This window comes from Eucalyptus grandis, chromosome 10 (genome assembly GCF_016545825.1).
Source record: "Eucalyptus grandis isolate ANBG69807.140 chromosome 10, ASM1654582v1, whole genome shotgun sequence".
Lineage (NCBI taxonomy): Eukaryota > Viridiplantae > Streptophyta > Magnoliopsida > Myrtales > Myrtaceae > Eucalyptus > Eucalyptus grandis.
Window position 1 is genome coordinate 8351794 of NC_052621.1, and position 71379 is coordinate 8423172.

The window sequence follows — 71379 nt, forward strand, 5'->3', positions numbered from 1 at the left end:
CCAAGAACACAAGATTCTCGATTAACTTTTTCACATCCATTGGGCTCGGTGGCATCACTGAGAACTTGCGCGAATATTTGAAGAACATGCCACGCCTCATTATGCAGCAGCAGCAGCAGCAAGCTTCATCAGAAACAGATGAAGACTCGGGAAGTTTGAGCTCATCAGAGTCGGATGAATCCGATTCTGAATCTTCTTCTGAATCAGACTCCGGTTCATCTGACCGGGACAGGGATAGAAGACGCAGTAAGAAGAGGAGGAGAAATTAGGAAATACGTCCATTTTGCTTGGGTCTTTCAACCGACTGTCGCGTTTACATTTCTTTTCTGTTATTGTTATGGAAGGAATTTGTATTTAAGTTGGAAGAACATCTTTTCCTTTGCCCCATCTTTTCTTTTGGTGGGGTTGGCTCAAGACGGACTGTAATCGTGTACAGCGGGAGGAATTGCATTGGTAGAGGATCCACGATCCATGTGATTTTGTGCTACGCATTGCTTGAGTTCCGGTCATGGTGCTGATGCAGTCGATTCCACCAGGTACAAACCGTCTCTTTCGCTTTGAGAAGAACCATTTTTCCCATTCCGTGTGATGTCTCAACTCGATGTCCGTTGCTCGAGATCGAGCGTCGTTATGTTCAATCCGCCGTTTCTGATTACAATGATTGGAGCATGCTTGGTCGGACACATATAGGCATATTGCATTTGCATAATCTGGAGCGCTGGTCGTCTTCCGAGCACGTCCATGGCAATAGACTCGTAGGAGATGGAATCTTATTTAATCGCCCGTGTCTCCTCCGCATTCCTTTCATAGCAAACATGGGGCCACTTCCTATTCCCCAACTAATGGCTTTCACGTGTAATTCGTCCTGAACTTAAATTCGTCCGGCCTTTAACTCTTGTAGGGCCGGTTCGCTTGCAGTGAATTGAATTGGATCCTTAACTGCAATTCGCTCGGCCACCCCCCAAAATTACTCGGATTAACTGCAGCCGCTCGCCAATGAGTGATTTCTCGATTCCTCACCCCGTGATCCTCATGAATCGCCAAACACGAAGTTCACCCACCTTGAGATCCTAAATCATGCGTGACGAGTCTCTATCGACTTCATGGTACGTGCTTGGGCCTCATCGGGCTTCTCAAGATCTTACCATACGGATGAGCCGTCGAACAATTGTGACTTCTCGGAGAAGAAACTGGGAAATTTCCCTTGTTATTTGTACTCTTGTCGACATGCGTAACTTATTGAGAAAATTATTAGAATAATCTCAAATTCATCATACGTCAACTAATTTAGTTATAAATTTTTTAATTTTATCAATTTAATCATAAATTTATTTTTTGTCGAAAATCATTAATGTAGATATAAACTATCCTACATAATACCATCGCCATGTTAGCGATTTTTTTATCAAAATTAATCAGAACAGTTATTGTGACTTTTTGGACGATTATGCCCGACTTGTCCGTGTCCTGGCAATTTCCCTCGTTTCACCTCAAGAAAAGGGGTGGCCTTTCCCCGTCGGTGATCATTGTACAGTCTTCTGGCGATGCACGGCTAAGAAAACTGCACAATCACTTCGTTTTTTGGTCCCATCGATACGGACGAACGTCATCTGCAAAGTCCACATGGCTTGTCATCCAAATTATTAGCTCCCTCATTACTAGTTTCAGCCTTTTTCTTGGCGTGCGAACCCCCACTCCGTTCCATGCAAAAGATTTCACGACTGATCCATCAAGATCACATCCCGCGCCGTAACATTATCATTTCAACGTAAATCTAACACAACATATTACCTAGATAAACCATAGCACAATTCATCCGCTATCACGAGCAAGTGCGTACATACATACTTCGGGTCAAGCATAGATCCGGAACTCCGGGACCTCGGCCCGGTTTAACATGCTCGGAGGGGCTTCCCGCAGAGGCAGTCGTTGTACGCGAAGGACGACGCCTCGAGGTGGTCGAACGGTGCACCCCCCGGGATCCGCCCGCAGAGGTGGTTGTGGCTAAGGTCCATGTGCCCGATGAAGGACGCGGACGATATGGACCTCGGGATCGGGCCGCGGAGGCCGTTGTACGAGAGGTCGAGCGCGGTGAAGTAGGACCTCGGCCCGAAGACGTCCGGGATCGTGCCTTGGAGAGCGTTCCTGCTGAGGTTCAAGGTGCTCACCGCGGAGTTGATCAGAGTTCGGGGGATGGGGCCGGAGATCTTGTTCGAGTCGAGGTTCAGCGTGGCGAGGACCGCCATCTTGCCGAGAGAAAGCGGGATCGGACCTGATAGCTGGTTGAAAGAAAGGTCGAAGTCCGCCAATCGGTATATGTCCGAAACCGAGTCGGGTATGGTCCCCGTGATCCGGTTCCCGCTTAGCAGAGCCCGGCTCAACATCCTCAGCTTCCCGAAATCTCGGGGCAGTGGACCCGAGATCCGGTTGTTCCTCATGTCCAAGTGCATCAAGCTCGAGAGATTGGTCAATGACCGGGGGATCTCGCCGGTGATCATGTTGTCCGCAACATTGAGCACCGTTAGGCGGTGGAGCTTCCCAATGTTCGCGGGGATCTCGCCGGAGAGGCGGTTCCCTATCAGGTCAAAGACCCGGAGGAACGGGATCGTGGTGATGCAGCTCGGGATCTCGCCGGTGATGCCCTTCCAGTCGGCAAGCGTCAGACTGGCGAGGCCCTTGAGCCTGCATATAGCCGGGGAGATGGTGCCCGTCATGTAACCGGTCCGCTTCGCCCGCTCGAAGATCGGGTCCTCTGACTCGCCGCGGAGGTTGATGTCGGCAACGCGGCGGGTCTCGGCATCGCAGCTGACGCCGTACCAGTTCCAGCAGCAGTCGGTGCCGGTCCAGGAGTTGAAGATGCCTAGGTAGGGCTCGTGGAGGCTGGCTCTAAAGGCCAGGAGGGCCGCCCGGTCGGACGGAGGGCAGCAGTCGACGGCGGATGCGGCGGCGAGAAGTAGCAGGGCGACGCAGAACAAGGGAGAGTCCATCGTTTTCCGCTGCAAGCGTGCGCGTTGCTTGGATTCTTTCTTCTAGGGTTATCGACAGAAGTCTGTTCTTGTGCACAGAGAGAGAGAGAGAGAGAGAGAGAGAGAGAGAGAGAGAGAGAGAGAGAGAGTTACAGAGAGAACATGCATGCATGAAAATGAAATGCAGTGGGGGTGAGGCTTTTATAGATGGAGATGGGAGTCCAAATCATTTCCCTGATACTATTCAACCGATCGTCGCATATGAACATGTCGCGTAGGTTGACGTCAATTCATCGCTCTTTCTCTCTCTCTCTCTCTCCCTCTCTCTCTCTCACACATCTGCATCCATTTGACTGTCCAGAAGGAAGTGATGAAGGAGCACAGAGACAGGGACACGTAGGGGATAGCTCCACATGCATGGTATCGAAAAGGAAGGGATTGAAGAGGACAAGGCTGGTGCGTTTTAAATATTTCGGACGTCACATGACATGTTACGAGAATTCATTGAATAGTTTGGCATATAGTTAATTCTGTACGAGATGGGTTTGATATAATCGGTTTGCTTCTTTAACTGCTGACCAAAATTCTGTGATATCAAAATAACCAAAAAAAAAAAGAAAAAAAGAAAAAAAAAAAGAAACAAAGAAATGAAATGAAAGAAAAACCTAGTTGCAAAATACAGTCGATCCATAGCCTGCATATTTGTGGAAGCCGATCTCTAAAAGCTCGTATCTATCATTCGGCAACTGAACAGGAAGTGGCTTAAGAAAGGATTTTCGCATCAGATGCGCTTGGCTGGCGAGAAAGGCCCCGACCCTACCGACCGACTATTGACAAGAAATAATAGAATGGAAGGAGAAGAGAACTTCGTATTTTGGGAGCTATCTAGGAGTCATGTTCACCACCGGGGTTTTCGGCTCCCAATAGAGATAGGGTCCCGATCGAGCAACTAGTAGTCCTCGCTATCTGCCTCTCTGGACACAGTATCTTGAGTACCAATAATGGTGACCACCCCGTCTATTTGCATGTGATGTTTGGACATGTAGTAGTCGAGTCCTTGTGAATGGGCAAAGCCAGGTACCCTTATTTTACGACGGTAGGGACGATTGCTTTCATTACTGACCGGAAAACACCAAATTCTCCTTTAGGTGCTTCGACTGCAGTATATAAGTGGAAGGAGCTGGTACAGGAAAACCTTTCGTATAAAGTTTGAAATTGTCAACTGAGGTAAAGTGGACCGATGATCCAATGACCACGCCACTCACTATTGCCTCCGCTGGCTACTGCACCGGCGTCGGCATGGCACTCCTCTTCGTCTCACCGATCACCACAACGCTTTTGTACATCCGACGAACTTCGTTGCAGCAGATCCACCGATGGTTGAGATTAGTGAATTTCAGCTCCTTCTTTGCTTATAAATGAAGGTTATAATGATCGGACCACGTAATTTTTTCTTATGATTTTTCTTGTTCGAAGCCTTAACTGAGTTGAATGGACAAGACGAATCGTGCTGCAGGACTAACGAAATCTATATGGGACATGCAATGTGGTCCCTCGAAAGGCGCTCTATCTACAACTGCGCGGATGCCTTATGTCCACTATATTTTTTTAGGTTTTTCATATTTTCCATTATGGTGTGTATGTTCATTCAAGACATAAAATTTATTGAGTTAAAATGTTCTAGTTATATAAAACGTATTCTCAACGTATTTAAGATAATCCACTTTCATAGGAGACCTAGGAATAATACATATGAACCGGTGAGGTTTACTATTCCAACAATACATACATATGTCCCTCCAGATTCTCCTTAAAAAGATTAAAAAATTGATCTTAAAAGGAAAATTCGTTCAATCAGATACCTAACTTTTTCAGGTGTATAATGATATAAGTGAACTAGATGTGTTCTAGTTGTGACGTCCTAAAAATTCGACTCTATCTCGATTAAATGAAATGAGTTTTTCATTGACGTGCCTATGGTAATTTTTCTCTGAGTTGATCACTCACGAAATAACTAATCTATCAGGTGAAGCCGTTAATGGATATAACGCGACAAACTTGAGAATTCGATCATAAATCGACTGCTCGACCGTGCTAATCAGCAAGGGTTAATACGGCACCGTTATAATCGATTAGAGACCGAAGATAAATCGATTCGATAGAAGCACGTAATAAAATTATGGGTAATTCCACCTAATTGCAAAATTCGTGTTGAACAGTACTAAATCGATTTTTCTGTCGATTCTGTACCCGGTGTCCGTAATTGAGACATTGAGATTTTTACGATAACCGAGAGTCGCCGATGAGTCGAAGATACACAAACTTGGATCGAGAATTATTAACCACAGGTCAAATGCGATAAAATTCATAAAAGCTACCCAGTAGGATATGTCACGCTAAAATCGCGTTCGATCGAAATTAACCACGAAATTGAACTCGGTTTCGAGAATCGAAAGTTATAGCGTGTCATTATTTATTTTTGGGTTGTTGACTCATCCTTTAAAGAATTTTTGGCGAGCTTAGATTTTTGGCGGAAAATCAAAATTTGGCAAATTAAAATCGAGAAATTTGGAGGGGCATTTTCAAGTGAAATTTTGGCCTTTAAAAGGGATTGTTTGGTGAAGTAAATTATGGAAATTCGTATGGGCACCTTAGTTGGTATTTTTGGAGGCCAATTTGGCTTGATTTGGTGAGAAATTAAATGAAGACCAAGGCAAATTTGTAGGGGCAACTGCTGAGGTGATTTTAGACACCAAAATGAAGTCATGTGGTGAAAATTTGTGAAGAAATGACTTGTGGGAGAAGCTTGGACAGTAGGGGGCAAAGACTTTGGTGCCAAGAACACTCAAGTGAATGATATTTTCACCTTAGACCTCATTGGACAGCAGCAAGACTTTTTGGCCTCTTGTCCCTCCTTGGTTCCCCCTCTCTCCCTCCCTTCTCCTTGGTTGACCACCACACCAAGCAGACTAGCTTCTGCTTCTGTTTCAGCTTCTTCTTCTTCCTCAAAGCTCCCTTTCCCTCCATTATTGAAGCTGCAAACACCTGAGACCAAGCCAGCAACCCTACAAGCCACCGTCAGTCCGCCTGAGCTGCCTGCACGCCCGCCAGTCCAACCGCAACGCCAGCTCCTTCGTGAGCCCATCCCCGAGCTCGCCACCAGCTCGCATGGCCAGCTCATCATTGCCAATCCCCGCAGTCGCCGTGTCCAGCTCCAATCGCCCACCTCATCGCTTCCAGCCTTCACATTGTAGCTTCGCCTCAACCAGCCAAGCCAGCTCGATCTAAGACCAAGTAGAAGCCAGTTGGGCCGTGAACCTAGCCAGGCCTTTTTTGGCCCCTTCCGAGCCTCCCTTGGTGTCGCCGTAGGCTCGGGTTTCGGTTGCCGTCACGCCACTGTCACTGTGAACCGGTTTTCGAGCTAAACTGGTGAGTTAACACCCTAAACTCTAATTATGGGGTTAATTGCGCTTAAGGGTGGATTAGTGGGCTAACTAGGGATTAGGGGTTAGTTAGGTTAATTAGAGATTAGTAGTAATTAGTTTATATGACTAAGTTAATTAGGATCGGTTAATTAGGCCAATTAGTTGTTAGGTGGTTAGTTAGGTGGCTTAGTTAGATTAATTAGCTAATGTTCCTAGTTTAGTCAATTAGTTTAATTAATCTAAGTAGCTTAGCTAGATTAGCTTATGTTAATTAAATTAAGTGTTTTAATTTAATTATTTTGTAATTTATTTAATTAAATGCGATTTATTTAATTATTTATTAATTAGCGTAAATTATCTTTGGGATAGCCAGTTGTCAGAATTTCGTGCCAATCGTCGTGGAAGTGTTGGTTTGTGCAATTGAATGCTAATTTGTGCAATTGAATGCTTGGTGATGATTTTTGAATTATTATTTCAAAAATATGGAATTTTGGTATTTAATTAAAACAATACTGACTGTCAGTTTTTGATGCCAAAAATATTTTAAGTACTATATCAAATTGTAGAGTTTTTAAATGGGAGAGTATCACACTTTGTGGATCGATTTGACTATGTGACAACGCATAATTATTTTACTGGGTGTTTTTAATATGAAGAAAATAGGCTAAGCACATTATTTGAAATTGAGGCATTTGAGTGCAAAACACGATGTTCTTGGCCAAGATTGGATGTGCGTGTGATTGCTATTGGAATCCATCACGTTGCGTTTACGCCGAATGATGTTCCTTCGGGAATGCCTCATGTCAATGAATGCCGGTCACAGTGGGAGCTGGGCTGATGCTCCTTTGGGAATGCTGTCTAGATGTAGACGTTGCCATGCTTGATGAAACGGGACAACGTCCGGTTATGCCAGATGACCGCCGACTGTTTAGTTGGCCGTGGCCATTGGGTCGTAATTAATTAGAACGCTTGAATGAGTGAGATAACCACGTCTGATTATGAGACAAAATTGTGTGACACGAAATGTGACGTGTTATAATGATTTGGCCTTATAATCGGACTCCTGTGCTTGATTGGTATATGTTATGAGGTGTTCCAGTTAATGATGTATGCTTGCTGCGTTTATATATGATATATGAGATGTGCTAATGTGCAGGGAGGTGCTGAGGTGAGGTAAGTCCTCTATGTTGCATGTTAGGCTGTCTCTAGGTGAATTTCATCCTAATCAGGGTTTAGGGTGTAGACTCGCTGAGAGATCATCTCACCTGTCGTGGTTTAAAATTTTACAGGTCTTTAGATGGCGGTGCGTCATGTCCGTTTTGGGTGGCCACGGGAGGTGGAGACCTAGCGTACCATACTCCCTATCCACGGGAACCCCAACTGGATCAGTGAACTCATCGTGACTATTATTTGGGTCGATGAGGGCCTACCTCAGTTGGTACCTCACCTATTCAAAGTGTGGTTTCGTCACGGGCCCAACGGTGTTCGGGAGGGCCCTTGGATGGCTTTGACGGACCTACCATCGATGATGAGTATGTGAAGGTACTTGACCCTGTCGTGGACGCCGATATTATAGTTGATATCAAGGCAAACCAGGGACCCGAGGTTGAGGAGCTCACAACAGAGATAGCTGACCCATTAGACATCGACATCCTTAATGGTGTCGTGGTAGACCTGGATCCCAAGTAGATATGGTACGGGGCAAGGTTAGCATAGTAGCTTTTTTTGGGTCTAGACCTTTTTGTATATAACTCTATAGGGCTGACTTGGTTATTTATAAAATATGTTTGGTATTAATTGGTTGTCCTGATTTTTTATCCCATGTTTGTTTGTTGTTTGGAGATTGTTATTTCGCTTCTGCATGTGCATAAATCGTTTGGGTCAGCGACGTGCCATGGGAACGTCACAATTGAGTTGACTGCCAAGGGATGTGTGCGTGTCTGGGGTTCAGGGCGTGACACTTGTAATCTGAATAATTTCATTTTCATTTACTTTATTTTGCCTTTTTATATTGTATAGAGTGGCATAATATCAAATAAAATAGCAAATATCGACTCTAACAAGTAAAAAGGTGCGCTGTTTAATTCTTTTATCTTTTGTGAATTCTAAGTGCATTTTAGACATGTTACATTACATTTATCTTCATTTATTGTCTCACAACTCTAATTTTCTGTAAAATAGGAATTTGAGCATGATCTATGTACTTAGGAAGACTATACTATAGAGATGGAAAATTGGAGATCAATTTTGTTTATCAAATTTTGCTATGATAATTTGTCAGAGATCCTTTTATATATATATTGAAAATACTAGAAAAAATAACATGGTAACTTGACACCAAGTGCGCATGCCCGCACCACATTAACGCACTTTTCTCTATTAGTTCTCAATGGAATCCTTTCTTATAGAAACGAGATTATAAATCAAGCTAGAAAAATTATCCTAACCAGTTCTAAATTTACGCCAAATCAATTTTGAACTTTTTAATTTTGTCAATATAGTTCTAAATCTTAATGAAATACCCCCATAGTCACTCTGGACAATTTTTTGTTGAGAAATTTCAGTTATCGCATGTCATTCTACGCGGCACCCACTGGATCATATCTTATTAAAGTTGAATTAGTTCTTTCAATAACGAAATAAGAGCTCCAAAAAATGCCAAAGTGATTGGATTGTCCCCACCACCACTGACCCGAACCCCTTGTCTCCCATGTCGAGAGCCACAAATTTCTGCAAATCCGGTAAGCAGTGCTATCATCCTGCAATCAATGCGATTGGATTCAGCATGGTCCATTTGCTAGATCTCCTGCCCTTTTCGTGTCCCACTCCATTGATTTCGGACAACGATTGACCTTATCTCGAAGATTGGATTGCTTACCTTCGGAGAGAAGTGAAGATTCAGGGATCGAGAACTGAGCCTATCTATGTCCTTTTGCAATATGCATGAAAGAAACTGCACATGATTGATATGGGAGTGTTCGATATCGAATCTCGTAATTAAGCCCTAAAATATCTAAAATGTCGTATATCAAATGTCTCAATTAGACCCCATTCATTTTGGGTGACGACAAAAGTTCATTTGTCTTTTTTTTTAAAATTATTTTTCTTTCTCTCACGAGGATTTTGAGGCACTGGCTTTTGCTTCGAAATCCGTTGATTCCCGAGTTCATAAGGGCGGCGGTTTTTGATAATTCGAAACATCCTATCTTTAACCTATATATCTTTATAGTCCTTGGTTGTTTATGGCCTAAGGTTGATACCTGCTCTAATTCAATATGCATGTGATCACTACACGTTAGATATATCGAATAGGATTAATCATTATGCATAGGAGCAATCAAATTCAGTCATAGCACTCATGACCAAAAAATGAAACTTCCATAAATTAATCCTCCAGATTAAGAAAGAGAAATGAGTCAAAAAGCACAAAGCTAGCTTGATTGATTGAAACCTAACAGCAGAAAGTCAAGCATAAAAACCACAACCACAACCCCACCCACAACCACAACCACACAGCTGCTCTTGTTTCTTTGCTTATAAAGGAAATCTTGAATTTGGCATGCCCTGTCTTTTCCCCATAGTTAGGCTAAAGGCTAAAAATTTGGGAAAAAAGAAGAAGAAGCAATAAAGTGGTAATTTATGTTGCTTCATACATATGATTAGCTCTGAAATGTTGGCATTTTAGGCAGTGATGTTGCTGAGGATTTACTATAAGGAATTTTGTAGTAAAGACATTATACAAATTACAAACTAGCAAAGTTGTGTGTATTGAAAATTTGCAAATGTTTTTAATGGAAGAAAAAACAGTGGTAATTTAGGTTATTTGGGAAATCAATTTCGATTATTCCTTGATGAGATTAGTCACTTGAAATTAGATTATAGTCCTGATAAAAGAAAATGGAAAAAGACACCAAAAACCCTAAATTTTACTTGATATGACAAATTTACTCCAAATTTTTTTTTGATTTTTTTTTGTCATACAAATAACCCAAAAATTTACCAATTGTGACACATGCATCCCAATTCGGTGGTTGAATGGCATTTAATTTCTTTTTCTTTTTCTTTCTTTTTTTCTTCTTCTCTCTTCCTTCCGCCACCCTCACCTGAGTGCGAATTCCCTTCGCCATGGCTGGCAGAGGGAAGAGAGGAGAAGGAAAAAAAAAAAAAAAACAAAGCATAAGAAAATTTTAAGATGAAAATGCCCTATAATTTGAGGTCAATATGTCACGTGAGTATAAGTTTAAGGTTTTTTGTGTTACGAAATTTTTTTAAAGATAAATGTGAACTTCATGGTAAATTGGTGACATTGGGTAAAGTTTAAAGTTTTTGGTGGCATTTTCTCCAAAAGAAAATAAAATCTTGGTTTAAGCTATTTAGTGGTTAATGCGATGACTTTGTCCAAATTTGTCCATTATTTAGTAATACACGATTGTTATTTATTTTTACAAGTAATCATGGGTATTTTTTTTTTGGTAAGGAGTAAGCATGGGTATTTTGTGGAATTTTTAGGCAAAAGTTTCAATTCTGTCATATGTAATATGTGCATGCCGGATTCGTCGATAATTTTTCTAAGAAAAAAATGGATATGAACAATTATAATGGGTAAGATATGCGCTCATGAAAACATGAAATGTATTTGGTGTTTTGATAATATAAAAAGATGATATATATATGTTGCGGATATAAAGACAGTGAAAAGTAGACGTTGCAATAAACTAACTAAACATCCATTCGTCAAGCAGACAGACCGATTTTTTTTCATGTGCAAGAGGTAGAAAACTAAATTAAATCTCCGATAATTTAGGAGGTTAATTAATTGATCAATTTGGGTATCACATGGGGGAGCTAATGCTCGTGGCACGTGACCCTAACACCAAAGGCTCAATTCGAGGCATGTTCCTTTCATGTGATCATGCTAATTAGTAGGTCACATAACAAATTAAATTATCCAAAAGACAAACTTTTTGCTACTTATGTATTTGAAACGTGCTTAAGATGTAATTATGCATGTGATTATTAGGTCTGTTTTGCTTCGTAATTGCCTTTAGTATAAAAGGCAAATTCAAAGGAATTTAATAAAAGGAAACATTGATAATAATTCCGAAATTTTCAAACGTTTTTCTTCTCGATATCTTGAAAAGGTGACATATCGATATTTAGTAGTCTATTGTATTAACATAGTGATTTATGTGATTTTATAGATAGGCTCGGGATTTGTGGATTAGGTGCTTGATATATAAGTTCGATTCGCACATCAACGGGTGCAAGCAAATTCTTGTTTGGGTCAGCCGCTCTGGTTCTAATTGCATCTTACCCAATATATGTGATTCTAAGGTATTTCATGGGCCCTGCATTCCCTAATCAAGGCGGGTTTTCTTTTTGTAGAAGAAAATAATAAGAGCTAGTAGTGTCTAATACGATTTGTTTGAGTGACATAAGTCTAAATATGAATTATAGAGAGGAAGCATTAATATGACATGACACGATACTACACGTTCTACTTTATATATTAACACAAATCGATTCCAATTAATATGTGCTCATCGCAGATCAATCAATTGTCATGTAGAATAAGAAATTAAGACGTTTTAAGCCGACACCAATCGACACGAATCACAGACACGGTTACGACACCCGATCCGAAGTACTGGCCCTAGGAAATTGCACGAAATCAACAGTATTTACTTTTAGGCATAAGTCTGCAACTGCAACTTCGATCAAAAAAGGTGGGCCCAAGCCCATGAAAATGGCAGTGGCCTGATCCATTTCGTTGCGAACATTTTCTATTCCGTCTTTTAGTTATTGCTTCTGGACCATATTCTATCTTTGTAGGCCCATGAAAAATCGGATTTATTTTATTGACTTAATTTCATATCAATTTTGCAATTATTGGTGAATAAATGAGTCAGGAAAAATGATCAAGAAACTAATGATTTCGACATGAGCATTTAATTCTGGTCAATTCTCAAATCAAATTGGAACAAATAATACGTTCTTGCTAATTCAACTTGCATGCTGACATACATCTATCTCCAATTTCATTTTCAGATCTTATGTCGCACATACAGCTAAATTTTATAATAAGAAGATGATTATTGAAACTTGACTTTATAATGAGTTGAGACAACAGGGCCTTTACACTAGGGTAATTTGTGCGTCATCTAACAGCCCGTCAATCAAAATTACCAAAGAGATACATTTAAAGGGAAAAATCGCTAACATGACTACTGAGTCATCGTTGATGTCAACTATTCAAGAGATAAATTGGCCGAAAAGACTACATCAAAATTTCATGCATGCAAATGTTTAAGACTAAATTAGAAAAAATTAAAAAAAAGGATTAAATTGGCATTTATATGAATAAATTTTGGATAGTGCGAAGGAAAATTGACAAATTCACATGATAATGATATGTTATCTCAATCTTAGAAAATAATATATCTTCCGTTCCGTGTGGTTGTTAATGTGGCACGTCACGTAATGACATTAGAATCCTAAATTAAAACATCTGATGATCATCAACACCGACGCAGTTAATCATTTCGACTAAGAATTACGCTATCTTAGCGCCGTACGCAACAATTCAGCAGGGCTTATAAAATACTTAGTCACCTCTCGACGTGGTTTCAATTTTGTCGTTTAGGTCAATTGATTAACGAAGTCAAAGATGTCGATCTCCAAATTAATCAAACCAAGGCATGAATTGGAGTATCAGCAATGCATTTGATCATTATAATTATTATTTTTTTCTCCTAAGATTTTGATTATCATTGTCAATTTTAGTAGGAGTGCCAGTACTGAATCAAAAACAAAACCGAACTGAATTTTCTTGTGTTGGAGGTTCATTTCAGGTTTTTAGTTTGGGAAATGAAAAAATAACTGTTTTCATTTCAGTTTGATTCGGTTAACCAAACCAAACCGAAAATACACAATGTATCTCATTTGTCACCGGTCCTCTTTTTTATATTACAAAAAAGAAAACCGAACAAATAGTCACGATTCGTTTCAAAGCTAATGTCCATCCAATCGATTCAATCAAACCCGAACCAAAATGAACCGTTGAAAACCCTAAAGGGAGCACCATGATATAGTTTAATCTTTGGAAAGTTTATTAACTTTTTTTTTTTGCAATATAATTGCTAGTAGAAATATAAATTTACATTTATTCTTAGTCGTGTCTACCTACAACAAAAGAGATGCGACCTTCTAGAAATAAAATAAAATTGTGCGACCACAGCTGAGAAGAGTACTTTATCTATATAAACTTTAATTGCATTTTCTTAACCCACTAAATCTTGGATTGTTGAATGACAGACACAAATTTCCGTTACGAACATTGATGGTAGAAAATGAAAATCTTCACAGATTGGTTTCGATTCGTTAGGGACATATGTCCCGTCTTATTTGAGTCAAGATCAAGAGAGATCTTGATGTCCCTTGACGGCATTGAATCCGTCATCTAGTTTTGTCGAACCAATTGAGATACTTCTTACGATACGGAAGGAACGGAAGGAGAGAAAGAGAGAGAATTTTGTTTCGAGGATGATATTCTACTCTTTATGTAAAATAATTATTAAAAATGTCGATTCTTTTAAGTTGATTGATTTTGAAGAATTGACAAAAATTTAAATACCGGAGTTGAGAATATAGTGAGGCATATGTTCGACCCCACGAGAAATTAAGATGTAAAATCATTTTTGGAAGTAGATATGTGAAGAATAACAAGTATTTCATGTCCTTCAAATTTTTTGGTGAAATTGAGTGCATGCTCAACCCTTACTTGGATCATATGATCAAGCGAGATTCATTTTGCGATTGACAGTTTAAACTTGTAAAAGGAAATTATGTTCTAAGTAGAGTTTAACTTACCTAGAAATGAATTAGTCGTGTTAGCGAATGCCCCTGAAGCTAATTTTTAAGATGATGATCACATGCATTCCTAGAAAAGTCAAAAGATTTTTTGCAATTCCTTCATGCGATTGGTCGAAATTAATAAAAATCATATATTAATCACCGTGGACAAAGGAAAGGACAAAAAATTGGACTCGAGAGTTTACTTAAAGGAAAGACATTTTCCAAATTTCCTTAAAATGAGACAGGGACGCTCTCTCGCGCACAAATCAGCGCACATGGTGTCACTGTACGGGACAGAAAAAAATAAAGACGGGCAAAGATTCGTATCTCCTCAAATCTAGGAAGATCCTCTTTTTCATCTTTTTATAATGAAGAAAGAAGAGAGAGGGAAGGGGGAAAACGCACATGTAATGCCACGCTTTCATGTAGTTTTTAAGCTACATTTCGCTTATGGTGTCCTTTGTTGGCAATTTTTTTTTTTTTTTTTTTTTTTTGCAGGACCTTTTAAACTAGACCCAAAAAGATGGTCTATCCCAATTAGTAAGTTACTCATACTTTTATGTTTTTTGTGCATAGCCTGCTTGTTAGAAAGAGATAATTTTGGTAGATCAATAAAATAAGCAAGCTTAGGCTTGAGTGGGATTTGACGTCATGAATTTCACTTACTTGAGATATTATTCGCTTTGACATGTCTCATACTAAGCCTTATAATTTTGTCATACGGATAACTACTTTCTCAAGAGATCACCTATTTTAATAGTGCCTTAATTTGAGCATGCTTAAATTTAGAGTTCCTAAACAAAGTTTGTCATTATGTTAAAATGTGTTTTTGTAAGTTAATTTCAATTTTCACACACGTGTATCTCAAGCACTCTTTTGCCTTATTTGATATGTAATTTGGTTCATTCCTATTCCTTCACAATCCTAAAAGCCTGCTAGTGGCCACTCTTAATTCGAATCCTCTAGCTCTGATGACGATTGTTGGCTCTCATCGGACTAAGTCGTTATATGGAGAAGTGGTTCCACTTTGCTGGTGAGCTTAATGATTATTTCAATCATGAGCTAACTCGAGGGAAGTTTTTGAGGTTGCAATCAAACCCATCCGATCCGGCCCCTTAGTTAGGTCTAATTAGGAGGAGGAGTTGGGAAGGGGGGGGTTTCATGTGAATTTATAATTTATTGAATAGGACTTGCACGCCCTACTTTAAAATGAAGAAATCCCCGACATTGAGGAATATTTTACATAATTAGCCAACCCCACCCCAAAAAAAAAAAAAAAAAAAAAAAAAAAGAGGAATGTTTATTCCAATTATGTTCGTTTCAGCTTTCATAAAAAAAGTCAGAGATCAAATCATGCAGCCACTCAATCGACAATAATTACGTGGAGACATCACCGCTCTTGTCAATAAGATCGCGTTCCCATGCTTGTCAGACCACAACACCAAATGCTACTCATCATAGTCAACTCCCTTAATCTTTTGCAATAATTCATAATCGGCCTTCATATTCTCGAAAGGACATGCGGAAAAGTATATTTAATCCGCAATTATCAATACAATATTATCACGGGTCTTCATTAACAGCTATTTCCACGGCATTCTCTAAGTATATTTAATGAGAAATTTGTGGACTTTCACGGTCTTGATCTTACGTAATACAATGAAATCAGCGTGTCGAGAGTCATAAGCTTTCTTTACATTTACTTGCTTAACGAATTTGTTGAGAACACTAATTAATATATTAATCATAATGGGTGTGAGTTAACCACTTGGTGTGCATCAACATGTATGAGTGACCTTTACAATTTTGTCAAGGATAAGTGCAAATGAAAGTCTTAAATTTTCTAAGAAAGGTAGTCAAATCCTAAAATTTTTAATTTGTGCAATTGAATCATAAAATTCGTTCAAAAAGTTCTATTGAATACTTCTGTTAGCTCTATTGAGTGAATTCAAATGATAATGTGGCTTTTCAAGTGATTTTTCGAGGTCATACGGTGCTAATTTGGCATCGGGTAAGCAAACTATCCCCAAAAAAGTAAAAGATAAAAAATAAAAGCATAGGGGAATAGTGAACCTGGTCGATGTCGCTTAATTGGGCGGAAACCTTCTTTGGCGAACGTCACGCGGCACCCTGATTGCAATGCTTTTCCTTTTCTTTCCTTTTCTTTTCTTTTTTCAATTTCTTTCTCTCTTTTTTTTCTCGGCACCACATGACCATGAAAAGTATTTTCAAAAATTACCTTCGTATATTTTGTCATTCAATTTGAATTGAAATTATTATTTGCGTGCATTTTTTGCTATATTTTAAGACTTGATTACATAACTCAAAAGTCATAAACAATTTATCGTAATTTTGTTGGATGTTGTAGGATTTTAGAAGAACCTATTCCTTTCGCTTATAACCTCCTGACAATAGAGGGCATTTAATTCACGTCAACAAGTATAAAGTGGAAATATCTTTTATTCCAAACTCGTAATTCTATGTCATATCGAACTCAACAAAGAGGGTTTTGTGTGCAATTAAGCTGTAAAGCCAGCTCCGATGAGAATGTGCAGTGATCATCAGAGCAGGAGAGCTCGAGCCATGTATAGTTCTTGCTAGGTTTTTAGGTTGGCAAAGAAAGGCAATAGCGCGGTCGGACAATTGAGGTGAAAGTAGACCAACCCCCGAAAGTATGCATTTTGATATAACGGATTGGATCAGCATTGAAACTATGTGATGTATTTACAATATTAAGCATTTGCCAAGTAGGATATGTGATTCTTTTAGGAAACCTAGGGTCATGCTAACAACGATAGGCAAAAAACGTGAAGCTTCATATGGAATATGTGAAAGATTAACGATATCTCTTATAGGTTAGACCGTGTCGTCAAAAGAAAAAAAATGAGGTGCGAGGAAAAATCATGCATAAATTGATAGGGATAATGACACAAATGATCTATAACCCTAAGCTTTTAATTTGTATAATATGTCCCTTAAACTTGATCCTAATGTGCAATGTAGTTCCTAAACTTCTAATTTGTTCAATATGGTCCATAGAATTTTTGTACATATTCAATTTAGTCCTTAAATTATATAAAAAGCTCAATTTTGTCCTTTTATTTATTGAAGCTTTAGGATAATGATGAACATATTCATATAATTTAGGGATTAAGTTAAATATATACAAAAGTCTAGGGATTGCATTGAACAAATTAGAAGTTTATGAACTATATTACATATTAAGCTACAATTTAGGGAACATATTGAACAAATTAACAGTTTAAGGATTATATTGCACATTTGATCAAAATTTAAGACCATTTGTGTCATTTTCTATAAATGGATAGGACTGTAATTGATTGTTGTGCTCCTACTAGTTTTCAGGACGACAAAACTAGATAGGAATTGACAGAATCACGTGGCATTATCAAGTCAACGAGACATAAAGAAAGGTGTCCTTTTTTTTTTTTTTTTTTTTACATGGTAACTTGGATTAACATTGAATCTCCTATTTTAAGCGTAATAAGATGAAAAACACTAAAAAGAACGATTGACCTCTTACAAAAGTATCAACTTAGGTTGCACTAGTATCGACGGATAAAATGGCGAGTCTTCCATAGTATGAAGACAATACCGCTTACATGTTAGGCTCTAGTCATCATCTTGACTCTTCTATATTAATTTTTATATTTTCTTAGACATGACTTCTTAATATACTTGAAATTTTTAGCTTTCGAAATTATTTTGTGGTCTTTACACTCTAAAAATAATAAAATACACATGAACAGATGTTTTACAAAAATCAAAAGTTAAAAAACAAAAGACCTATACACTCTAAAAATAATAAAATACACGTGAACTCGTGTAGAACATAAAGTGATCAATTAACTTGCCAAATCAAAGATCAAAAGTTAGAAAAGCAAAAGAGCCTGTAACCCCTGCATTACCCTTGATGAGGGCTCTCAAATCTAATCAAACCAGTGTTGAAGATGGTCATGCGGGTTACTATCATTATCCGTAATGCTGTATAATAAACTATAAAATTTACCACATGTTACAACCATCGAGGTCTCACTTTTTCGCGCATAACGTCATCGACACATAGCCGGTCATCCATTATCGATAATCCTATAGCGTGCCATGGTATGCTACACTCGGCTAACACCTTCTCACTGAGTGGCAGAAATAACCGAGCATCAGAAAATGTCCAAACCGAAAATTTTTGCTCTCGGGTTCGGGGTCCAGGGAATCGAGTCTTAACGTAACCGTTGGTTCTCCGGATGGAGACAATGCCCGTGGTGGGTTCGATCCTTCAGACCCGGATCAACCAATTTCCCATATAAAAGGGGTACGGGATCGGTCATTGATGGCTGTCAGCAAATAATTCACCCCTCGCTAGTCGTCAGAGCTTTCACTCCCGGTGCGCCAAGCTCCACCGTGAAAACTGGGGCACTTGCCACTTGGTGCAATAAGGAGCAAGTGCTTGGGTCACTGTGAGCAAACGTGATGTGATGCACTTTTTGGTGGTGTGAGAGAATGAGAGACTAGCAATAGCATCCCTCTGGCTCCTAGTGTTCCTTTGTCTGTGCTGAAAAATGCACATAAAAAGAAAAGGTCCCTTCTTTTTTATTTAAAAAAGAAGAGAAAAGGACCGTCATTTGGAGTTTCTAGTCTCATCCTCTCTCTCTCTCTCTCTCTCTCTCTCTCTCTCTTAACCCTTGGCATCAACCACACACCACCCCACTCCCAGCATCAAACTTTGTCCGGAGGGAGAGAGAGAGAGAGATTAGTCAGAGATTGACTGGTTTCTGCTTTTCCGTTTCTTGATTGCTGTTGTCCCCAGATTAGAACGCCATTTCGGTTGCAACTGCCCTGCCGTCTTCCAATCATGGTGGTCTGGAGTTCAGGTTTGGGACCGAGAATGGTAAGGAAAAACCTGGGTTGCAGTCAGATTTGGCTGATCTGTCTCTCCCTCTGTTCACACGAAGAAGTAGAGCACGATTGAATCTCCGGTTTCTCTCTTTAGCCATCGTTTACATCGGTTCCTAATCTACTTGAGCAGCCTCCTTTTTGGGTGCTTCGAGTCTGAGCAAGCAGATATCCTTTTCTGGCTCTGACTTTTGGTAACTTGTCCTCTCAGGAAGCTCCTCTTGTCAAGGCTTTCTGACATTTTTATCAACTACTACTTGGAAGGTCGAAACTCCGAGCTCATTTTCCAAGAAAACCCGCCATGGAATCAGATCTGCAGCAGCAGCGCGACGGTCGCTCCTCCAATTACCAACCCCAGCAACAACCGAACAACAACAACTCGGGCTTGTCCCGATTCCGATCCGCCCCGAGTTCATACTTCAAGAACTTACTGGACAGCTGCGAGGAGTTCCTCAACCGGCCTTCGAGCCCCGAGTCGGAGCGAATTTTCGCGCGCCTCATGTCCTCCTCCCCCGCCTCTGGCGGCGGCGGCGGAGGAGGGGGAGGAAACGTTTTCGGGCCACCGATGAAGACCGAGGCAGAGGTCCTTCAGCCAGAGCGGAGCAGCTTCTCCTCTGCTGCTTCCTCGCAAAACTTCTATCAGGGCTCGTCTCAGCTGCAAAACCAGAGCATGGACTACAAGGTAGTGGGCTCGATGGGCATGGATCGATCGGCGTCCCTGAAAACGGGGAACAGCAACTCCTCGAATCTCATCAGGCAAAGCAGTTCGCCCGCCGGATTGTTCTCCAACACAAACATCGATGGTACACAAAATCTCTCTCTGTCTCCATGAATTATTTTCTTTCAGTTGCGTCGTTTTATCTGTTGGGTTCCTTTATACAAGATGTAGAGAAGCGAGGAAGTTCCAATTTTCTTGGGAAAGGATTTTGCATTGCAAGTTGACATTTATTATTCGGATTTTTACTTTTTTTTGGCTCCTTCCTCGTACTTTAATTTTTCTAGTGCTCTTCCAGTCCAGAGCCCTGTTTAAGTACATCAATCAAATTCGAAAGAGAACAACAACTTGGAACTCGAAAAAGTCCTAGAAAAAGAAAGGGCAAAAAAAAAACATAAAAAGGCAAAGTCTCGGCGGCAGTTAATCAAAATCTGTTGAAAGAGATGTTTGGAAGCTTCTATCGTTCTAGATTTTGATCTCGATGTTACTGAATTCTTCGAATGATTTGTGGACGGGATAAGACAGATAACAAACCGATGCAAATAGCAGGATATTCTGCCTCGAGAAGCATCGAGGATTTCGTCGGCAGCGGCGCTGCAGGAGAGTCGTCCTTCTCTCCGGCGAGCAGGTTCAGCAACCGCATGAACTTCTCATCCGGGCCACCTCCTTCCTCGTCCGGAAAGATGAGCCCGATTACTGAACTGGGAAAGAAGAGCATGGATATCAATAGCCCGGAAGGGGGCGATTTCAGTGAAGGCCATGGCAACGACTACATCACAGGTTTCCCTATCGGCTCGTGGGACGACCCAGTTGGTCTTTCGGACAATTTCAACCGCGGAGATGAGGATGAAAAGGGATTTTTGGGTTTGAACGCATCGGAAACTGAGGTACTAGTTGCTTTTGATTCACATATGTTTATTTGCACTAAGGTCAGTTTATCTGATGAACGAACAAATGTGGGATCTGTTCTATATGACCAGGAGGGGAAAGGTAGAGTTCCTGGTCTTTTAGCTCACCACTTGAGCTTGCCGTCGAAAAGTTCCGCAGACGTGGACAAGTTTTTGCAGCTCCAAGATTCTGTACCGTGTAAAGTCCGCGCCAAGAGGGGTTTCGCGACTCATCCCCGCAGTATTGCAGAGAGGGTAAGCTTAATCAATCTCTTCCTGTGCTACTTGAGTTTCTTCCATTCTATGTTCCTTCAAGGGTAAGTTCCATTTTTCAATGTGAACAGGTGAGAAGAACCAAAATCAGCGAAAGAATAAGGAGACTACAGGATCTTGTTCCCAACATGGACAAGGTATTACACTTTCAAATTTCTGGATGTGAAACTGAAATGTGAAATTGAATCTCGGGTTGCGTTCTCGGCAGCAAACGAACACAGCGGACATGTTGGACCTGGCCGTTGATTACATCAAGGAGCTTCAAGGACAGGTTAAGGTAACGCATGAACCAAAAAAGTTTTGACTAGAAATTCACGAAACCCTCCACAGAAAAAGAAGTCCATGCAATATGTACATATCGTTGTCAAGATCTGATCTCCTTGCTTTTCTTTTCTCTTCTTTTTCAAAAGACGCTCTCGGACGATCGCGCAAAGTGCACTTGTCCAAGCAAGCAACAGCTATGACACGAAAAGGAAGGCCGAGAAGTCAGTTGTGTACAGAATCGCATCGCGTTTGGGAGAGGAGGATTGAGTAGCGGTGGACAAGAACAGACGTCCCTTTCCACTGGAGAGGAAGGTAAAGCAAGGGCCACGTATTATTCCTAGGCTCTGCATAAACTGGACCACCTTGGTGCCCACTATCTGTCTACACTGCTAAAAAAAGAAGTTCAAAATCAGTGTATTAGCCATAAATTCTGGAGCTTTTCTTGTCTGATTTCGGTTGCCAAGTTCAGCTAATTATGGAAACATCTATGTATTGAGATGGGAAGAGAGATAGAGAGAGGGAGAGATTACAATTGCTTTTATTCGATGGATTGATAGAGAGAGTGAGAGATTGCCATGAATGGTGGAGCCATTAAATGGAATGGGAACCAGGTGGGGGCTACCCTTTTGTTGGGTGACTATAATTGAATGCAGATGAATGAGTGAAAGCAGACTAAAATTCTGCATAAAAGTAAAGTTCCTTGCTACCTGATGATGATTCAATATGATGGTCGGTTTGTGGTTGGTCTCTCTTCTTTTCCTTTTCTTTTCCAATTTGGGAATCAAGCATTTTCCGTGTTGTCCTCAACCCATTTTTGGGCATCTTCCATCTCTCTTTTGGCTCATGATTGTGTTCTTTCCTCTCTCTCCCTCTCCCACTTCACTCCATGTTATCTTTTGCTCCTAAAGGTGAAAGATGGAGAGCGGGGTGGTGGACTTTGCCCCATCATGGGTTGTCGCTTGATCAAGAAACTCCTAAGATTTTAATGTCTATGTATCAACTAGGAGCCCGCTGGGAAAGATTTCCAATATGATTTTGGATATAAATTTTTGTTAGGTGACGATAAGATTTACATAAAGTATGCGTCTTTTTTTACGTAGTGTCCTTATTCTCACAACTCATGACGCTTGTTGAGAAGTGCTTATCATGATACAATGGCTCGTATGAAATTTCCTTAACTTCATCATCACTCGACCTGACATGAACTCTTTAGACCGGAATAGACGAATCCTAGTGTGCAAAAACCATACACGTCTCGTGCCGTTGTTCTTTTAACATGAACGCTCGTTCTTTTTTCTTTCTTCCTCCTCTTTTCCTTCGAAGCAAGAAGGGTTGATTAGAGAAAGCGACTGAACTTGTGCTGAGAACCCCACTTCATTCACACATACGCTCGCGAGAAGAAGAAGGAGAAGTCGTTGTCAGCCTCAACGCCTGAGTTTATCATTAAACAACCCCAACCACTCCTTCCTGGAAATAATGTATTAAAGGATCCACTTCAGAGTCAGACATGATTTGTGCCCCAACCCCCCGCGAGGGTGCCGAAAGCAAATACTACTTTTGAAGTCACAATTGCACCATTGACCCTAATTCGGTATCGAAGCTAGAGGTCGCAAAACGGCCACGTATATCAAGCTCGTGCATTTCAATCCTTACTTTATTGAACGGTGGCTGAAACTTTTAAGGCGAATGGCGACAAGATTTTAATTTTATGTTATGTTGAAGTTTCTAACGAATCATTTAAGTGTATGGCGATTAAAAGTTTTGAGAATTTGCAGTGATTTTTGGGGTTCTACTGGAAAGAAATGATGAAGGGATCATCGTGCGTCCCATCTCTACAGTTTCCAATTTGAAACGTTGATAGCCTCTTTTTATCTGTCCTTTACCTAGCAGAAACCGGAAGCTGGCAGGGGACCAAGCAGATTTATGAGATTTGCTTTTTGACTTTTGTAAATTGACTTTTATGTGGACTTTAGTCTAAAAAGAGCCCAAAATCATGGAAAACGCGTACCAGTTCATACGGTCGATAAGTTGATACCTCGGTTCATTCCATTTTTGCTTTTGTCATTATTATCCTTCAAGATGCAATTATCTTTTGTTCATATCAATATCGTCAGGAATTTTTTAAACACCCGATTAATCCCCCTCAGTAGAATGTGCAGGTGTGGTGATCGGAATTCACACCTTGAACGGGAATGACGAACACATTTGCTAACTGAACGCTTGCTAACTGAACATGCAAGACAAAATAATAAGATGTCGGCTTAAATTTGGTAATCCTGGCAATTATAGATTGGCATATATTGCAACTTTCGTTGTTCGAATCTGCGACTTGAATATGAAATAATTTTTCTGTGAGGTTGAAGTAATCTTCTAAAATATCCAATTCAACTCTTTTTCCCCTATAGAGGGACTAAGCATATCTTCATTATTCATTACTAATGTGACGTATTCATCGACGACAGTGAAAGCATAGAGTACGAAATGATGAACTATATCAGTATATTGAAGTTTTGAACATGACAACATGTTATCCTCTGGATTGATCCCAAGAGAACAAAAAAAAAAAAACAATGTTTGGGACGAAGATTGAGTACGTCACGAATATTCAAGTCAAATTAAGTTGACATTCCTGATTCGACTATCACAAATGTTCAAGTCAAATTAAGTCGACATTCCCAGTTCGACTTTCATAGCCCATGATCTCTTACCTTGCCGTAGACTTGTTAAAGGGTCATAAACCAATTTCTTAACTTGTATTTGATGAGCTAAGTTATTATATAAGTTAGTTATATCCAATAAATGGGTCGAAATGAATTTAAAGTGGTAAAGCCCAAAATAATATGAGTGTTAAATGAGTTCATAATTTATTTAGACCTAACCCGTCTCTTTGATTATCTTTTGCATTCACTCTGTGCTCTCACCTTAGTTTAGGTACGAGTTTTCCTAAATTAAGTTAAATATGAATGTGTTTTAGTATTATGAATCGAGTTAGATATGAGTTGATATGGGTTACGCATAGATTATTAAATTTTTATTGCATAAAAATAGGCCTAAACGGGTTAAATGACTCAATTTGGGTCAAATCATTTTTCGTTCTAACTCAATCAACCTGTTTGATTGGTCTACCTTGCCATTGAATCCTAAAGCCAAATGAGCTTAGTGCTTAGAATCACCAAAATGCGAGTGTCGATCTCGATCTCGATCTCGATCTCTCGCTCTATATAAATAACACTCATTAAAAAAAAAAGAGACTAGTGAGCCAATCTTGCTAAGGTAGGCCTAATTTTTGGGCCAGAAGGCTAAATTGGGTGAATGGATCGACCAATTAGCATGTAGCATATCCGGCCCCTTTGGACTGTGGAATGGACTCCGCGAAAAGTTAAAAGCACAAACTCAAATCTCTTTCAAAACCGTTGGGCCCATTTTACGACCAAGAAAGTGGAAAAAGCTGTAGTTACAAACCTTTTGATTACCGCCCGGCCCGCCCCCAACCCAACCCAACCCCACCCCCACCAACACAAAAAGGAAGGATTAAAATGACAAATGTTAGATAACTTGAAACAATACTTACTCTAAGGTTCTATATGGAAACACTTCTCTTTCTCTATTTTTTTTGTTCTTTTGCTCCTCAGAACATTAAAAAAAAAAAAAAATCCATTTAGTAACGTCAGTTAATTTTTTTATTTCTCGAATAGAAAAATGACCGAGAATAAATTTAGAACGAAACAAAGAGTAGAAAAAAGTAACTTTTTCCCGGGAATTATTTCTAGAATTAATTCGTTTTCTTCATTTTCTTTTCTTCTTTTTCCTCGCTGTTTGCTGCCTGCCATCGTCTGCTGCCCCTACATGCCCACCCTCGCAGCTGTACGCTATCATCACCACCGTACACCATCACCGTTGTTGCTCAATGGCCAACCAAGAAGAAAAGAGGAAAAAAAAAAAAAAAAAAAAAAAAAGAAGAAAAATCTCAAAAAATTATTAAAAAATCAAAAGAAATTCTACGTCACAAGAAAGAATCGTGAATCATACCAAACGAATTCCTATTATTTTTCTATTCTGAGAGTAGAAATTTTGTATAATTACTAAACGCATTATTTTGCTCAAAAACTATTTTGGCGAATAGAAACATAAATTATTTCTAGAAACATAAATGTTATCAAACACACTCTAACTTCTCATGTGATCTTAGTTTTGTACTTATGGCATGCTTACATTTAGGGGGAAAACTAGATATCTTCTCTTTGTCTTGCTTTATGTTAATATGGAGATTAAGACATTCGAGATAACTTGACGCTTGATATGTGACGTTCTTGAATTAACTCACTTGATGTATTGTCTGCTTTACTCGGTCCTAAAGCGAGCCTCATGGTTTTGTCTTTTGTCTGAGAAAGTCACCCATCTCAGTAGTGCTTACGCTTAAATTTGAAATCCTAATGCTAAGTATTGTCATTACATCAAATGGCATTTGTTGCGAGTTAATTCTGTTATATAAATTTGAAATCCCAAAGCTAAGTATTGTTGTTACATCATATGGCATTTGTTGCGAGTTGATTCTAGTTATACATACATACATACATACATATCGTTTTCCCACCGTTTTGATGCGTTACATCAAATGACATTTGTTGCGAGTTAATTCTAGTTTTATATATATCACTCTCCCATTGTTTTGATGTGTAATTTGGTTCATTTCTACTTCATTCGCCATTCTAGAAGTTTATTAGGAGCCACTTCTTATCAGGGTATTTTAGCCCCGACGAACACTCTACCCTCATTGGATCGGGTCTTCATAAGCCCACCGACTTCCACGTGATTTGTTCCTGAACCACACACTTACTAGAGGGGATCCTGCTTTGATAACATATTATGACGCTCTCTAGATTAACTCATTTGAGGTATTGTCCACTTTGGTCTATCCTATACCGAGTCTTACAGTTTTGTCTTTGGGCATATAGGTGGACACTTTCCCAAGAGGTCATCGATTCCAATAGTGCTTTCAACTAAATGTGTTTAATTTTGGGATTCCAAGGTTAAGTGTTGTTATCACGTCAAAAGGCGCATCTTATGAGTTAATTCTAGTTTCATGTCAAAGAGCATTGCTATCACACTCTCTTTTTATTCGACACATAATTTGGTCCATCCTTGCCCCTTTGCCATTTTAGGAGTCTATCAAGAGTGACTCCTTATTCAAACCTTCTAACCTCAATGAATACTCCCGCTCTTATTAGATCATGACGTTATTTTGTAACATGCTCGGAGACATGCTTTTAATTCAATTTTTTTTTTTTAAATGTGTGAAAAAACTCAATGGGTTATTCAGACTGCAAGTACATTTGTCTTCACAGTTAAAGATAAGTATTCAAATCCCTAATTTTGTGCATTCTCTTGGAGCCACCCAATGTGCTCGGATCTCAAAATGACAGTTTTCCACTGCCAGAGAGAGTGAGGAAGAGGCGCCATGATGATGATTGATGACTTGGTCGCTTATGTCGAGGGGTTTTGATAAATTCTTTAAGCATGACAAAGTCGGATCTATTAATTGACTCTTGTTCTGATTGGCCCGTTTCAGATCACCGATCAACCTGGGAGCAATTATACTCAGATCTCGAAGATCCCCCCATATACAGTTATTTTTTTGTGAATGAAGGAAACCCCACAACTTATTTTATTTTATTTCATTTCATTATTTATCTTTCCCTCCTTATTTTTCATTATACTATTGAGAATAACTCAATACATTTGGATTCTCTTCAACAAGGATGGTCCCATCGTTCGTTTATGTTAAAAAATGGCTCACAAAACAGAGAGATCTTGTTGCAAGTCAACCACCTAGATGGAGAGATAGATCTTAATAACTGACGATTCCAAGTTCACTCGGTGCATAAAGTTGGAGTTGTAAGAACTTGGAGGTGTGGCGACCCCATATGAGCAATGTTTGGCTACTCGATTTGCTACTTGCCCATCACAACCAAGCTCTACTTGTCCGAGTTTCAACGAGGAAGGTCTCAAAAAGTTTGAGATCTCATGCTTGATTCAAAATTGGTATTTCGATGGTCGAGCCGAAAGGTAATAACAAGCCGGCGGCACGCCTTCTATTTGATTGAGATGATGAATTGAAGTTTTTGACCGAAAACTTCCCCAATGGTGATGACATCTTGCATTTGCCAAACTTATTGTAGATCTATGCAAAACCAACATGTTTTTTTTTTTTTTTTTTTTTTTTTTGGTCTTAGATGGTAGAGACTTTATTTTTGTCATTGTGGTTTTAGGCTCCAATCTTGGTGTGAGCGTTGCATGAGTAAAATCCCGAATGTATCAGGCCGATGTGGAGGAGAACACCCACGGAGGCGAACCAATTCAAGTGCGCAGAACTGGCCCTAGCCCACACACCATAAAGGGCAAGAGGACCACCCACGAAAGAAAAGGGGGAGTTTTTAGTAAATTGAGGCTGCTAAGTGCCATATTATCTTCAATAGCCCTTCTTCAACTTTGGAAGATAAATTGATCGAGACGGGAGCAGCCATAGCTGACCCAATGTAGAAAAGAGTCCGTGCAAAGTCTTGGAACACGTTGATCATGGCCATGTCAATTTATCCAGACTGGAATCCATAAACCTTTCTTTTTTTGCTTGACTTGGAATATTTGTGTCCAAACCAAGAAAATGAACACGGCTTATCACGTTCCTCGACATGAATAATCTCCTCTCAAAAAAAAAAAAAAAAAAAGAAGAAGAAGAAGTCAAATGATGACCCTTCGTACAGAATCGGCTTCTAGAAACATTGTTTGAGGGCACCATGTGTTTGATCATCCCAAGTCAAGTTAGATAAAGTCTAATTCGGAAATAAATTCTACATTACATTCAAAGAAATCAAATTGTAAAAAGGTTTTAACATACCGAAAGGAGCGCCGATATTGTGGAAATACGTGCTAATAAGATAATGAATTACTCCTACAACACGTCTTTTTTTTTTTTAGTAAAGGTAATAATAAAAAGAAAAAAAGTCAACTATATAAAAGACCAGCGCAAAAACTTTCACTCAAAAAGCATACGAACAAACTGAGTGAAAGGGAGCCGGTGTAAAAGAAACAAGAAATAGCCGAGACAATCAGCAACAACAAGAGCAAATGCCCCCAAGCAACAACAAGAGTAAACACTCTTTTATCATTACATTTGTGTTAGTTAGTAATTTACGGTTATCGATTCGTACCTTCCAATTATGCTTCAATAGATTCCAACGTTCAAATTAGAACATTTCTTCTCAGGCAGCAATTCGATTTCGATTTCCTCAAATAACATGATACCCACCCTTGGTCATCCCTCATTCTATTCTCTTTCCATATTCACAACGTTTCCCCCTCGTTCTAATCATTTCAGCAAATAAATATCTGCATTGAAAAATGCGCGAGGGGCTTAAGGGATAGCAAGAACGTCTCACCGGATAATTAGAAGTCTGATCAATCCCTAATTATAATTGTGAATTTCGGCGAAATTCACATGGAGTACGAGGTACGATGAGAGGACCAATCAAAAAGGGGCAGGAAAATTTGACCTTATCTGTCGAGTCTAATAATGAAGTGGGGAAAACACAGAGGAACCCAAAATCAAGATCCAATCCATGAAGTCCATCTTGGCATACCTTCTCGCCAAGTTGGCGAACATTCCTGGAAATTATGGAGATTCATTTGATCTGGCCCCTATATATATTTTTATCAAATTGGAAACTTTCCCCAGAATTTTTCAAAATATCTTTTCCATCCTCATCATCTCCTCCGTGACTTCTCTCTCACCTCCCACCATCACTTTCTTAACACCCCCCTCCAATTAATAAAGAGGAATTAAAGAAGGAGGAGGTGGAGGAGGAGGAAATATAATAATATTATAAAATTCATATACATTGTTGAGGACAAACAAGACAGGGAAATCAATATTTTCTCATTCTTTTTTAAAAAAGCCATGACGTCACTCAATTCTAAGATATTCACCTTCGGGATCACCGGCTTAAAATGACACTTGATTCGAATGTGACAAATCTCGTATAGGGTATTCTACGCAGAGGATTCAGGATATTGAAGATTCTAAAAGTTTGGACGGCTGTATTCGTCCAAGTATCTTTTCACATACTTGTTAGTTGTGCCCAACAACCAAAATTTTCGATTTTGATATGTTATATTACGTACGACACTTGGAAAGTGGTCGATATTTTTTTTATATGGGAATCTACGGAGCGACCTTATACGAGATAGAAAAGGCAGGAGGCTGTCGACATATATGAATCGCTCTCTCTCTCTCTCTCTAGGGTTAAAACAAGAAGTGGCTGCTCCTGTCATTCTCTCCAAACTGTAAAGAGTACCCAACGCGGTACTTCTTCGTCTTGTTCTTGCCGCAAGAACAGTATCCTAGTTCTCTCTCTCTCTCTCTCTCTAGAAGCATACGCGCTTCTCCCGACGCAAAGCAAAAGTATATTCATCGAGATTCAGTTCCATCCTATATACCCTTTCTTTCTCTCTCCAGAAAGCTGACGCTGTATAGGCCATGAATTGAATTGACGGGGGGAGAGGGAGAGAGAGAGATGACCAAGATGGAACGGGGGAGCAACTCAGCATCATCGTCGCCGCCGCTGGAATCGCCGTCGTCGAGGGGCCTGGCCACCGTGCTGTCCATCGAGTGCCTGAAGGGCAGCTCCAAGGCGGACGAGTGGACGGGGGACATGCTCCAGACCGGGGACATCGTGGAGGAGCTCCGGATCGGGGGCTCGGTGCAGATCCGGTCGCCGTTCAAGAACGGCAAGAGCGGCATCCAGAAGGTGCTCCACTCCTCCTTCAAGAGCAAGGACACCTTCATCCTCGTCCGGGTCCGGCGCGGGTTCGACGAGTTCGCCGAGCTGCAGGCCTGCATCGTCCCCAACGAGACCGCCGGCAAGAAGCAGTACATGCTGAGGTCGATCGAGGACCCCAACTACGCCGTCGGGTTCTGCGACCGCAGCGAGGCCGAGTGCCTCCACTTGCAAGGTCAGTTGCCGTGTTCGCGTCCTCTTCGTCGTCCTCGTGCGCGCTTGTCTTCCCTTTGACTTTCTGCATCGTTCCTTCCACGTGGAACGATGTCGCATGCGGGGCCTCTCTCTCTCTCTCTCAAGCGCGTGGTATGAGAATTGGATTCTTTTTTACAGATATTAATCCAGAAAAAGGTTGAATATTTCTTGTCGTTTTACTCTGGGAATTGATTTCTTGATCATTCTCGAGCACGTTCTTGGTGCCAACGCATATGAATCGGTCAGTGGTTAGGATCGTGATCTGTCATGAAGCCACGGGCAGAGCATTGAAACCTTCGCCGGAGACCATGGAATAGACCCTTTTCGACCAACATGGTTGCCCGCGTCTCTGTCCAAATTGATAAGAAGAAAACAAGAACATTTTTACATTCCTTTTGCGCACTTCCATACTTCCGTTGGCGACCGTGTTTAACATTTGATAATCTGCTGCTTTGCTCGGTTAGGCAGGACCGAAGTTAGATAGCCACCCACGTGACTCCTATTGGTTTACTGTTTCATGTGGCGATTAGTCATGGCCACTTTAGTGCTTGATGAGATCTACAAAGTTGAGCCAGATTCGTGTGTACAGAACCAACTCCATCGCTGTTTGCACATTGTCAACATGGCAAGTTGATTTCGCAATCACCCCTTTTCCAGGAACCAGAAGAGCGTGACTTTCCTCGTGTTTCCTTTTTCCTTGTCCTTTTGTTTCGGTTTACGGTAGAAATACCACTTTTGAGAATGTTATGGTCTGCTAATCTGAAAGCGGCGAGTATTGTGGTGTAAATGGTCACTTGGCTTTTTCACAAATTGATTGCTGCGTCGGTTGGGTCGGTGCGCCTTCCTTTACTGCTCACCTAATTGTCCATCAGATCATGAGTTTTCTGTTTGTTTGGAGTCCACGCTTGACTTTTCTTAACTTGCCGTACTTCTTGGACTCTTTTGAAAGACTGAGAATGGTTGGGGAACGAAGTCTTCCGAGCCGGTCAAGCGCAATTAGTGCCTGCTTGAAATAGGACATATGTAAATATATATATGTGTGCATATCAGATATTTACTGTCTGTAGGAAAGCTGATACGCCTCCGATCTATGCAATTTTGTTTCTGGCTTCTGAAAACATTTCATGTTTTGATTGCTGAGCGTTACCGGAATGCACATGAGATTTTTGTTGAAGTTGGCCTAGTTATTATCATTTATGGTGACCGCTTATATGGTTTGACAGATTGGCATTTATTGATGGTTGTCAATGTTGACTTGCTTAAAACCATAAACTGGTAGAAGCTGCTCCAGCTATCATAACTGAATAATTGAGCTACTTAAATGATATATTAAGGAATGAAAAAATGGCAATCCAGAGAAGTGCCCATCTATCCTCTTCTTTTGTTCCCAATATAAACTGAAGAGTGTGGTTGGAATCATTCCCATTTTAAGAAGGCTATTCTGTCTTTAAAGGCCACAACCTGATGAAAAGGTGAAAAGGGATTGTCCATTTAGAGGCTGATGCCAATAGTTCAAAACAATGAAGTCTCCATCTGAAGTCCAACCACACTCTCACCTGAAGTTATAACCTTTATTAGGAAACGTATGCATATCCGGAATATTGTGAATGACATCGAGAGTGAGGTTTTTGCTGGTTTACTTACCTTACATTTCTGTGAGGATGATGTGATATGTCACTGCGGTGTCTTTTGCAGGTATGTTTTCTCCACAATTTCTACAACCAAATGCACCGAGCCTTGGTCCTTCTGATGAACACTTATTATTAATTGAGGAATTAACTGCATCGATCATCATTTGGGCGCTATCTTATCTCACTTGCAGACAGGAACAATCTTGTTAATAAATTCAGGCTCCTAAATATAGTTGACCTCATTGATTGCGGATCTTGCATCTATAACATTTATCAGTTTGCCAACAACAAATGTATGACATGAGGGCTCCATGTTATTTGCCTTCTGAAAAAGCATTTCACACCCAAAGTAGAAGTGATACACTTTGACTCTGACCGGTTTTAGTTATTTTTGGGAAGAACAGTTACAAATTTAGCAGCAGAAAAGCTTGATCAGAATCTTTCTTTTGCTTTTAGTTTAGTCGTAATTGCATACGAACACTCAAGGTGCAAGTGTCAAACTTTGTGCTGCCTTGTGGAAACAAAGGTTTCAAGCTTGAGAGTTGAACTAATTTTCATCATTTATCATTTTATTATATAAGGTAATACTACTTGAATGGATTCCCGGCAAGAAAAACTAATTCATGTATGGAAGAATAATAACCCTCTGCATGGATATTACTTGGGAAATGCAAACTTCTTTTTCTGCTGCTACTTGCTTTTTCGTGCACTTTGAGATGGTTCTTCTAATTTGCAGCTTCAAGGGGTACGAGGATGGTAAGTGCACTGTCTAGAACCCAGCTTCAAGATGGATATGTTTCCTACCGATGGGACCGCAAAATGCACGAGTTGCTTTCAGTTCCCAATTCAAGCTGCTTTCTCTCCATACTTCTCCTTCCAAAAGTCTCTGATCGGGTTGCATCTCGTTACAATGACCTGGAAGACACCCTTGCAAGAGCAAATGTGTGGCTCAACGCGTCCCAGCACTCTGGCGTGCCGATTGTCTTCATGAACATACAGACTGAATCCCTGCTCACTAAGGTAGACTTCTGATTCTTGAACCAAATCTCTCATTAAAAATCTGCGTATTTTTGCCTTACAAGTTTCTAGGACTAATTTTTTGAAGCATTTAAATAAATCAGGATACTCTGTCCATACATAGATCTCAAGATCTTCAAGTTGTAGTGACTAGGAAGTCAGACTCACAGACACTTGGGTCCATACTGTCCTTAAAACTGCCATACAATATTTCCTGAGATGATGTTTTGTTCTCTCTTTCCTTTTATATTTGGAATTGATAACTCTCCTGTCACAATGCATACATAAAAATTGGAGGTGGTGAATGGAAGTGGAGTCTTACATATCTTATTTCCCTGAAAAATTATTGATGTCATTTCTACTTTGCTTTTGGCTTGTTACAGATATCTGGAGAGACGGCTTCTTCCACTGTAAATGCTAGCTCATTGTCTGACCTATCCAATCTCGCCACTGCTAGTCTATATGGTTTTGAGGACTATCATGGGGTTGACATTGGTGTCGTGAGGGCAGTTCGTCTCTGGTTTGCTCCTCTAGGAGGAGAGTTTCCGATAGAGATTAAACTACAGGAAGGTGACACAAAACTTGGTTTCGCCATAAGCCGAACAGAGGAGGTATGATGTCCTAATTTCTCATGCCTTTTTCTGCTACAAGTAAGGTTGTTCCTCTCCATAAAATCCCACTTTTTTTGCACTACTGTAAATTTCAGGGGTTCATCTATATATCAACAGTCATAGATGATGATGAAAGTGCACCCTCAACCCGGTCAGGGCTTAGCAATCTGTACCGTGAGGCGACTAGCTCATCCAGGCTTCTTGTCATCTCAAGAGTATCGAACCAGAAAGTCCTCCCTTGGATTGTCTCATCAACTGGGGCAGTCCGATGCTATGACACGGTCTCTCTGAGCCAGAAGCTTTCCTTACACCGCCATGCCAAGGTGCCCATCCTCGTGCACGTCTTCCTATGGGACCGCTCGCTCTTCCCCATGAGTGGAGGCAGCTCAAGGTTCAGGATGGCCCACTCGCCACCTGCCATGGCCTTAGGACCCGAAGCACACATATCGCGGCAACCCCATGTGAACCAAGTGCAGCCTCTGCCTCTCGAGATATCAGATGACGACATTGTGATCCACAACAACCCACAGTACAGGATCGAGCGAGATACAGCTGGCGAGGCATCCTTTAGGTTCCATGATTTTGCTCTTCCTAATAATTGGGTCTGAGAAATATGGCTCCGCACTTGATCCCAGTTCTTCTTTATGATGTGTATATAGGTAGAGGATCCCCATGTACGATCTTTTTCAACAAATTTGAAGAGAAGAGGGCAAAAAACTTTCACTGTCCCAAGCATACAAACCATCAGTTGATGTCCTATGTATTGATGTTTGAATTATCTGATAAAGGAAATTGGACTTTCCCCAATCCTACAGTTTTCCTTTGTCCAAGTGTTATTGTTGTTGCTGTTGTTGCGAAGTATATAGATTAAAAACAGTTGTAGAAAGCTGTCAGCCTGCGATGCAAATTTGGTTGTTGGGAAATTTTTCTATTTTGCAGATTGTTCAATTTAATACGATTATAAGTGATCTGTGGAATTTCTATCCTAAGGAAACCGTGGGATGAATTGTCAAAACCAGTGTTTATTTTAGTCACAGTCAAGTGGGAGGACAGACTGGATCTGAAGGCCACAGTGCCTCCTGTGAAATACACGGAAAGTTGTGGAGATGATGAAGTGTGAATCTTGAGGGCTTGCTACTGGAAAGACTAAAGACTGCACATTTTTGTTTCTTGCAGAGTCAGTTGATTTTGTTTAGTTATGTTGTCATCTGTTGCTTTCCCGTCCACGTCTTTGGATGACTTTTGTATTGAATGAGGCCTCAGATTAGAAGCTAAGATTAGTTCACTTGATTTTTTTAAAGAAATGATAATGTCAACATAGGATATATCAGTCCAAAGTCGATTGTACAGATGCTGAAATGTAAAGAAACACTGATTTGATGACTCGGTGGCACGGTGCTGAGACCTAGGAAATCTATCCTTTCCACTTCGGAACAACACGAAAGTATCAATGGAAGGCTTTATTTGGCAAGGCCTCTTTGATGATTGGATGGTAGTTTCTAATTTCAAATCGTGTAGAAATATGATGGAAGAAATTATTGCAACAAGAAGTGACGGCATTAGGTAGTGTTGCAATAAAGAGGAAACTTCTTTGTTAGTTCTTAACGGAGTCCTAGAGCAGAGAGGCCAGAGTCGTTGGACAAGACTTGAGCTCTTTTCCCTACTTTTTCATGAAGAAAAACTGAAAACACCTTGATTTCTTAAGCTACCTCTAGTGTTCCCTCATCCTCTGTATGTTTCAATTCCGAGTCTTCAATTGCAGCTTTTGCTTCTCTAAGCAAAGCATGGTGATTGACATGGCAGAGCTCTAGTGGGCCAAGCTGTCCTCTCTGCTTCGCTCCAGGTACTATTCGACAGATTGGCGTCTTGCAGGCTGATAGACTAGGTCTGGAGACAGAAAGATGAGGAAGTTCCGCTGAAGAAGCTAAAGGCAAGCCTTCTATTTGCCGAGGCAGTGTTGTCTAATGCGGAGCTTAAGCAAATCACAGACTCCACCATGAAAGGGTGGCTAGACCAGCTAGAAGAAACTGTCACCGATGCTCAGAATCTCTTGAATGCTGTTGAAGCCAGAGATTCACCGAGGAGGTTCAGAGGTGGATCAAGAAGCAAATTGCCAGAAGACATGCTCAACGGATTGGAGCTTATGGCTGGGCAAAAAGATGCCTTTGGCTTCATAGAACTAGGAGTACAGCCTTTGCAGGCATCCCCGACGATGTCTTTGATGCAAAAGCCTAACATCTATGGTAGGGACGAAGATATGGAGGCGATACTCAGCTTGTTGCTGTCCGATGATGCGCCAGGTGACCCAATATGTGTGATTACCATCGTTGGTGTCCCAGGGATTGGCAAGACCACGCTTGCTCAGTCTGTTTACAATGATAATAGCGTGGAAGGGTATTTTGACTTCACAGTTTGGATCTGTGTCTTGAACAGGTTTGACGTTTATTCGATTACCAAGACATTCCTAGAAGCAATAACTATGGCGAGTTGTGATATTAAGAATCTGAATCTTCTTCAACTGAGACTCAGAGAAGAACTAATCGGCTGGAAACTCTTACTTGTTCTGGATGATGTTTGCACTGAGGACTGCACAGAATGGAACACACTGCAAAGTCCTTTAAGATTCTGTGCACCAGCAAGCAAGACCATAGTGACCACTTGTAGTGAAATAACAGCAGCAATGACATGCACGCTGCCAGCTTACATTTAAGCCTGCTATCCTATGAAGATTGCTGGTTGATCTTCGCTCAACATGCATTTGACAGTATACTCGATGCTCCAGATCCAAACCTAGAAGCAGTAGGCAGAGAAATTGTGAAGAAATGCGGAGGACTTTCTCCAGTCACCAAATCCCTTGGAGTTCTGTTCTGCTCTAAACCAAACCATGAGTGGAATGAAATCTTGACGGATAGCAGGTGGGATGCATCGCATGATATAAACAGCTTTATGCAGACTTTTATTGTACAACCTCAAGTTGTGGTTATCCACCTCTCTGATTCTTTGGTTCTATATTAGCAGCTCAATCGTCTTAATCTAAACTTGCAGTGATTGGGTTTGGACTTTTCCTTGGGTGTAGATTAGAAGTGGAACGGGTGAATGGAGAAGAAAGCTTTTGGAAAGAAATCATGACAAAAATTTCTTCCCACGGGGCCTGAATCAGTTCAGGGGCACATCCCCATTTATAAAGATCAAGAGGGCATGGCTTTCCAAACTTCTGGTGCTCTGGATCATGGTTCTGAGCATTGTGAGCGCATTGGTTTACAAGACTGTAGACGATTATCAGATCACAAAAATGGAGGAGGCATTGGGAAGCATGTGCGATACACAGGCATGGATGCTACAGAATCAGTTTATGGTCAATGTAAATCACATCCAAGCACTTGCTATGGTGGTGAGATTTTATTACGAACAGAATGCAACACGTACTAAACGGGCGTGTCTCACACAACTCTCTTGGATATGATTTATCGATCTCTTTTCTATGCTGAACCTGATTGGTTCATTGAATCTTAAAGGTGGCCGGACCTGTTAATTGTTGAAAAGGTAGATTAGTTTTATCCATATAGTTTTAAGAATAAATGGCAATTTGTTGTTTTATGTCATATTACTTTTTAATAGTTCTTCTGCAACAAGATGCAGAGGCAATTTAGAGCTTGGATAAACTCTTTTGCATTACTTTCTGGAGTGACTTACGCAGAAAGAATGTGTCTCTGGGAAAGGAAAGTAATTTGGAGAGGGCTGGTGTGGAAGAAGATGATGCCTAAGACCTTTAAAAGCCGCCCGCCTTTGCTTGTTCAAGAAGATTTTGCAATGGTCGCAGCCTGTCAAAAAAACATCGCTCATGAGATCGCACTGATGAATTCACTTAACATTATGGCTGAAACGATACCTCATCTGTTATTTTCTCTTTACACGCTATGTCTTCGTATTTCTGCATTATGACGCTTAATTGGGGCACGTGTTTGCATGTTGCATGACCCAGGAAGATCGAGATCATGTATTGAAGGCAAGAACCATTGAAGAAGCTGTATTATCAAGCCCCTTCAGGCTGTTAGGATCAAATCGGACTGGAGTGGTTTTGACATATCCTGTTTACAGATCCAATCTCTCATCGAGCATGTGTTCGGAAGGGCAGTTTGTCTAGTGTTGCTCTTTCTCATGGCATTCTTTAGTATAGTTAGGTTCGATCGAATGAGGATGCGGTCCTCTCTAATCATGATTTCTCTGAGGAACTGGACCAACCATTTCCTAGGAATGTTTGACCCTTGCTAGAAGCCGCCTGTGAGATGGGCTGGATACTACTAGAGCTAGTTTCAAATGATTCAAGTTTCCAACGGAACTACTTAACTGAAATTCATGTCCCTTGCCCTAGCCACTCCCATTTCAGAAAGACCCGCATTACTTATTGTTTTCCTGCTATGATTTCATGGTGTCGTTTGTGTGCTATTTTGATTGCAACCTTGACCTTGTCAAACTTACTAATGGAAAATATTGACTTGGCACTGACATGGCTCATTAGATTTAAAAACTAAAGAAGAAAAGCTAAAATTTATTTTTGAAAAAACTGTTAAAAAAAATAGAGAAAATGGCAGCTCTGCTGCTGTTGCCGCCCATCGCCAGAGGGGCCGGCGATGGTCGTTGGCCATGGGCGGAGGTGGCCGGCCGTCACCCGACCAGGATGAGGCCTTGCCCAAGGCTAGCGAAGGTCATTGGCCCCGTGAGGGCTGGCGTGCGCGCCGAGCCCGAGCCTGGCAAGGGTTGCTGGCCCTTGCCTAGGGCTGGCAAGGCCTCACCCTAGTCGAGCGGAGGTTGGGTGGCAGCTGGCCACCTCCATCCAAGGCCACCGTGGTAGTGGCGAAGGACCTGCCATTTTCTCTCTTTTTTTAACAGTTTAAAAAAATAAATTTTAGGTTTTCTTTTTTAGTTTTTAAATCTAATTTTGAATAAAAATAATTTAAAAAAAATCATGTGAAAATGAAGATTTATTTAAAAAGCCACGTCAGTATTTTTCGTTAGTAAGTTTGACGGTATTAATTTTAGGACTCAATTAAACCAATTTGACAAGTTTAAGTATTTAATTGCACTTTTTACAAGTTTTAGGACTTCTATTACGCTCATCCCTTGTTTTTTCTAATAGCTCATACGATCAAGGGACCGAATCTTTACATAATGCATGCTTTCATTTTCTCACAGAAACTCTAGCCATGCTCCTTGATACTGAACTGAGTTCAACGCAAAGGGGCTACAAAAATATGCAGCTCAACGAGGAAAAGGTATTACTTGCAGATCAGACAGAATTATAGACAACCGTGGGATGAATTTTGTCTATTTTGCAGTTTGTTCAATTTATTACAATCATAAGTGATCTGTAGAACTTCTATACTAAGGAGAATCGTAGACAACCGTGGGATGAATAGTCAAAACCGGTATATGTTATCATCGCAGCCGAGTGTGAGAATAGACCGGCTCCGAAGTGCACGGTGCTTTCTCTGTGAAGTTCGTGGAAAGTTGTGGAGGTGGTGGAGTGTGAAACCTTGGGACTTGTTCTTGCCAAAGACTAAAGGTGACATATCCCGATTTACAAGAAAAAAGGCATGACACAACCGTTCTTTCACCAAACGATACGGCCTTAACATACCTAAAATTCAACTTGATATCAACATATATACATTCACATATATATATTTGACAAAAATGGCATTTAGTTACAATATCAGAGTATTTCTTTAATTCACCAAACCAAAACATATATCTTATGCAAAAACTAACTTATAAACTTATCAACTATATACAAAAAGTTCTCCCGAAGAACCCCTTAAAAGAACCTGAAAAACAAGTAGATGAAAGGAGTGAGCTACTACGGCTCAGTAAATAACACATTTCTTCTAAGCGGATCGATAAATCACTATGCACATTTAAAAACACATTCCTGACTCATTTTAATGTACTATATAATTGTAACTTAAATATCAAAGATACCAATGGTCCAATCCATCGGCCAATCTCATAAAACATGTATCAATGGTCTATTCTATTGATTAATCTCATTAAACTATACATCAATAGTCCATTCCATCTACCAAACTCAAATCACATATCAATGGTCTACTCCATTGATCCATTCATGCTCAAATGTCTAGCCATGGTCACGTGTAATGCCTATGACTAGACGACCAAGATTCTCCCTTGGCAAGATCTCCACTTATTATTAGTCGATGGCTCGGCTCACAAGGATATCTAAACTAGTATGCACGTACCCACACACCCCTCAAGGTTCATAGAGACATTGAGCACCAACCATCAATCACAATATCCAGTAATCCAACATCAGAAGGAAAGTCATATCACAACTCAAAATTTGATATATAAATATCAAAGTGTTCTCCAAAACGTTTCAAGATTCTTTTATAAAGAATTTCACAAACCATTTTCAAACAACCATTCAAATCGAATTCGAAATATAACTCATTTTAACCAACAAAATGGCAGTAATAGTTTGATCTTGTTTTATGCAACAAAAGATGTTTTTTATCAACTCATAAAATATATAATCCACCACGTTTCTCAAAACATGAGTTTAAAATACAAAGAAGAAATAGTGTCACTTACCTGGGAAAAATCAAAAATCAACCATGACGCTTATTCGAACCAATGCACTCGGATCCTAACAATTAACGGAAAAGCAATATCAAAAGGCCAAGTAAAAAGGATATTTTTATAATGACTTGCCTATACTAGGCCTATTTGTCGATGAAACGATACCTATGCGCCACGAAAGCCCAAATTTGTGGAAAGTCATTGTTTTCCGCTAGACATGGCCCACGTGGTAACTTTGTTGCACTAAATTCCTCCACAAAATTCCGTTTCAAGCCGTCTTATAGTCCTTACAAAACTCTCTTGATGTACTACAATAACCCCAACTCAGCCACTCCAAAACAGCACTGAAAACGACAGAAAAATCAGGCTCAAAACTACTGTCCGCTATAGTTCCAGAATGCGCCCCCAACTTCAAAATTCTGTTCCAGACAAACCACAAGCTCAAATCATGATCCGTAAGATATTATAACTTCACAACATCCCAAAGTATCATTTCTACAAATATATGCAGCTCAACAACTTAAAAATCGGGTTTTGCAGCACAAATATCCAAGAAATCCGAATTTCGAGCCCTAATTGCGACAATTGCTTCAAGTAGATGATTAAAGGCTTCAATAAGGCGTACCAACATTGCAAAACAAACTTGAGCCCACCAATTTTTTTTTCTTTTTACCTTTTTTCCTTTCTCTTCTTTCTCTCCTCTCCCCTGTTTCTTTATTTCCCCTATTTTCGTTTCTGCTGAAGCCCTCCCTCTCTCCTCTCTTCAAAACAGCTGAAGCTTCCACTATTTTTCTGAAGCTTCTTTTGTTGACTTTTCAAATCCTTTCTTTTCCTTTTTTTTTTAGCCCATATATTACAAGAGGCTTTGAACTTTTCTTTTTCTTGCGGAGTTGGTCATCCGTGGGAGCGAGGGCTAGTTTACTTGACAAATTAGAGAAATGATTCAATGACGCGGCGGCATGGTGCAAAGCCCCAGGAAATTTCTTCTTTGCACTCCAGAGCAACGCGTCAATATCACTGAAAAGCTTTGTTTGGCAAGGCATCTTTCTTTAATGATTGAATGGTTCTAACTTCGAACTGCACGTGGAAATATATTTGAAGAAACTATAGAAGCAAGAAGGGTAAAATAGTGTGCGATTGAGAGGAAGCCTCTTCTTTAGTTCTTAAAAAAGGACAAGAGCAGAGGGGCCAGAGTAGTTGGTCAAGAATTGAGCTCGTCCTTCGTTCTTTCCATGAAGTAAAAGACACATTGATTTCTGAAGTTAATCAAAGTGTTCCCTCATCCTCTTTATCCTGTGATTCCATTGCCGTTTTTGCTTCTCTTAGCAAAGCCTAGACTCTGACATGGCAGGAGCTCTAGTGGCTGGAGCTGTCCTCTCTGCTTCGCTCCAGGCACTATTCGACAGATTGGCTTCTCGGCTGATAGACTCTGTCTGGATACAGAAAGACGAGGAAGTTCTGCTGAAGAAACTGAAGGCAAGCCTTGTATTTGCTGAGGCAGTGTTGTCTGATGCGGAGCATAAGCAAATCACAGATCCAACCGCAAAAGGGTGGCTAGACCAGCTAGAAGAAACCGTCGCCGATGCTCAGAATCTCTTGAATGCTATTGAAGCCAGAGATTCACCGAGGAGGTTTAGAGGTGGATCCAAAAGCAAATTGCTAGAAGACATGCTCGATAGATTGGAGATTATGGTGAGGCAAAAGGATGCCTTTGGCTTCATAGAACTAGGAGCACAGCCTTTGCAGACGTCCCCAACGACATCTTTAATGCAGGAGCCTAACATCTATGGTAGAGACGAAGATATGGAGGCGATACTCAGCTTGTTGCTATCCGATGAAGCACCGGGTGACCCAATATGCGTGATTACCATAGTTGGTGTCCCAAGGATCGGCAAGACCACGCTTGCTCAGTCTATTTACAATGATAATAGCATGGAAGGGTATTTTGACTTCAGAGTTTGGATCTGCGTCTCGAACAGGTTGGATGTTTATTCGATTACCAAGACAATCCTAGAAGCAATAACTACGGTGAGCTGTGATATTAAGGACCTGAATCTTCTTCAACTGAGACTCAGAGAAGAACTAATCGGCCGGAAACTCTTACTTGTCCTGGATGACCTTTGCACTGAGGACTGCTCGGAATGGAACACACTGCGAAGTCCTTGGAGATTCTGTGCAAAGGCCAGCAAGATCATCGTGACTACTCGAAGTGAAATCACAGCAGCCATGACGTGCACGCTGCCAGCTTACCATTTAAGCCCGCTACCCTACGAAGATTGCTGGTTGATCTTCGCTCAACATGCATTTGATAGTGGACTCGGTGCTCCAGATCCAAACCTAGAAGCAGTAGGCAGAGAAATTGTGAAGAAATGCAGAGGCCTTCCTCTAGTCGCTAAGACCCTTGGAGTTCTGTTCCGCTCTAAACCAAACCATGGGAAGTGGAATGAAATCTTGACGGATAGCATGTGGGATGCATCACATGACTTGAACAGCTTTGCACAGGCTTTAAGTGTACGGCGGTAACTTTTGGTTATCGACCTCTCTAATTCTCTGGTTTTATTTTAGCAGTGCAATAATCTTAATCTAAACTTGCATTGATCACGTTTTCACTTTTCCTTGGGTGTAGGTTAGAAGTGGAATAGGTAAATGGAGAAGAAAGCTTTCGGAAAGACAACATGATGAAAATTTCTTCCCAGGGGTTCTGAATCAGTTTGGAGACACATTCCCATATATAAATATCAAGAGGGTATGGTTTTCCATATTTCTGGTGCTCTGGATCATGATTCTGAGCATTGTGAGTGCATTGGTTTACAAGACTGTAAAAGATTATCAGACTACAAAAATGAAGGAGGCATTGGGAAGCATGTGCGATAAACGGGCATGGATGCTACAGGATCAGTTTGCGTTTCATGTTAACCACATCCACGCACTTGCTATGGTGGCCAGACTTTATGACCAACAGAATGCAACATATACCACACAGGTGTGCCCTACACAACGCTCTTGGATATTGATTTATTGACCGCTTTTATGTTCTTGTTCATTAAATTTAGAAGGATGGACCCGTTAATCATTGAAAATGTAGATCATCATCCATATAGTTTTAAGAATAAATGGTGGTCACAGTTTTGAACTTTCACCTGCAACAAACAGCAAAGTTTGAGTATCTCGGTTCTGCATGTCGTATAACTCATGTTAATAATTCTTCTGCTGGAAGATGGGAGAGGCTCTCGAGGGCCACATGGATAATACTACTTTCAAGCGCCCATTACTTTCTGGAGTGGTTTATGCAGAACGAGCGGGTCATTGCAAGATTGATGATAAGAGAGGGCGGCAATGGCATATAATGCATGTGACCCCCGAAAGCGAGCCTCGCGAGCCTTCACCTGTTCAGGAAGAGTATGTACGCTACGAATTTGGTGAAGATGACAATGCTTATATGGGGCCTCTTCTGAGTTCACTTGGCATGATGACAGGAGAGGTACCTCTCCTGTTATTTTCTCTCTACACACTAGATCTTCGTACTTCCACAATACCAATGCCTAATTCGGGATATTTCATGACTCAGGAAGATCGACATCATGTATTGAAGGCAAGAGCTGTTGAAAAAGCTGTCTTATCAGCCCCCTTCAGGCTGTTTTCGTCAAATCGGACCGGAGTGATTTTGATATATCCTGTTTACAAATCCAAATTCTCACCAAGCGTGAGTTTGGAAGAGCGCATCAGAGCCACTGCAGGGTTTGTCCAGTGTTGCTCTTTATCGCAGCATTCCATAGTAAAATTATGATCGATTGAATGAGTGTTTGGTTCTCTCAAATCATGATTTCTCATAGGAACTGGACCAACCATTTACTATAAATATTTGGCTGTTGCTAGAAGAGGCCTGTGAGATGAACTGGATACTGTTGGAGCCAGTTTCAAATGCTTCAAGTTTGCACTTGGATACTTGACTGAAATTAGTCTCCCTTGCCCTAACCGCTCGCATTTCGGACAGAACTGAATTACTACTTGTTTTCCTGCTATGATTTCCCAATTCTGTGTCTCTATTATTCAACCATTGGCTGTTCTATCACACATGCATGATTGTGTTTGCGTGATATACCGATTGCAACCTTGATCTTATTGTATGACGAACTTCTAGGATAAGGCTGGCTCGTGCATGCCATGATTTTGCATATTCCGGATACTTCAGGAGTCTCTGGTTAAGTTTGCCTTGCATTATGTAGTTCAAAATGTTAATGCCTGTAATGAGGGTGCACCCTGGTTATCTGTATCTTCTCATGCCCAACCAATTCTTTTGTTTCTCTGTCGGTTAATATAAATGGACTCTGTGTGATTGAAATTTACAATTGCCATCAGATATATTGGTGGACTCTTTGAATTCGAGTCCCTTGTGGAGAGCATACTCTGGCAACTTGGAAATCAGACGGTTTTGGTCAAAGTATATGACATCACAAACTGTCGTCCCTCATTGATGTATGGTCCCAATTATGTCAAATTTGACTGGACCATGGCGCACATGAGCAAGCTTGAACTCGGAGATCCCTTCAGGAAGTACCTGATGATATGTAGGTTAGTCCAACCAATCAAATGGTTATTCAGAAAAAAAGAGTTCCCTCTTAGGCTGACACTGACCATGCAGGTATCAAGATGAGGCCTCTAAATCTTGGCTGCCAGCCATTGCCGTAGTCTTGATTGTCACCATCGGTTTGTTAGCACCTTGCGTGCTTTATGCTGCAGCTATTCACGTCGCGAAACTCAGACAAGCCTCACTCCAAATACAAGGATTGGAAGTTCAACTGCAAGATGCGAACATGGCCAATTCCCAGGTGATATTATCTGGGAACTATCACAAAGGCAGCCTATATTGTCTGCTTCCTGATGATTTTTTGCTGTGTCTGATTTTCTGTCTATAACAGCTCCGAGCTGATGCTTCAGAGATTAAGCAGCCTGCTTATACCATCATCCGTATGACAAACATAACTCCCGCATCGTGTTTCTCTTTTGCCTACTTTTAATAGCCCCTGTATGATCCATGGTTCAAATCTTTACAGAATATGTGCTTTCATTTGCCCGCAGAGACTCTTGCCATGCTTCTCGAGACTGAACTGAGCTTGGTACAAAGGAGCTACACTCGGATTGCTCAAGCTTGTGGAAGGAGGCAGATTGCATTAGTAGACAGCGCACTCGAATCACCAAATTCGCCAGTCATAACTCGCACCACCTAGAATGTTGCTTGGACAGTTTGAGATTGAGTGCTCTGATTCAGCTTTCAAGTCATGAAAATTCTAGGGAAAGGTATTACTTGCAGATCAGACAGAAAATTTCTGGTGTGATTGACTATTGACATGGCTTATGTAATTTTCTGCATTTGCCGAAGAAAGCCAGAGACTTCTGAATTCAGCCCCGACTATCGTCAATTCCTTGTAATAATCCCAGCAATCACAAAATACAGTTACAATCATCATGCGATTGTCTATCATGCTTAAGACAAGCAGACCATCGTCTTGTCCTCCCAAACCGTCATTCACGTACTGAAAAGCACAAAAAATTGTGAGAATTCGACGAAAGTGAAGCAAACCCACATTCCATTGATGCCCAAACATGTACATCGAACATAACACCGATTCAAATTCTTCATCATCAAGCCGTAAGAGAAATCGACCTACGAAGATCTATCTAACCACGTTTTTTCCTCCTAAGCCCTCTCTCCTCGGATCCTCCTGGCGAGCCGGATATCCCTGGGCAATGATCGTGACCCGCGGCGTGGATGGCGCACGGGCTGGGGTCCTCGAACAGCCCGACCAGGTGCTCCTCCGCCGCCTCCCGGAGGGCCGCGACGGGCGCTGCTCCGAGGCTTCTTCACGGGGGCCGACTTCCTCGCCACCTTGGTGGCCAGCCGTGATAATGGGCCCGGTCCATCTCCGGCCCGGCCCATCTCAGCTTCACTTTTCTTCGACAAATGAGCCTGTGAGCATATAAAGAAGGGAGGAACGCATGGGCGACATCGCCCGTGAATAGGAGCGAGGAAAGAAGGGGAAGAGAGGAGAGAGAGTGAGAAATTTTCGCGTGTAGCCATTCCGTACGTCCCAACAAGCCCAATTACAACGTCGGTTAGTGTTCAAGTACATTGTTGGTTTAACCAGAGTAATTTTCGAAATTAGGTCTCAATTTTAAAAAATTGTGTTAAAATTGATAAATTATAAGGTTTTGATTGAGGAACTCCTTAATTTTACTTTTATATGGAAATGGTAGATAATAGCGTTGTGGTACAATAGATTTGACAAAAATTGATTCTAAAGTACGAATTTGTGGGAACGAATTTTTGAAGTTTTGTATGAGAGTTTCACATAATGGATAATATGCATAATGGAAAAAAGATGAATATTCATTATAAACTGAGCTTTTTCAATGGCACTTAAGTATCATTTTATCGATGGATAAAACTAAAGGAAGGTGACACAAGCTCGGTTTCACTATAAGCTGAGAAGAGGAGGCACGATGTCCTAATTCCTCATGCCCTTTTTTGCTACATATATTGATTTTCCTATCCCTTGAATCCCACCTCTTTTTGTACTACTGAAAATTTCAGGGGTTACCTATATATCAACAATCATGGATAAGGATGAAAATGCACTCTCAACCTGATCAAGGCTTACCAATCTGTACCTTGAGGCGACTAGCTCATCCAAGCTCCTCGTCATCTCAAGAGTATGAACCAGAAAATCCTCCCCTGGATTGTCTGATCGACCGGGGCAATCCCGATGCTATGACGCGGTCTCTCTAAGCGAAGCTCTCCTTGCACCCACTTGATTCCTAGCTCTTCTTGATATGTACATAGGTAGAGAATAAACATCCCCATGAGCATCTGTTTTCTCACTGTCTGCGTCTTTTTCAACAAACCTGAAGAGATGAGGGGGAAAAACTTTCACTGTCCCAAGCTTATGAGCCATCAGTGGATGTCTTATGTATTGATGCTCAAATTATTTGAAAAATGAAATTGGGCTTTCAGTGATCCTACTTTTTTTCTTTGTTTAAGTATCATCGTCGCCGTCCTCAAAATCATATCATCATTATCATGGTGATATTATATAACTGAAATACAGTTGTACATAGCAGCTAGCCTGCGAGGCAAATTTGGTTGTGGGGAATTTTATCTATTTTGCAGTTTCTTCAAATTATTACAAAAATACGTGATCTACAGAACTTCTATCCCAAGGGGTAGACAACCGTAAGACGAATTGTCAAAACCAGTATATATTCCGGTTGCAACCAAGCATGCGAGTGGACCGGTTCTGAAGGCCACGGTGCTTTCCATGAAGTTCATGGAAAGTTATGGAGGTGAAGTATGGAATCTTGAGGCTTCCTATTGACAAAGTCTAGAGACTCTGAACACGTTTGTTTTCTTGCAGAGTCAGTCATTTTGTTTAGTCATATTGCCCCTCTGCTGCTTTCATGTTAACGTCTACGGATGATTTTTATATTGAAGGAGGCATCATGTTAAGAGGGAAGGCTAGTTTACTTGATCAAGTTAGAGAAATTATTATTCAATGCACATTGATCATACAGATATTGAGTTGTAAAGAAACATTGATTCGATGACTTGGTGGCATGGTGTGTCGTCCCAGGAAATTTCTTCTTTGAACTTCACATAAAATATGAAAATATCACTGTTGAGCTTTATTTGGCATGGCCTCTTTGATGATTGAATGGTTAATTTCCAACTTCAAACAGTGTGGAGATATAATTGAAGAAACTGTGGAAGCAAGAAGCGTGAGCAAGAAAGATAAATTAGTTTGCAATTGAGAGGAAGCCTCCTTGTTAGTTCTTAAAGAAGTCCTAGAGCAGAGGGGCCAGAGTAGTTGGTCAAGAATTGAGCTCTTCCGCTTTGTCTTTCCCGTGAAGTAAAATTAAAAACTCCTTGATTTCTGAAGCTAATCTCAAGTGTTCCCTCATCCTCTGTATCCTGCATTTCCTAGTCCATTGCCGTTTTTGCTTCTCTTAGCAAAGCCTAGACTCTGACATGGCAGGAGCTCTAGTGGGTGGAGCTGTCCTCTCTGCTTCGCTCCAGGTACTATTCGACAGATTGGCTTCCTGCAGGCTGACAGACTGCATCTGGAGACAAAACGATGAGGAAGTTCTGCTGAAGAAGCTAAAGGCAAGCCTTGTATTTGCTGAGGCGGTGTTGTCTGATGCAGAGCATAAGCAAATAACAGACCTGACTGCAAAAGGGTGGCTAAACCAGCTAGAAGAAACCGTCGCCGATGCTCAGAACCTCTTGAATGGTATTGAAGCCAGAGATTCACCTAGGAGGTTAAGAGGCGGATCAAGAAGCAAATTGCTAGAAGACATGCTTGATAGATTGGAAGTTATGGCAAGGCAAAAGGATGCCTTTGGCTTCATAGAACTAGGAGTACAGCCTTTGCAGACGTCCCCGACAACGTCTTTGGTGCAGGAGCGCAACATCTATGGTAGGGACGAAGATATGGAGGCGATAGTCGGCTTGTTGCTGTCTGATGATGCACCAAGTGACCCAATAGGTGTGATTACCATCATCGGTGTCCCAGGGATCGGCAAGACCATCCTCATCCAGTCTGTTTACAATGATAACAGTGTGAAAGGGTATTTTGACTTCAGAATTTGGATCTGTGCCTCAAACAGGTTAGATGTTTACTCGATTACCAAGACAATCCTAGAAGCTATAACTATGGTGAGTTGTGATATTAAGGACCTGAATATTCTTCAACTGAGACTCATAGAAGAAGTAATCGGCCGTAAACTCTTACTTATTCTGGATGATCTTTGCACTGAGGACTGCTTGGAATGGAACACGATGCAAAGTCCTTTAAGATTCTGTGCACCAGCAAGCAAGATCTTAGTGACTACTCGCAGTGAAATCACAGCAGCGATGACGTGCACGCTGCCAGCTTACCATTTAAGCCCACTACCATATGAAGTTTGCTGGTTGATCTTCACTCAACATGCATTTGATAGTGGATTCAGTGCTCCAGATCCAAATCTCGAAGCAGTAGGCAGAGAAGTTGTGAAGAAATGCAGAGGCCTTCCTCTAGTCGCCAAAACCCTCGGAGTTCTGTTCCGCTCTAAACCAAACCATGGGGAGTGGAATGAAATCTTGAAGGATAGTATGTGGGATGCATCACCTGATTTGAGCAGCTTTGTACAGACTTTAAGTGTACGACCATAACTTTTGCTTATCTACCTCTCAAATTTTCTGATTCTAGTTTAGCAGCAAAATCGTCTTAATCTGAACTTGCAGTAATCACGTTTTCACTTTTTCTTGTGTAGATTAGAAGTGGAATAGGTAAATGGAGAAGAAAGCTTTTGGAAAGTCAACATGAGGAAAACTTCTTCCCAGGGGTTCTGAATCAGTTTAGAGGCACATACCCATATATAAAGATCAAGAAGGCATGGCTTTCCAAAATTCTGGTGCTCTGGATTATTATTCTGAGCATAGTGAGCGGACTGGTTTACAAGACAGTAAATGATTATCAGACCACAAAAATGAAGGAGGCATTGAGAAGCATGTGCAGTAAACGGGCATGGATGCTACAGAATCAGTACACTGCCATTGTTAATCACTTCGCCCTTGCTATGATGGCGAGAGTTTATTACCAAGAGAATGCAATAAATACTAACCAGGTGTGTCCCACACAACTTTTGGATATTGATCTATCGACCTCTTTTATTTTTCCCCTGATTGATTTCATGGAATCTTAAAGGTGGATGAACCAGATAATTGTTGAAAATATAGATTATCATAGGTATAGTTTTAAGAGTAAATGGTGTTCACTGTTTTGAACTTTCCACTGAAACAAACAGCAAACTTTTGTCTCTGCATGTCATATAACTCTTGTTAATAATTCTTCTGCTGGAAGATGCGGGAGGCTCTTGACAACTACATGGATAATGATACTTGCGGTTGCCCATTATATTCTGGAGTGGCTTATGCAGAACATGTGGGTAAGAGAGGGTGCCAATGGCAGATAAATATGACCATTAGAGGCCAGCCTCCGCCTGTTGAAGAAAGGAAGGCCTACACTAACGTCCTTGCAAATGCACTTATGAATTCACGTCACATGACGACAGGAAAGGTACCTCATTTCTTATTTCCTCTTTACATGCTACATATTCTTATTTCCACATCATGAATGCTTCATTCACAGGGGCATCTGTTTGCATGTTGCATGATGCAGGAAGATCGAGGTCTTGTAGTGAAGGCAAGACCCGTTGAAAAAGCTGTATTATCAGGCCCCTTCAGGCTGTTACAATCGAATCAGACTGGAGTAATTTTGACATACCCTCATTACAGATCCAAGCTCTCACCAAGCATGGGTTTGGAAGAGCGCTTTAGAGCCATCACAGGGTTTGTCTAGTGTTGCTCTTTCTTGCATCATTCTTAGTATAATTAGAATCGACTGAATGAGTATGTGGTCCACTTGAATGATGATTTCTCTTAGGAACTGGACCTACCATTTACTGCGAATATTTGAACCTTGCTAGAGGCTGCCTAAGGCATGGACTGGACACTATTGGAGCTAGTTTCGGATGTTTCAATTTTGCACTGGGGGTACTCGACTGAAATTAGGATGCATTTCAGACAGACTCAAATTACTTCCTGTCTTCCAGCTATCAATTCTGGATTCTATGTTTTTATAATTATTTGACCATTGGCTGTGCTATGACATATGCATGATGGTGATTTTGTGCTATATTTGTTGCAACCTTGATGTTGTGATATGATGAACTAGTGGGATAATGCAGGCTTGTGTGTTGCGCGTTTATGCATATTCCAAGTAGGAGTCACTCGTCAAGTTTGCCTTGCATTATGAAGTCCAAAACGATAATGTCTGTCATGAGGATACGCCCTTGGCTATTTGTATCTTTCCATACCCAGCCAATTCGTTTGTTTGTCTGTGGGTTAATTTACATGGAATATGTGGGAATAAAATTTACAATTGCCATCAGATATATCGGAGTCGTCTTTGAATTCGAGTCCTTTGTGGAGAGCATACTCTGGCAACTTGGGAGTGGGACGGTTTTGGTTACTATATATGACATCACAAACTCTTCTCGCTCATTGATGTATGGTCACAACTACGTCAAAAGTGACTGGCCCATGATGCATGAGAGCAAGCTTGAACTCGGAGATCCCTTCAGGAAGCACCAGATGAATTGTAGGTTAGTACATCCAATCGAGGGTCATTCGGCGAGAAAGAGTTTTCTGTTAGGCTGACACTGACCACGCAGGTATCGAGATGCAGCATCCTTGTCTTGGATCCCAGCCATCGTTGCAGTCTCAATCTTCATCATCGGTTTGATAGTGCCATGCGTGCTTTATGCTGCGGCAATTCACATTGTGAAAATTAGACAAGCCTCACTGAGAATTCGCGGATTGGGAGTTCAACTGCGAGATGCAAACACAGCCAATTCCCAGGTGATGTTTTTGAGTAACCATCGCAAAAGCAGTGTGGTGTTGTCCACTTCCAGATGTCGACAGTTTTTATGCGAACCGACTCTGATTTTCTATTTCTTTAACAGCTCCGAGCTGATGCTTCAGAGATAAAGCAGCCTGCTTATACCATCATCGGTACGATAAAAATAACTCTTGCACTATTTTTTTCCTTTTTCTTATTTTTAATAGCTCCTTTATGATCCAAGGATTGAATCTTTACCAGAACAAGTGCTTTCATCTTCCCGCAGGGACTCTTGCCATGCTCCTCGAGACAGAACTGAGCTCAATCCAGAGGGGCTACATTCAGATTGCTCAAGCTTGTGGAAAGAGGCAGATTGCATTAGTAGACAGAGCCCTGGAATTGCCAAATTTGCCGGTCATAACTCATACCAACTAGAACATGGCCAATCACAAGTCATTAACGGAGGGGATGTTGCTTGGATAGTTTGAGACTGGGTATGTTTGCAGATGCTCCTGCAAAAAGCAAATAAAAACTTTTATGGTATGCTTGGATAGTTTGAGACTGGGTATGTTTGCAGATGCTCCTGCAAAAAGCAAATAAATACTTTTATGGTGTGCTTGGATAGTTTGAGATTGGGTATGTTTGCAGATGCTCCTGTTATGGTGTGTTTGGATAGTTTGAGATTGGATATGTTTGCAGATGCTCCTGCAAAAAGCAAATAAAAACTCTTATGGTGTGATTCGACTTTCAACATGGTTCATAACATGGATTGTCATTTTCTGCATTCGCATGTGAAAGCATGCCCCCAACTATTGTCAATTTCTTGATATCACGATGCAATTATCTATTATGGTCAAGACAAACAGACCACTGTCTTCTCTTCCTTGACGAAAAATTCGAAAAATCAAACCTTTGCAAACTAAAAGGCACAAGGAGTCCAAAGTGAAACCTTTATTGCTACTTCTACCGTGGAGGCTAAGTTCATTTTTTATTTTGAGGCTACCTCGCATAATGTTTAGTTGAAGAGTTTCATTTCTAGGCTTAGAATTGTTGATTCCACTTCTAAGCTATTAAGAATATATTGTGACAATTCCACTGTTGTTTTTATGACTAAAAAAAAAGTGGCAATCGAAGTAAGTATCAAGTATCTAGCCAAGGGAACGTCTTAAGGAAAATAAAATAGTCATAGAATACGTTAACACTGAATTGATGATAATTGATACATTGACTAAAGGCATGTCACCAATGAAACATAAGGATCATGTAATTAGTATGGGAATAGGTTTGATCATGCGATTTGTTGTCATATGAACGATTTTTGTTGTATGAAATTCTTATTCAATTGTAATGTTATTCTCAATTTTTAAACTACACATTTTGTTGTTTATTAGAATAATAGCTATTATTCGTTCTAAAATAAACATATGGTTTATTCATTAAAATGTGTTATCACATATAAGTTGATATTAAAGAAACGGGACGCATTGTGATACATAGAAGATATTACTTGCTCTTAAAGGACATGTCGCCATGATTCATGTATTTTGTTTCTTTTCTTAAGTATAAAGTTTCCATGGATCTGGTTGGATAATCCGCATGATGAAAATGTTGGGATTAAGTGGAAAAATGTTATATAAATGTTATATATATAATGTGATCCCTGATTTTTTGGAATATAGTTTTTAAAATAAAAACCTATCCATGGTTTTGACTCACATTTTCTCTTTTAAAGTGACGTTTTTTTCCATATGCAATTTTTCCACGCTTCGTACTTTTTTTGTGACAACCACCCATTTGGTAATCACCTTGATGGGAGACGGTTTATAAAAGGAATGATCGTTTATTTCGTAAGGGTAATCACAAGATCTAATGCAAATCCTCATATTTGAAAATATAACATTAGTACACGAGAGGATTGGGTTAATAAAGTATGCATGTAATTCTACCAAATCTCCATGAATATCCAACGAACACAAATTTGAACAATAGCTGGAGGTCAATTTTATTTTTTATCCTATTTTCATTGTATGATTCTAATCAATGCTTAAATTTTGTTCTTCAAAGCGTGATTAGAATCGCTAGTTTATGTCTAACATATATGGCAATTATGCCTTTATGATGGAAGAAAATTCAAATTTTGAATTAGACCTTTGGACTTATAGCTATTTATAATTAGCAATCCAATTTGCTGCCATATTTGTTTCTTTTGATTAACAAAAAGAGAAAAAGCAAAGCTTTTTACATAATGGTTAATATTTTGACAAAAAAAAAGAGTTAATGGTTAAGATGATAAGACTAGTCTTTGAACCAATTAAAAAAAAAAAAAGATAGTAAAGACTTTATCAAGGAATTAAATGGTTTTAGACAAAATAGATACTATCCCAATCAGAGCTAATTAATCACATCTTACCTAATGCCTCACCATTTAGTCCTCTTCTTTTTATGATAAAGAAATTCATCTCAATTCATCAACAACGGAAGTTCGGCCGGCATCCTGCCTATTACAAGATGCCTATAGAACATCGGGGAAGGAATTGAGTCACTGAAGAACATGGAAGCGCCATTGGTTGGTTAACCATAATAGGAGTAGAAGCAGGAGGAGCAATAATGCTACCAGTAACCTTGGGCCGAGCATCAAAGCGTGCAACTGTGACAATAAAATTTATTAACACTTAAATTTTTCCTCTTAATAGTCTCATTTACATTATAGAAATTTGGAAATTATATGCACTCATAACATTAGAATTTATCCTCTATCTAGAAAAATATATGTTTTTAATTCATATTTCATATTAGAATTTTTCAATGCAGTTTCTTTTATTTAAAAATTAGAGACATCATAGAGTTATGATCAATAACCCTCCATATAGAAAGATTAGTCAAAGTGGTAGGAGCTCTTAAATCCTCCTGTTCAACTTGAAATTGGAGCTTTCTCTTTTGTCTTCATTAAAAAAAATATTCATTAATTTCCACGAATAAGTACTCATGTACCGAGCCCCGAACAAACTAAGCAATGCCTAGCCAAGGCCGATTTTGGGACCTAAAAGGCATTGCCACGGACTTTTCTTTATTTCGTCAATAAAAACATCATTCATTATGCATTAGGAAATTTGCCATGCCCATGGAGGTTTAGCCCCTGTATGATCCATGGATCAAATCTTTACAGAGTATGTGCTTTCATTTGCCCGCAGAGACTCTTGCCATGCTTCTCGAGACTGAACTGAGCTTGGTACAAAGGAGCTACACTCGGATTGCTCAAGCTTGTGGAAGGAGGCAGATTGCATTAGTAGACAGCGCACTCGAATCACCAAATTCGGCGGTCATAAGTCGCACCACCTAGAATGTCGCTTGGACAGTTTGAGATTGAGTGCTCTGATTCAGCTTTCAAGTCATGAAAATTCTAGGAAAAGGTATTGCTTGCAGATCAGACAGAAAATTTCTGGTGTGATTGACTATTGACAATTTGACATGGCTTATGTAATTTTCTGCATTTGCCGAAGAAAGCCAGAGACTTCTGAATTCAGCCCCGACTATCGTCAATTCCTTGTAATAATCCCAGCAATCACAAAATACAGTTACAATCATCATGCGATTGTCTATCATGCTTAAGACAAGCAGACCATCATCTTGTCCTCCCAAACCATCATTCACGTACTGAAAAGCACAAAAATTTGTAAGAATTCGACGAAAGTAAAGCAAACCCACATTCCATTGATGCCTAAACATGTACATCGAACATAACACCGATTCAAATTCTTCATCATCAAGCTGAAAGAGAAATCGACCTACGAAGATTTTTCTAACTACGTTTCTTCCCCCTAAGCCCTCTCTCCTCGGATCCTCCTGGCGAGCTGGATATTCTTGGGCAATGATCGTGACCCGCTTGGCGTGGATGGCGCACGGGCTGGTGTCCTCGAACAGCCCGACCAGGTGCGCCTCCGCCGCCTCCCGGAGGGCCGCGACGGGCGCTGCTCCGAGGCTTCTTCACGGGGGCCGACTTCCTCGCCGCCTTGGTGACCAGCCGTAATAATGGGCCCAGCCCGGCCCATCTCAGCTTCACTTTTCTTCGACAAATGAGCCTGTGAGCATATAAAGAGGGGAGGAACGCATGGGCGACATCGCCCGTGAATAAGAGCGAGGAAAGAAGGGGAAGAGAGGAGAGAGAGTGAGAAATTTTCGCGTGTAGCCATTCCGTACGTCCCAGCAAGCCCAATTACAACGTCGGTTAGTGTTCAAGTGCATCCTTCGTTTAACCAGAGTAATTTTCGAAATTAGATCTCAATTTTAAAATTGTGTTAAAGTTGATGAATTATAAGGTTTTGATTTAGGAACTACTGAGTTTTACTTCCATATGAAGATGGTAGATAACGGCGTTGTGGTGCAATAGATTTGACAAAAATTGATTTTGAAGTACGAATTTGTGAGAACGAATTTTTGAAGTTTCATACGAGAGTTTCATATGATGAATTATATGCATAATGTAAAAAGATGAATATTTGTTACAAATTGAGCTTTTTCAATAGCACTTAGGTACCATTTTATCAATGGATAAAACTAAAGGAAGGTGACACAAAGCTCGGTTTCGCCATAAGCTAAGCGGAGGAGGTATGATGTCCTAATTTATCTTGCCCTTTTTTGCTACATATAAAGTTTTTCCTATCCATTAAATCCCACCTCTTTTTGTACTACTGAAAATTTCAGGGGTTATCTATATATCAATAGTTATGGATAAGGATGAAAATGCACTCTCGACTGGTCAGGGCTTAGCGATCTGTACCGCGAGGCGACTAGCTCATCCAGGCTTCTTGTCATCTCAAGAGTATCGAACCAGAAAGTCCTCCCTTGGAATGTCTTATCGACCAGGGCAGTCCGTTGCTGTGACGCGGTCTCTCTAAGCCTGAATCTCTCCTTGCGCCGCCATGAAAGGGTGTGCCCTTTCTCATGTGCGTCTTCCTATGGTATGGGTCACTCCTTACCATTAATAGAGGCAGCTCGAGGTTCAGGATGGCCCACTGGCCACCTGTCATGGCCTTTGGGCCCGAAGCACACCAATCGCGCCAACCCCATGAGAACCAAGAACAGCCTCTGCCTCTCGAGATATAAGATGATCACATTGTGACCAACGACAACCAGCAGTACAGGCATCCTTTAGGTTCCATGATTTTGCGCTTCCGAATAATTGGTTCTGAAAATTTACAGCTCCGCACTTGATTCCTAGTTCTTCTTGATATGTACATAGGTAGAGAAGAAACATTCCCATGAGGATATGTTTTCTCACTGTTGTTTCTTTTTCGAAAAACCTGAAGAGGAGGAGAAAAAACTCAACACTGTCCCAAGCATATGAGCCATCAGTGGATGTCTTATTTGATAAATGAAATAGGGCTTTCCCTGATTCTATCGTTTTCTTTGTTTGAGTATCCTCCTCCTCATCATCAAATCATCATCATATTACTATGGTGACATATATAACTGGAAAATAGTTGTACATAGCTACTAGCCTGCAAGGTAAATTTGGTTATGGGGAATTTGATCTATTTTGCAGTTTGTTCAATTTAATGACGATCATAAATAATATACAGAACTTCTATCCTAAGGAGAATTAAAGACAAGCGTGGGATGAATTGTCAAAACTGGAATATATTCAAGTCGCGGCCAAGTGAGAATAGACCAGTTTGAAGACCACGGTGCTTTCCGTGAAGTTCATGGAAAGTTATGGAGGTGAAGTGTGAAATCTTGAGGCTTCCTATTGACCAAGTGTCAGGAATATCAGATTCCCATAAACCGAATTCGACACCAAATTGAACCCCTAAAACAAGTGCGGAAGACGAGCCCGGGAAAATCACATGTATCATCGATCCTAAGGCACATCACAGAATCGAACGTACCCTGTTAGCCACAGATTAAACACCGACGTTGATATGAGGAAGAGAAACTGATCCCGTTCGATCCGATGACGTCAATTGGCCTTGAAGGGAAGAGAGTGTCATCTCTTTTGTTACTGTTCTTTCTTTTGGAGGGAGAGAGGGAGGAGGAACGTACGTACTTCTAAAAGGTGTGTTGCTCCCTCTCTTTTCCCCCTTAAATACGTCCTCTCCAAATGACGTGTCCCTTCGGTAAAAGACGTTCCCCCAAAAGTTATAACCCTTCAACATATCCCTCCATCCCTGGGCCCTAATCTTGTGGGCCAGGCTTTTAGGCCCAACATGGGCGGACATGCCAACTTAGGCCTATTACATTAATTAATAAATAAAACCATCATCTCCCACTCGCACATGGTGGGCCGAACAGGATCCTCTTTACCTCTCTACAATGTTCATACCGGTGAATAATCCGTACGACCAGCATACTTTGAGAGCTCGTTACCATACATCTATTAGGAATATATAGTAGCTCATAATGAGCATCACACTCTAAGTAGATTTAGTATGCAGTACCCTAGATCGATCAATCACATTTATATCTCTCTTGATCTCTTTTAAACAATGATATATATATATATATATATATATATATATATATATTATATTCACAATTATGATTATCCCAAAGATAGTCATAATTGGTCGACCAGTGAACACAAAACTAATATATGATTCTCTAAATTCGATCTTCCTCTTTTCTTCAAACTCTCAATTTCAGTTCAGCTTGCTTTTCTAGAAATGTCCCATTAGATCGAATCAATTTATGATTATTGGCAACATCCTAAGATAGCAATCACTGAATAGAAATCTTGAGAATAAGTAAAAATCATGAGGGCACTAAATAGAGGAACTCTTTTCCTAAAGAATCTCACACAGCACAAAAGTTGAGATCAAACTTTTGCTATTCTTATTGGCCGTCTCATGCATACGTAGTATGAAATACGTATTACGGTATTTAACTCATTTCTCATGGAGCGTATGTCTACACCTTTAATACCATACAGATGATAATTCAGATATACATAATGTCTAACTTGAGTTTACATATCTACTCATTCACAGAATTCATCATAATTTACATATGGCATCATAGACAAATAAAGTAAAATATGTGGGTTATTTTACTTTTGAACATAGTAAATATTATGTCATCATCTTAACACTTAATTAACGCGACATATATATTTTAAGCTTGAGCTCTTGATTATCACCTAGATAATAAGCTTAAAAAATCGTCTCATCTCTATTTATCACATAGTAAACAGAGGCGATTACCCGCATGAGTGGGCTAATAATTTATCTGTCCGACATAATTTCTCAACTTAATATAACGCACTGAGCATTAAGATGCATAAACGTCAAACAAAGATTCATAGGCATTAATGATGAAAACACAAATTCATCAAATGTGAACACTTAGGGAAATTACAATATTTAGTACATCAACCTCTACGCAATCCTAGAGATTTCACATGGCCACAAAACACATTTATAGGTATTGGCTTTGTTATAGGATCTGCTACCATTATATGCGTAACATGTACTGTAAGTTTACATCTTTTCGTGCAACCATATTCTTAACAAAATTATACTTGGTATCTATATGTTTAGTCTTGCCATGATATTTTGGATCTTTGGTGTACGCTATTGCTGCTTAGCTATCACAGTTAACCAACAATGAGTGTGCAGCATTCTCAATAACACCTAAATGATCCAAAAATCTCTTAAGCCAAACACCTTCTTGTATTGCTGCTAATAATGTCACGAACTCAACTTCCATCGTGGACAAGGCTATACACGTTTGTTTCTTACTGCTCCAACATATGGCGCCATTATTAAGTAAGAAAACAAACCCAGAGGTAGATTTCCTTTTATCTAAATCTCCTCTCCAATCAGCATCTGAATAACCTTCAAGTCGCAAATCCTTTCCTTGGTAATTCAGCTTGTAATCAGCAGTTCCCTTCAGATACCTCAGTATTCTTTTAACGGCCTTCCAATGTGCTTGACCTGGATTGGATTGGTATCTACTCACCATTTCAACTGCAAAACATATGTCAGGTCTTGTACACATCATAGCGTAACATCAACATCACTAGCATAAGGAACATGTTTCATTTGTTCCTTCTCTTGTGGAGTCTTTGGACACAGTCTATAGCTCAATCCTTCACATTTTGCAATAGGAGTGTCTATGACCTTATTTATATATGTTTCTTGCGAAAGAGATAACGATCTCTTCGAACAATCTCTTGAAATCTTAACTCCAAGAATGTATGCAGCATCACCCATATTTGTCATCTCAAAGTTGGAAGATAACCAACTCTTCACAGTATTTACAAACTCCAAATTGCTTTCGGCAATTAGTATATCATCAATATATAATGATATGATCACAAATTGATATTTGGATCTTTTGATATATACACAATGATCATCATCTATCATTGTAAAATCATATGCCATTATGGCATTATGAAAACGTATATACCATTGTCTCGATGACTGCTTAAGGCCGTATATCGATCTCAAAAGTCGACATACCTTTCCTTCTTAGCCTTCTTTAATGAAACCAGCAGGTTGTTCCATATATATTTCTTCATCTAATTCTCCATTGAGGAAAGCAGTCTTTACATCCATTTGATGTAACTCAAGATCCGTGCTAGCCACTATTGCCAGAATAATGCGAATCAAGGTAAATCTCACTACAGGAGAAAATGTTTCTTCATAATCAATTCATTCCTGTTGATTATACTCATTCGCCACAAGGCGAGCCTTATGCCTTTCTATCGAGTCATCAGTTTTTCGCTTTATTTTGAAAACTCACTTGTTCCCAATAGCTTTGCGTCCTTTTGGAAGATCAACCAGTTCTCAAACTTGGTTTGACTTCATTGACTCAATCTTCTCTTTCATTGCATAAATCCATTTTTCCTTACTAGGGCAATTTAGAGCCTCATTAATATTTCTTGACTCATCCTCATCTTGCAGAGCAATTATAAAAGTTTCCCCTTCAATGTCAAAACGTCGACGGGGAATACTTTTGCGACTTGTTCGCCGTATGGGAGAATGTACACTTTGCACATCATTTCCCATTATGCTCTCACTAGGATTAGATAATGATGATGTCATCTCATCATGTAGTTGTAATTGAGAATGAGTTGAATTCAATTCATCACTTCTCATATTACTCCCACTTGGACGAACTCCACTAATATCATTATCTTGATCCAAGGTTTCAAATAGGAAGTAATCTTCACCTATTTCGCCCTTCTTAGGAAATTCATTCTCTAAGAATGTGACATCTCGTGGTTCAAATTCAGTTATACTCCCACTTTCCTGCTCACCTATAAATACATATCCTTTCAAGTGTTTGGAGTATCTTATGAAAATACTGTTCTTTCCTCTTGGACCCAATTTCCCAAACTTGTGAGATGACTCATGAGTATAGGCAGCACAACCCCATGACTTAAGAAAACTTAAGTCCGGTTTTCTACCTGTCTATAACTCATATGGAGTGGAAGTAACTGATTTGGAAGGCACCCGGTTAAGTATATAGGCAGCAATGAACAACGCATCGCTCCAAAAAGTGATAGGTAAGTTAGCATGCGCCATCATGGACTTAACCATTTCCGGTAGGGTTCTGTTTCTTCTCTCCGCAACACCATTTTGTTGAGGAGTATATAGAATAGACAACTGTCTTTCTATTCTTTTTTCATCACATAATTTTCTGAACTCATCAGATAAATATTCTCGACCTCGATTGAATCTTAATGTTTTTATTTTCTTATCTAATTGATTTTCTACCAAGTTTATAAACCTTTTGAAACAACTCAATGTTTCAGATTTATAATAAATCAAATAGACATATTCGAATCGAGTATAATAATCTATAAATGTGATGAAATAAACAGCCATATGCCTTCCTCTTACATTCATCGGATCACAGACGTTAGAATGGATTAATTGCAAAGGAAATTAAGCTCTTTTACCTTTTCCAAATGGTTTCTTTGTCGTTTTCCATATTAGGCAATGCTCACATATGAGCAAATCGACTTTTTCAATGTTGCCCAACAAGCCCTCTTTGGCTAGTCTATTCATACGCTGTTGGCCAATATGACCAAGTCTAGCATGCCACATATTCACATCATTATCATATGAATTAGGAGACGTGATAAGAGAATAACAAATATTTGCATTAACATAGTCAATATCTAATACAATGATACCATCCAAAAAATAACCACAACCATAGAAATTTGTATAAAAAAACAAATCCAGACCTCTATTATGAAAGTTCATATTAAAACTTAGTTTGACCAACACTAAAACAGACACTAAATTCCGACAAATCTTCGGAGCATACAATACATCATGTAGGAACAAAGTGCGTCCACCACACATGTTCAGTTGGCGGTGCCAATTCCTATTACTTCGCTGAAAGTTGTTTCCCACATAGATCCACTTAGTTCCAGTTGGCACTCATCGGAATTCCACGAAGGATCTTCTATCCTTCGCTACATGGTCTGTCACTCCTGAATCTACAGTCCACAAAGGATTAGACTCAGTCAAGAATACAGAACTCGACACATAAGCAAAATTCTGAAAAGTACAAGGGATGTATACCTTCTTTGGCTCACGACAGTCGCGAGCATAGTGACTCTTCTTGTCACAATTGTAACACTTCACCCTTGTAAGCTTCTTCATTCGAGGACGCTTTCCTCTTTCATGTTGGTTAAGCTTAGGTTTCTTCCCCGAATGACTCCTTCCTTGCCTTTCCCTTTATCGAACCAGTTAGGACGTTTGCGCTTGGAGCTCGAAGCTCCATGTGAGCTAGAACCAGCATGATAGATTTTAGCTTCTGGCTTAGCCACCAAGAGGCGGTCCTCTTCCAGCTCAAGATGACGCACTGCATCCTCAAAGGTTTTGATATTCTCATTATGGGTCAAGTGCACCTTCATATGCTCCCAACTCTGTGGCAAGGAACGAATCACTGCTTGCACTTGCTGCTCATCAGTCAGGACATGACCAGCATCTTTCAGCTCATTAATCATGTTTGACATCTTTCTAAGGTGTTGCTTCATGGTCTAACCATGAGGCTTCTTATAAGAGTCAAACCTAATAGTGAGTTGTCTCAGTCTAGTCACCGAAGTATGACCAAACCTTGCTGCCAACACTTCCCACATTTCCTTGGCATTCTCAAAATGCCTGAACTCTTGCATGACATCATTTTCCATGCTACTCAACAACGTAATGCAAGCAAGAGAGTTTTTTCTTTTCCATGCAACAAATGCTTCCTTATCTCTCTTGTGCTGTGTAGTGTTTCCTTTTTCAGGTTCTACCATAATCAAGTTAAGAGCTTCTAGTGCCTCTTACTCTTCCAGCACATATTGGATTTTCATGTGCCATATTTCATAGTTATCGCCATTGAGCTTCTCACCTTTGTTCAGCTCAGCAACTATGCTCTTTGTGGCTGAAGCCATTGATATGAACATATCAGACATATATGCACGAATTATTAATGTCTATCATTTATGCATCTATTTTGCACAAAACCATCATATTAATGAATAATTTCAAGTAAGGTTTCAGAATTAACAGGTCACTATGTTTCCAATCATTATTCAAAATCCTAACTTGGAGTTATTATTAATATAACATTATATGCAAAATAAATTCTTTGAAATTACAAAAATTTCTATGAACTATCCATAACAGTTAATAATAACAAAAAACAAATAATACTTGATATCAAATAATGATATAATAATAATGCTTTCACATAATACAACTAACATATCAGTTGCCACACCAACAACAACTAGGTAGAATACATTACATAAGATGTTCACAAAGCACACTAAATAAAGACCAGCCAAAACATCTAACACCAAGTCAATATACGAACTGGGAAATGTCATCTTTTGTTCAATTTCTTGATCTTTTTCATTGTAACAATCCAGTAATAATTATCTATAAAAGTCATCACAATTCTCTATACGAAGCAGCTCCGTTAACTTCCCATATGCGATTTAACACTCTTTGTCATTCTTGTGGAAGAGTGTTCATGAAAAATCGCACAATCTCAGATTGTGGCATGGGACGACCATTCCATATGACCTTTTGTATTTTCTCGTTGACTTCAAGAACGTGATCAATTAAGTCGCCACTCTCCCATCGATGATCAGTCAGCTCAGCTATCAACTTAGAAAGCCTTTCCTTTTGTTCATCGATAATTGCGCGAATAGGTGTACTCAACTTAAGGGGAGGCATTGTTCCTGCAATAAATGCAGAACAAATAAGTGAGTACATATAATTCACACAAACTTAATTGGAAAAAGAAATACATTCTTTTTTTTTTTTTGTCAACGGTCAAAGTCAATTGTCAACGGTCAAAGTCAATGGTCAACGGTCGAGGTCAACGGTCAATAGTCAGCCGGGTCGAAGTCAACGTGCGGTCGGGTCGGACCGGATGGACCAGTCGGGCCGGTCGGATCGGTCGGACAAACCGACTAGCACGTGCCACGCTCGGGCCTGGCTAATGTCAGCCGACGCGTGTATGCGTCACACGCACCTGGGACCAAAACAACGTGTGCGACGCATGTGCCTGCGGGGGACCGAATCGGCGCGTGCACTCCCGTTCATTCCAACCACGCGTGGCGGCGCGTCCGGCGGCCTCCGGCGGCGATCCGCGACTCATTTTTCTCGTATCAACAAGAGCTTCGTCCCTGCATTATCAAAAACGAATTTCGACTTGCAGAAAATCACCAAACAGGGCGAATAGTACGCGGGTGTCGAGTTTTACCGTCCCCGATCGACCGGCAGCGACTTTTCTTGAATTTCGACCACAAAAGTGATTCAATAACATAAAAAGGGGATCGGGAAACATTAACTGTCACGACCTGAACCCCGGGCACATGCACATCCCTCAACGGTCGATTTAAAATTTGCAACATCCCAGAAACTGTTGCCGACCCATTCATTTGTTTTTGTACATGCGGAAACGTAAAACAATCTCCATACAACAAAACAGTGGGATAAAAACGTAAGATATTATTTTTCACAAGCCTCACCTACAACATCACATTACTTATAGACCAGTTTAACACCCCGATATCTAATACAAAAAGTGAAGCTGTTCGATTACCCACTAACTAAGCTTCTACCAACAAGACTGGGATTTACTACTACCATACTTCTCGATCTCTCGGGGGTGAGCCGTCACCCTACATCCAGTCTTGACGGAAAACCCGTCATCACTTGGAAGGAGATAGCGAGAGTCATATTTCTCCTTTACTGCGACCGACTATACACGACCTGGCCTTCCTCCATTTAGAGACCTAACAAATGTTAGCCCACTAAGGGGTGAGATCACATCTCAGCGAGTAAATCCCCTAAATTCAGATTAGGAGAAGAGTACACTCAACATGCAATCTAATCGCATTTCTCAGACTTTCTTAATACCAGTACTTTTCTGCATGTTAGTGTCAATTAAATCATGCATAAGATATCAAGATCATATATCATCAGAATACTTTTAACACATACATATGTAAGGACATAAATGTCACATACTTACCCGGGCCCCCAATTACCAGACTAAACCATTATGGCACGTCCCATACCGCACCACTGCGTTTCGTCTTTTAATTAGGTCCTCACTTTCACCCATTCATGCGTCACAAATGATTTCAATGCTCAGATAACGATCTTCCGGCATAACTGGGCATTTTATATGTCACAAATGATTTCAATGCTCAGATAACAATCTTCCGGCATAACCGAGCATTTCATGTGTCACAAATGATTTCAATGCTCAAATAATAGTCTTCCGGTATAGCCAGGCATTTCATGTGTATTAAATGATTTCAATACTCAGATAACAGCCTTCCGGCATAGCCGGGCATTTCATGTGTCACTAATGATTTCAATGCTCAGATAACAACCTTCCGGCATAGCCGGGCATTTCATGTGTCACAAATGATTTCAATACTCAGATAACAGTCTAATGCTCAGATAACAGTCTTCCAGCATAGCCAGGCATCGCCTTGCACCGTCGAGCGCGGGCATTCCATATAGGAGCATCGGTTCAGCCTCAACTGCGACCGGCATCCGTTGACGTGGGGCATTCTCGAAGGAGCATCGCCCGGCCCAAAGGCTCGTGGCGAAATCTCATGCCGTGAATGCATATGATCAATGTCACACTTCAACAATCAATCACACATAGCATTCACAGTCTCAAATGAGTAATTTCATAGCAAGAATACTTCAAAACAAGCATATACTTTTATTAACCCGAATTGACAGAAAACAGTCCAATTACGCTCTTCCGAATTCGAAGTCAGAAACCCACTCGTATAAGTCCGAAAAATCTCAAATTTGGACACGTGCTAGAAAACACATAAACAAACATTTTTCATGAAGACACCGAGATCCAGATCCCTCTGGATTCGGCCCAGAAATTCTCTCTATCCAGCACAAAAATCGGGTCCAATTCCAGAGAGCCTAACTCATCGAAATCAATTCGTTTTGGGTCGAAATATGGTCCGTTTAATTTGAAATTCGAATATGATAAACTATAAGTTGTAACGAACAACTTTCATGAAGAAACCGATTAGAAATTCGACCTCTAAAGGTCAGTAACAGTCCTCGGAATCGTAAGAGGTCACGGTTTATAGAACTGTCCGAATTACTGTTTCAAGGATGACGTCATGAAAATCGTCATCTTTTTAAATTATAAAAATTCTGAGAAAAATATATGTTATTATTTATGATGTCTAAAACATTTTTTAATGAAAAAATTCCTTCAAAATCGCAACATACAGTTGTCTACGAAATTAGCAAAACACACATGTCCTGGAAACTGTTTCAGAAATCAGCTACTGTTCTAGTCTGAATCTTCCTCCACAACATTTGTCTTGCTCTCTAAACCCTATCTAAACTTTTCTATGTCTATTCTAACATCCCTAACCAACGTCTATCCATATATACCGTCATCTACATCTTTCTAACTTGTACGAATTCCTAATAGAGGTACTTAACCCATAGTCCAGATTTAGAAGACAACTCACATATTCACAACTAACAGCAGCTCTCGTTGGTAGTTGGACAGCAACACGGAGACCAGCCTTAAGCCTCTCGGTGATGGTGTTGAGCCGAAACCGCAGAAGAATGTGCTGTGATGTGATGGCAACAGCAACACACGAATTTATAAATTTTTTTGGTAGAGAAAACTAAATATGGATTTTGGTCGGTTGTGCAGTTCTTGTGCGGGTGAGGGGTTTTTCCTCACTCGAACTATCCGACCTATATATAAAAACCATGGTGGTAGGTGATCGACGTTTATATGGGTCCAAGAATTTTTGTTAACGTCACGTTCACGCCTTGCTCTGTTTTGTTTCTTAATCTCCAGTTTGTCGTTCAAGAGGGAGTAGAAAAGGAAGTAGCACGTTCAATGGAAGAGAAAGCAACAGCTTGTACGTTGAAAGAGACAAGGGAGAAGAATAAAATAAGAGGAAGAAAGGAAAAGGTGGAAGTTGACATCGTAAAATACAGCAGACATCCATGCGTGAGTAAAGGGTGGGAAGGAGAGTGGAAATTACTTTGAAGTTTCACTGAAGTTTCCTTTAGCTTTTGGCCTAGTTTTCCATGGAAATTTTGGCCACCTATCACCATCATAGGCCCCACAAAGTTTTCCAACGTTGTCTCTTCTAATTGAGATGAAAGAAAAGGTTGGAATCCATGTAAACTGCTGAATCCGAATTTTGAAATTGATTCTCGTAGCTTTTTCCCGTGGAGATTAAGTTCCTTTCCCTAACAAGTGGTCCCTCTATCTTTTCCAAGTCCATCTCCATTAAATACCAAGGAAATTGAGGTGAAATTGTAGGGGAGAGGGATTCCTACGAATTTCCTTTTGAGGAGACTTCTCTTCTTTCTTTAATTATTAATCTAACATCTAATTCAATAGGGTCAAGTCTCTTAGTAACAACTTATAATACCTCTTAAATTGCTTCACATTAGAGGCCTTAAAATCCTACTTAAAATTTGGCAATTCCCTTGCTCTTTTAATTTGCTAATCTTGCACATTTCGTGAACAATTCCCATCATTAATAAATTTTGAAAAGATGCAACCATTCCTTGGGATGAATTATGACACGTGACAATTCTTAATTTCTGTAATCGACATCATTTCCTCGATTAATTTCAGTCAAATGTGATTTTAGCGCAACATAAATTATCAGTTAGTTTTTTAGGAATTTTCGATGCAACTGACCCGTGGTCGATTATTCCCGAGTCACAATGTACATCTTCAACGCATTGGTGACTCTCGATTGTCGTGAAAAATCTCGAGGTTTCAATTACGAGCATAGGGTACCAAAACAACAGAAAAATCGGTTTAGTGCCGATCGATAAGAAATTTGTAATTAGTTGGAATCACCCAAGCCTAATTTTATCTCTATCAAATAGACCTACTTCCGATTTTTTATAGATTTTCGACTGTGCTAAACCGATCCTTGTAGACTAACACGGTCGGCGGCCGATTCCGATGGAATCGGTCCAATTCTCAAGTCTCAGCATCAAAATCCTTTAATAACTTTCCCGATTAGTCAAGTTATCTCATGAGTGATCAACTCGGAGAATATCAAACGGGTCGACGAAAAGCCCGATTTATTTAATTGAAAACGAAGCGGAAAATCGACTGTCACATTAACTACGGCTCTGATACCAATGTCGGGAATATCGGATTCCCAAAAACCGGATTCAACACTAAATCGAACCCCTAAAACAAGTGCGGAAGACAAGCCCGGGAAAATCACATGTATCACCGATTCTAAGGCACATCACAGAATCGAACGTACCTTGTTAGCCATAGATTAAACACCGACGCTGATATGAGGAAGAGAAACCGATCCCGTTCGATCCGATGACGTCAATTGGCCTTGAAGGGAAGAGAGTGTCATCTCTTTTGTTATTGTTCTTTCTGTTGGAGGGAGAGAGGGAGGAGGAACGTACGTACTTCCAAAAGGTGCGTTGCTCCCTCTCTTTTCCCCCTTAAATACGTTTTCTCCAAAGGACGTGTCCCTTCGGTAAAAGGCGTTCCCCCAAAAGTTATAACGCTTCAACATATCCCTCCATCCATAGGCCATAATATTGTGGGCCAAGATTTTAGGCCCAACATGGGCAGACAGCCAACTTAGGCCCATCACATTAATTAATAAATAAAACCATCACCAAGACTAGAGACTCTGAACAACTTTGTTTTCTTGCAAAGTCAGTCAATTCGTTTGGTTATATTGCATTTCTGTTGCTTTCATGTTAACGTCTAGGATGAATTTTATATTGGAGGCATCATGTTAAAGAGGAAAGGCTAGTTTACTCAATCAAATTAGAGAAATTAACATAGGCTATTTCAATCCACAGTTGATCATACAGATACTGAGTTATAAAGAAACATTGATTCGATGAAGTGGGGCCTGGTGTGGAGTCCTTGGAAATTTCTTCTTTGTACTTTAGACAAACATGAAAATATCACTGAAAAGCTTTTATTTGGCAACGCCTCTTTGATGATCGAATGGTTAATTTCAACTTCAAACCGCGTGGAAATATAGCGTTCCAATTGAGAGGAAGCCTCTTCGTTAGTTCTCAAAAAAGTACAAGAACAGAGGGGTCAAAGTAGTTGGTCAAGATTTGAGCTCCTTCTGTCTTTTCCATGAAGTAAAATTGAAAACACCTTGATTTCTGAAGCTAATCTCAAATGTTCCCTCATCCTCTGCATCCTGCGATTCCTAGTTTATTGCCGTTTTTGCTTCTCTGAGCAAAGGCTAGACTTTGACATGGCAGGAGCTTTAGTGGGTGGAGCTGTCCTCTCTGCTTCACTCCAGATACTATTCGACAGATTGGCTTCCCACGGGCTGATAGACTCTGTCTGGAGACAGAAAGATGAGGAAGTTCTGCTGAAGAAGCTGAAGGCAAGCCTTGTATTAGCTGAGGCGGTGTTGTCTGATGCGGAGCATAAGCAAATCATGGATCCAACTGCAAAAGGGTGGCTAAACCAGCTAGAAGAAACTGTTGCCGATGCTCAGAATCTCTTGAATGGTATTGAAGCCAGAGGTTCGCCGAGAAGGTTAAGTGGCAGATCGAAAAGCAAATTGTTAGAAGAAATGCTTGAGAGATTGGAGCTTATGGCAAGACAAAAGGATGCCTTTGGCTTCATAGAACTAGGAGTACAGACTTTGCAGACCTCCCCCACAACGTCTTTGATGCAGGAGACTAACATCTATGGTAGGGACGGAGATATGGAGGCGATAATGAGCTTGTTGCTGTCTGATGAGGCACCAGGTGACCCAAGATGCGTGATTACCATCGTCGGTGTCCCAGGGATTGGCAAGACCACCCTTGTTCAGTCTGTTTACAATGATGACACTGTGAAAGGGTATTTTGACGAAAAAGTTTGGATCTGTGTCTCAAACAGGTTAGATGTTTATTCGGTTACCAAGAAAATCCTCGAAGCTATAACTACGGTGAGTTGTGATATTAAGGACCTGAGTATTCTTCAACTGAGACTCAGAGAAAAACTAATTGGCCGGAAACTCTTACTTGTTCTGGATGATCTTTGCACTGAGGACTGCTCGGAATGGAACAAACTGCAAAGTCCTTTGAGATCCTGTGTACCAGCAAGCAAGACCATAGTGACTACTCGCAGTGAAATCACAGCGGCGATGACGTGCACACTGCCTGCTTACCATTTAAGCCCACTACAGTACGAAGATTGCTGGTTGATCTTCGCTCAACATGCATTTGGTAGTGGACTCGGTGCTCCTGATCCAAATCTAGAAGTGGTAGGGAGAGAAGTTGTGAAGAAATGCGGAGGCCTTCCTCTAGTTGCCAAAACCCTTGGAGTTCTGTTCCGCTCTAATCCAACCCATGGGAGGTGGAATGAAATCTTGAGAGATAGCATGTGGGATGCATCGCATGATTTGAGCAGCTTTGCACAGGCTTTAAGTGTAAGACCGTAGCTTCTCATTATCTACCTCTCTAATTCTCTGATTCTGTTTTAGCAGTGGAATTGTCTTAATCTGAATTTGCGATGATCATGTTGTCACTTTTACTTGGGTGTAGATTAGAAGTGGAATTGGTACATGGAGAAGAAAGCTTTTGGGAAGACAACATGATGAAAATTTCTTCCCAGGGGGTCTGAATCAGTTCAGAGGCACATACCCATTTAAAAAGATCAAGAGGGCATGGCTTTCCATACTTCTGGTGCTCTGGATCATGATTCTGAGCGTTGTGAGTGCATTGGTTTACAAGACTGTAAATGATTATGAGATCACAAAAATGAAGGAGGCATTGGGAAGCATGTGCGATGAACGGGCATGTATGCTACAGAATCAGTTTATGGTCAATGTAAATCACATCCACGCACTTGCCATAATGGCAGGATTTTATTACCAACAGAATGCAACATGTACTGAACAGGTGTGTCCCGCACAACTCTCTTGGATATCGATTTATCGACCTCTTTTATGTGCTGATCCTGTGGTCATTGAATCTTAAAGGTAGCCGGATCTTGTTGAAGATTTATATTGTTATCCCTACAGTTTTAAGAATAAATGGCATCCACAATTTCGAACATTTTCCTGCAACAAAGTGCAAATTTTTGTCTCTGCATATGCTATATAACTCATGTTAATAATTCTTCTGCTGGAAGATGCGGGAGGCTCTTGGGACCTACATGGAAAATACTACTTCCAGGCGCCCGTCACTTTCTGGAATGGCTTTTGCAGAACGAGAGGGTCATTGCACTTGCGGGACGGAAAACTCCAAGAGAGGGCAGAAATGGAAGGTAATGGAT

At 40.4% G+C, this 71379-nt stretch overlaps 6 protein-coding genes across 8 annotated transcripts in view; 5 read left to right on the forward strand and 1 right to left on the reverse strand.

Moving 5' to 3' along the window:
* The window catches only part of LOC104421543 (pre-mRNA-splicing factor CWC22 homolog), a 5703-nt gene extending 5212 nt beyond the window's left edge, over positions 1 to 491 (forward strand). Inside the window, exon 8 of the mRNA XM_010033526.3 lies at positions 1 to 491. This exon is cut by the window's left edge and continues 97 nt beyond it. Within this exon, the coding sequence (XP_010031828.2) occupies positions 1 to 269 (269 nt within the window). The 3' untranslated portion in view covers positions 270 to 491.
* A 1062-nt stretch (positions 492 to 1553) lies between these two features.
* Positions 1554 to 3319, reverse strand: LOC104421544 (DNA damage-repair/toleration protein DRT100). The gene has a single exon (XM_010033527.3). It carries the CDS (start codon positions 2985 to 2987, stop codon positions 1893 to 1895), a length of 1095 nt encoding a protein of 364 aa, XP_010031829.1. The 5' UTR covers positions 2988 to 3319; the 3' UTR covers positions 1554 to 1892.
* A 15572-nt stretch (positions 3320 to 18891) lies between these two features.
* LOC104421545 (transcription factor bHLH130) lies at positions 18892 to 22044 on the forward strand. 3 transcript variants are annotated; one of them, XM_039303839.1, is made up of 7 exons: positions 18892 to 19151; positions 19368 to 19959; positions 20397 to 20758; positions 20852 to 21013; positions 21103 to 21168; positions 21240 to 21308; positions 21442 to 22044. In XM_039303839.1, the coding sequence occupies exons 2-7, from the start codon at positions 19458 to 19460 to the stop codon at positions 21493 to 21495; spliced, it is 1215 nt and encodes a 404-aa protein (XP_039159773.1). In that variant the 5' UTR covers positions 18892 to 19151; positions 19368 to 19457; the 3' UTR covers positions 21496 to 22044. The 3 variants fall into 3 exon arrangements, with proteins under 3 accessions (XP_039159773.1, XP_039159774.1, XP_010031833.2); XM_039303840.1 differs by having other exon boundaries at positions 18893 to 19151; positions 20418 to 20758; XM_010033531.3 differs by having other exon boundaries at positions 18894 to 19151; positions 20421 to 20758.
* Positions 22045 to 29572: 7528 nt separating this feature from the next.
* LOC104421546 lies at positions 29573 to 34406 on the forward strand. Its single transcript, XM_010033532.3, has 4 exons — positions 29573 to 30304; positions 32692 to 32975; positions 33356 to 33583; positions 33679 to 34406. Exons 1-4 carry the CDS (start codon positions 29866 to 29868, stop codon positions 34189 to 34191), a joined length of 1464 nt encoding a protein of 487 aa, XP_010031834.2. The 5' UTR covers positions 29573 to 29865; the 3' UTR covers positions 34192 to 34406.
* Positions 34407 to 41343: 6937 nt separating this feature from the next.
* Positions 41344 to 45499, forward strand: LOC104421547. The gene is made up of 8 exons (XM_010033533.3): positions 41344 to 42691; positions 42807 to 43163; positions 43398 to 43661; positions 43749 to 43918; positions 44540 to 44752; positions 44823 to 45009; positions 45100 to 45148; positions 45260 to 45499. Exons 1-8 carry the CDS (start codon positions 41525 to 41527, stop codon positions 45406 to 45408), a joined length of 2556 nt encoding a protein of 851 aa, XP_010031835.2. The 5' UTR covers positions 41344 to 41524; the 3' UTR covers positions 45409 to 45499.
* A 2455-nt stretch (positions 45500 to 47954) lies between these two features.
* LOC104421549 lies at positions 47955 to 52359 on the forward strand. Its single transcript, XM_039304024.1, has 8 exons — positions 47955 to 49373; positions 49487 to 49840; positions 50077 to 50292; positions 50395 to 50564; positions 51167 to 51379; positions 51449 to 51635; positions 51740 to 51788; positions 51902 to 52359. Exons 1-8 carry the CDS (start codon positions 48204 to 48206, stop codon positions 52048 to 52050), a joined length of 2508 nt encoding a protein of 835 aa, XP_039159958.1. The 5' UTR covers positions 47955 to 48203; the 3' UTR covers positions 52051 to 52359.
* Positions 52360 to 71379: the final 19020 nt, after the last annotated feature.

Excerpts from the sequence above, each read along its gene's own strand:
- LOC104421549 (XM_039304024.1), top strand. The coding sequence starts at position 48,204 with ATGGCAGGAGCTCTAGTGGGTGGAGCTGTCCTCTCTGCTTCGCTCCAG. Across the intron at positions 49,841-50,076 it reads ATGCAATAAATACTAACCAG|ATGCGGGAGGCTCTTGACAA; the intron begins GTGTGTCCCACA and ends TTCTGCTGGAAG. Across the intron at positions 51,380-51,448 it reads AAGCACCAGATGAATTGTAG|GTATCGAGATGCAGCATCCT; the intron begins GTTAGTACATCC and ends CTGACCACGCAG.
- LOC104421545 (XM_039303839.1), top strand. The coding sequence starts at position 19,458 with ATGGAATCAGATCTGCAGCAGCAGCGCGACGGTCGCTCCTCCAATTAC. Across the intron at positions 20,759-20,851 it reads TGAACGCATCGGAAACTGAG|GAGGGGAAAGGTAGAGTTCC; the intron begins GTACTAGTTGCT and ends CTATATGACCAG. Across the intron at positions 21,169-21,239 it reads TTGTTCCCAACATGGACAAG|CAAACGAACACAGCGGACAT; the intron begins GTATTACACTTT and ends CGTTCTCGGCAG.
- LOC104421544 (XM_010033527.3), bottom strand. The coding sequence starts at position 2,987 with ATGGACTCTCCCTTGTTCTGCGTCGCCCTGCTACTTCTCGCCGCCGCA.
- LOC104421546 (XM_010033532.3), top strand. The coding sequence starts at position 29,866 with ATGACCAAGATGGAACGGGGGAGCAACTCAGCATCATCGTCGCCGCCG. Across the intron at positions 32,976-33,355 it reads CTGAATCCCTGCTCACTAAG|ATATCTGGAGAGACGGCTTC; the intron begins GTAGACTTCTGA and ends GGCTTGTTACAG. Across the intron at positions 33,584-33,678 it reads CCATAAGCCGAACAGAGGAG|GGGTTCATCTATATATCAAC; the intron begins GTATGATGTCCT and ends TGTAAATTTCAG.
- LOC104421547 (XM_010033533.3), top strand. The coding sequence starts at position 41,525 with ATGGCAGGAGCTCTAGTGGCTGGAGCTGTCCTCTCTGCTTCGCTCCAG. Across the intron at positions 43,662-43,748 it reads TTGGCATGATGACAGGAGAG|GAAGATCGACATCATGTATT; the intron begins GTACCTCTCCTG and ends TTCATGACTCAG. Across the intron at positions 44,753-44,822 it reads AAGTACCTGATGATATGTAG|GTATCAAGATGAGGCCTCTA; the intron begins GTTAGTCCAACC and ends CTGACCATGCAG.